The 72,089-nt window shown below is 45.4% G+C and overlaps 3 protein-coding genes across 3 annotated transcripts; 1 reads left to right on the forward strand and 2 right to left on the reverse strand.

Moving 5' to 3' along the window:
• Window positions 1-3,250: 3,250 nt before the first annotated feature.
• Window positions 3,251-6,816, forward strand: LOC123059824 (fructose-bisphosphate aldolase 1, chloroplastic). Its single transcript, XM_044482339.1, has 6 exons — window positions 3,251-3,485; window positions 4,573-4,842; window positions 4,952-5,061; window positions 5,150-5,240; window positions 5,901-6,170; window positions 6,299-6,816. The coding sequence occupies exons 1-6, from the start codon at window positions 3,342-3,344 to the stop codon at window positions 6,575-6,577; spliced, it is 1,164 nt and encodes a 387-aa protein (XP_044338274.1). The 5' UTR covers window positions 3,251-3,341; the 3' UTR covers window positions 6,578-6,816.
• Window positions 6,817-11,425: 4,609 nt separating this feature from the next.
• LOC123057536 (xyloglucan galactosyltransferase KATAMARI1 homolog) lies at window positions 11,426-13,477 on the reverse strand. The gene has a single exon (XM_044480485.1). The coding sequence runs from the start codon at window positions 13,190-13,192 to the stop codon at window positions 11,594-11,596; it is 1,599 nt and encodes a 532-aa protein (XP_044336420.1). The 5' UTR covers window positions 13,193-13,477; the 3' UTR covers window positions 11,426-11,593.
• A 7,886-nt stretch (window positions 13,478-21,363) lies between these two features.
• Window positions 21,364-23,212, reverse strand: LOC123057537 (xyloglucan galactosyltransferase KATAMARI1 homolog). Its single transcript, XM_044480487.1, has one exon. It carries the CDS (start codon window positions 23,170-23,172, stop codon window positions 21,541-21,543), a length of 1,632 nt encoding a protein of 543 aa, XP_044336422.1. The 5' UTR covers window positions 23,173-23,212; the 3' UTR covers window positions 21,364-21,540.
• Between the last annotated feature and the right edge of the window lie 48,877 nt (window positions 23,213-72,089).

The raw sequence follows: 72,089 nt of genomic DNA on the forward strand, positions 1-72,089 counted from the left end.
TGCTGTAAAGAGGGAAGCCAAGGCGCTGCACCGGTGTTGGAACGGGAGGCTGCAGGTCGTCGAGGACGAGGACGCACGGCGACGCGGAAGGCAGCGCGGACCGCCATTCGGCGCAGACGCCGCGGACGGAGACGTAGTCCCTCAGCGATCGTAGGTGGTCCACGATGGCGGTGAAGAGATCGGCGTGGAGATCCGCCCAAGGCCTCACCGGCGGCGCCATCAAGGTCAGGTTTCGAGCTCCTCCGGAGAAGATGGGATCACCTATGGGTTTGTTTTTACATACCCGAAACATACGGGATTTATTTTGGTTTACCGTGCATTGCCCAAGAAGTTGTTCTCTGGGATACCAGGGGCCACGCCAGGTTTTGGGCCATCCTTAACAAAGCCCGGTCTAAAATGCCTAGCCCAGCCCAAAATAGATGATCAGTGATTTTTCTATTTAATCTAATTATTTTTTTAGTTTTAAATATATCATTATACTTTCAAGGTCGGGATTCAGGTTTTTCTTTTTGAGAAATGTAATACGCTTAGAATGGCGAATCCACTTAGATAGAAAGTAGCGAAGGGAGGACCTGGCACAAGATGAAGTTGTTCTCCAAGCTCCTGTTACAATCACTCCGTCAAACAATCGAGCATACACACAGAGGCCCTCCCATTGGTCGGCCATGTAGCCAGCAGCACATTATACCGAACCAACACACACGCAAGTACGCATCAACCGTACACTGTACAGGCCTTGTTACTGTAGCAATTTATTTTTTATTTGAGAAAATGATTATTTTTTTAAAGCACACCCTTTTCAAATACGAACATTTTTTTGAACCTTTTGGACATCATTGGAATTTTTTTTATTTCAAATAATTTTTTGAAATTGGAAACATTTCTTGAAAATTCCTAAATTTAAAAAAATATGAAATTTTCTGGAATACGCGAACATTATTTAATCTGTTAAGAAATTGGAAAACTAGAACATTCTTTGGAAATCCAAATAATATTTGAAATTTTGTACATTTCTTAAATGCAAACATATTTGGAAATTCCAAAAACAATTGACAATTTTAAAAATAGAAAAGGTTCTAACTGGAAATAAAAACAGGGCAAAAAAAGAAACCATAAAAAGAAATAACAAGAAAAGAACACACACAAAACAGGAGTTGAACCAGACAGAAACCTTCTAAAAGTTTCCCAAAACCGAGATTTATAGAACGTAAAACGGGCTTGCCCAAATAAGTCGATCCTACGTCAGCTCTGTGCGGTGAGGTGACAGTTTGCCGCACAAAAGCGGATAAGAGGATTTCTCGTTGTTCTCACGCTCAGAATTGTACCCGGGGCTGAGCTGAAATGGAATGAATCAACTCTAGAAGAATCTAACTGAGGATCTCTCTCGAATTGATTGTTTAGAAGGTATAACACTTTGCAAATCTTAAAGTACATTCTATCATGGTTATGGTTACTCTATGCTATATTGAGATCGATCATTGTTATGGTCAACCAAAGCATGCTTGCCCATGTCTGCTAACAAGTCAATTGGGATCGGTGACGCGGTGCTCAAGCTCATGCTCTTGCACAAGCTTATTCTCTGAGTGGATATCGCTCAAGACTCGAGGCCATTATCAGCCCCCGAGGGCGGCAGCTTCCTGGGGCCTAGCTTCGCCTAACCTCGCTTGATAGCACCATCTCCCGCCATTCACATGGGTCAAGGACTGTGGGTCCAACAGATTGTTCTTCCACCTCCAGTGTCAGGTCGCAAGTAGTAGAAAAACATAATCATTCACTCCTCGTGGGTCAATCACCTCCCACTAGTGGGCCGGCCCAATAACACACTTTCATGCTGTTTTCGGAAGCTTCTATGGACTGGTTTTAGAAGCTTCCATGTGGTTTTTATTTCTGTGTACTTCCCCTATCATTTTTTTCACATTCTTTTACTTTTTTTGTGTGTTTTTTCTCTTGGTTTTCTTCATCTTTCGAATAGATGTCGATTTTTTTCAAATGCATGTCGAACATTTTTTGTATATAGGTTGAACATTTTTTGATACACATTAAACACTTTTTAAAGACATCATAAACCATTATATAGGTTGAACATTTTTTGAACATTGAACATTTTTTAAGACATAGTGAACATTAACACATGTTGCACATTGTTTTTAAATTTCATGAACGTTTTCTGCAAAACATGTGAACGGTTGTTAAATGTTTAGAACCAAATTATTAAATGACACGATCATTTTTATATGTTATATATTTTTTTAATTATGTGAACATTTTTGTTAGTAATTTACATTGCAAATTAAGTGGACTTCAATTATTACTCGATTGTGTCCGTGCTATATATTCTCTACATGGGAAATTTAACATGCATTATGTATATATAACTTTAGCAACATATTTCAAAAGCCCGTGACAACGCACGTGCATTCTATTAGAAACAACAGTATCCGGGGCATGCCTAAGGGAGGTACTAACCACATCAGACATCACCAGTCACCAATCAATATATCAGGGACAAGCCAAAGGAAGTTATTTAAATTATAACACAATAGCATGTAATTTTAAAAGTGTCCAGATATTTAAATAAATATTAACATAACTTCTATAAAATGGTTATGTGTATTAAAATAAATTTTCCATGTATTTGATAAAGTAGATGTATTATATAAGAGTGTTCATGCTTTAATAAAATGGTTATGTTGTTTTAAAAAGCGTTCATGTGTTTTGCACACACAAAAATAGGAGGTATGGAAAAATATATACAAGCCTAGTGCGTGCCTTGAGATTTTAGATCCTCAAATGAATACATGAATATTTTATAAAAAAAATAATGTTTTGAAAATTATATGAACATCTATTGAAATTACAAACATTTAAAAAATACATCAATATTCTTATTAAATGTGAACACTTTTTAAAACTCCACAAACATTTTGAAAATTCTAAAAAAGAACCAACACGTTTTTTTTCTATATTATAATCTAAAAAAATAACACAAACTTTTTTTTTCTTTGTAATGTGTGCTGACAGATGGGTCCCAGCGGTAAGCCCTGTCGTCGGCATCTCTTCTGGCCTCGGCGGATCCGCCCTGCGACGGGCGGAGAGATCCACGGCCAATATGAAAAGGAAACTATTTCACTCTGCCCCCTCACCCATCGCATATCACTCCAGCCACCTCGGCCCATCGAGAAGAGGGTTGGTCAGGGGCTCCAGCGAAAATACATAGCGAATCGAGGGCCAGGATGCATAAAACCGCGGTCGTACTTCCTCCGCCAGCCACCAACCCACTCCGCCCCTCCCTATTTCTCGCCGTCGCGTCCGAACACAGAGCGCATCGACCGATCGAACCAATGGCGATGGTGACCGCGAAGCTCAGCTCCCCGGCCACCGCCCGGCTCGCCCCCGTCCGGTCCGCGCAGCCCGCCCGCCGCGCCTCGCTCGTCCGCGTCCGCGCCTCCGGCGGCTCCTACGCCGACGAGCTCGTCTCCACCGCGGTGAGCGCCCCCCGCCGCCTCCTCCCTCTGATCCCCGTAGCTTCGCCTAGGTCTAGGAGCCGGTGGCCCGCGGGAGGATCTCGCCCTTGGGGCGTTGCGCGCGTCGTGTGCCGCGATCTGTCCTGGTGGCTCCGGGTTTGTTTGGTTGGCGTCTAGCGATCCGTGACGGGGACGGGTGTTGTGGGGTTGGAGAAAATGAGAGCGTCCGTGCGTTTCTCCGTCGAATTAAATCTCGATTGGAAACGACCTCGTCTCGATGTATTTTTCCAATGTATTTTTCCGTTGCAATCGAATTTGGGCTGATAGATGAGCGCCTATGCTGTGTTCAAGCCTCTGTTAGTTTAGATGGCAGGTTGCGTGATATGGGAAAACCAGTGATAGATTGATTGGCCCAGTTACTCTGTTTTGTCTGCTACTTGCATCGTCCCAGATCAAGCCAGGGTAAATCTGGCCCACTTTTTAGGTTGACTTTTAAATTAAGGTTGAACAACGAGCTTGTTGAGTCTCAGGATGATTGTCCCGGTAGATACGGAAGGAGGTCATTGCGATGCTAGTGTTGCTCTGAAAAGTAAATTCTCAAATCCAAATATCATAGAATTGTTTCTAGGAGATGTGGCCAACTGCCCATCCATATGTTCATATTCATTTGGTTTGTAGATTGTTGGGTGGACTTGCTGACGTATGGTTGCTCTGTGATGGTTTCCTGTGTGGGAAAACCTACCAGCAGTACTTTAAGTCTTGGTTTTGTTAGAATTATTCTTGGCCTTTCTGCTCGGCTGAAAAGGATTTGTCTGCTTTCACGCCATCTCCTTTGCATCGTGTGTACATTAGGTTTTATTTTGTTCCAACTGTAATCTTCTGTTCAAGTGTTGATTTGTCAATTAGTGTGAAGCATGCCCTCATGTAAATGAACCACCGCAAGTCTAGAACTAACACTGATGCTCGTCTTAATTGCTTGATGTTGGGTATGCCAAACTAGTCTTATGCTATTTCCTGTTTATTTTTCTTCAGCGTTCCTTCCTCGCAGCTGCAATGCATTCTCTGTTGTGTTTCATGACTGCAAATCTAATAGTGCGCCCCATTGCAGAAAACTGTTGCTTCCCCTGGCCGTGGGATCCTTGCGATCGACGAGTCGAGTGCAACATGTGGAAAGAGATTGGCATCCATTGGTTTGGACAACACGGAAGTTAACCGCCAGGCTTACAGGCAGCTTTTGCTGACCACTGCTGGTCTTGGTGAATATATCTCTGGTGCTATTCTTTTTGAGGAAACTCTCTATCAGTCCACTACAGATGGCAAGACCTTTGTTGACGTCTTGAAGGACCAGAATATCATGCCTGGTATCAAGGTTGACAAGGTATGCATGCCATGTTCTGAAAATCGTCGATTCGTCGTGCCGTTTGTAGTCACCAAGACAGTCCTAGCATTCTGATTTTAGTACTTGATTTATTTTGTTCTCCCAATAGGGTTTGGTTCCATTGCCCGGATCCAACAATGAATCCTGGTGCCAAGGTCTTGATGGTTTGGCCTCAAGGTGCGCTGAGTACTACAAGCAGGGTGCACGCTTCGCAAAGTGGTCAGTTCATACTCTCCTTGTGCATTTCCTGACTAGTTTTATTCTCTTTCCCTTTCTAAACTTGCTATGCTATATTGATCTTCTACAGGCGAACTGTTGTTAGCATCCCCTGTGGTCCTACTGCATTAGCTGTCAAGGAAGCGGCATGGGGACTTGCTCGCTATGCTGCTATTGCTCAGGTAATACATGTTCTCAACTGCTGAACATTTTGGAATGAAGAAGTGATCCTTTATTTAGTTTGATATTTTACTCATGGAGTTGATGAACAGCATAATCATTTTTATGCTCATATTTGATATCTTATTCCTAGAAACCTGTGCGACGACATAACCTATCCTACAGTATAATCATCCATTGAACACTATCCGATAGCAAGTAGGGAGAATTAATTAACAAGTAGAAAAAGTAAATATCTGTATGCTCATGTAGATATGCTGTTATTGAAATCATATATACCAATGAACGCTAGCATGGTGGTTCTGTTCTGACACCACCAATCGGAACATTTTTCCCTTTGAAATTTCCAACTCAGGTTCTTCTTTGTAAGCTGATACGTACTAGAATTTGATGAAATGAATGCAACAATAGTACTCCCTCTGTTCGCAAATATAAGATGTTCTAACTTTTTTCTGAATCGGATGTATATAGACACATTTTAGTGTATGTTGAAATATTTATTCCATATTGTAATATTCAAAACATCTTATATTTGTGAATGGAGGTAGTACATTATATGATTCAAGAAAATTTATGCATCCAAATACACTATAATCTCGACGTACTATTTTGGGCCCCTCTTTATCTTTACTCATCTTGTTTCAAACCTGAATAATCTGCAGGACAATGGTTTAGTGCCAATTGTGGAGCCAGAGATCCTTCTTGACGGTGACCATGGCATTGAGAGAACTCTCGAGGTGGCAGAGAAGGTGTGGTCAGAGGTGTTCTTCTACCTGGCCGAAAACAACGTTCTGTTTGAGGGCATCCTGCTGAAGCCCAGCATGGTTACCCCTGGTGCTGAGCACAAGGAGAAGGCTTCTCCAGAAGCCATTGCGAAGAACACCCTCACAATGCTGAGGAGGAGAGTACCACCTGCTGTCCCTGGAATCATGGTATTGTCTTCAACCTTGAACCATCTTAGCTTCTGCTGATTATCTTTCTTCAGTCCATTTCCCGTGGACATACATAATAAACAGAGTAAGAAATAGTAGCCATAACCCCGACCGTCCCAATTCCGCAGTTCCTCTCCGGCGGACAGTCCGAGCTGGAGGCAACCATGAACCTGAACGCGATGAACCAGTCCGCCAACCCGTGGCACGTGTCCTTCTCCTACGCCCGGGCACTCCAGAACTCGGTGCTGAAGACGTGGGAGGGGCAGCCCGAGAACATCGAGGCGGCGCAGAAGGCCCTGCTGGTCCGCGCCAAGGCCAACTCCTTGGCGCAGCTCGGCAGCTACACTGGCGAGGGTGAGAGCGACGAGGCCAAGAAGGGCATGTTCCAGAAGGGATACACCTACTGATGAGGCGACGGCAGGATGATTTATATATGAGATGCACGTCATTTTGCGGGGTTTTGTTTTCTAATTATTGGTGTGAATAATCAATCACCAGCGTGTTGGTGCCAACGACTGTTAGCTGTATTGGCATTGCAAGAAACTCTAGGGTTGCCTGAAGTTATATTTATGAGAACAAACAATTACTGTATGCATACCTACCCTGAGAAAGTTGATGATAGCTCACTGTGGGCGGATACCGAGAACAGCTTGGGTTGTGGACCTGAACATCGGGTTTCTACCGACTACAAGTTTCTGAAATTTATGGAAAGTTCACATAGCATAGGTGCAAAAAATATGTACAATTTCTTGAAAAATCAATTCAAAATTTAGCCTATAATGAACCTAGAAAAAAATAGTGATGATAATGGGCCAAATGAAGAATCCAACTTCACTACTCCTTTTGTTCCATAATATAAGATATTTCTTAAGCTAAGAGCATCTTCAATATACGGTCCAAATGTAAAAATACTTAACTTTTGAACCGTCTGGGGCAAAAAAACGCTGCTCCAACAAATGGTTTATATGCAAAAAAAATTGTTGGTTTATATGGAAAAAATTGGACCGCGGCCTCCTCGCGATGTAAAATGCAACACCTCACGATGCAAATATACATCACGAGATGCATTTGGTCCAAAACTAGCCGTCGCCCGCGAACGCCCAACCGCCACTTCATTTCCGTTCCTGCCCGTCCGCCCGCCCGCGACCCTCCCGGCCGCCGTCGCTCCCCGCCGTCCGACGCCGCCATGGCCGATGCCGACGACCCCGCCGCCTTCTCTGCCGCCGCCGCAGCCGGTGGGCTGACCCACGTGGTCGCCGCCGCTGCCGCCCCTCCCGCATCCGCGGCCATGCCGCCGCCCCCCGCCCGCCGGCCCGGATTGGCGCCGCCCCGGCCGGTGGCCATCGCGCAGTCGGCGAAGCCGACGAAGGGACGAGGAGGCAGCGTCAAACGGCCGGCCAATCGCAGCCGCAACCCGGGCGACAGTTCTACACGGCCGTTGAAGCTCTCGAAGGCGGCCGCGGCGGCTCGGGCCGACGAGTCGCAGACGGTGCGGCCGGCAGCCTCCTCCAGCAGCCACACATCCATTCCTCCACCTTCCCCGCCGCCACCGCCGGCCGTGGAGGAAGATGTGGCCACGTCGACGGCCACCGCCTCCAACATGTTCGACGAAATGTCGCAAAGGTATAAATTTTGCGGTTGTGATCTCGGTTGTGCTCTCGTTTGTTGTTTCAAATTTTTTGTGTCCTTGATTGCTTGTGCGTGCAATTGTAATGTTGATGATGAAGCTTTCATGCACGCAACAAAATGCGGCAAATGATGATTACATATATGAGTCACAAGAATATGAAACCCAATATGATGATGACAATCTTGATGTGGATGATGAGGGCTTCATTGTCAAGGGAAGAAGTGGCAATTATAGCACCGCGGAGGATGTGTTGACATGCACCGCTTGGAAGAAAATCTCTCAAGATGCAAGCGTTGGAAGCAACCAAACGGTGAGCACGTATTGGAAACGCATCAAGGAGTATTCCGATGAGCGCAACACAAGTGGTATCTTCCGTTCGAGCGACTCTCTACGTCAACGTTGGTCCACCATCAATGCCGAATGCTCAAAGTGGGGCGGTTGCTTGTCAAATGTTGCTCGCATGAATCCAAGTGGTTGCGGTGATAGTGATTTGGTAAATATTTCCTCTTTGTCTGTGCTTTGTCAAATATTTCCTCTTTGTTCACTATGTTGATGATGAAATGTTTGTTTGTAGAAAATGATTGCACAAGGATTGTTTTGCGAGAGGAACATGAAAGGCGAGAAGAAGAAAAGGAAAGGAAAAGCTTTCACTTTTCATCATTGCTACAAAGAGCTCAAGGATGTGGAGAAGTGGAAAACTAGGGAGACTTTTGAATCGTCGAAGAAGAAGAGTGTGTTGGTTGAGGATGAAGAAGATGTCGCCATTGAGGAGACGAGCCCCACTCCTCACTCCGCGACAAAATCATATAGGCCCGATGGAAACAAGAAAGCGAAGGGAACCAAGGCTGGAGACAATGATCTCAAGGAAGGATTTGAAGCCATTGTCATGGCAAGAAAAGAGTATGCCTAAGAGAAAAGAATGTTGAAGCTCAAGGAAATAGAGGAGAGGAGTGACGCCGAGCAGCGAAGGGCGGCGGCCAAGGAGAAGAGGGCGGCAGCCAAGGAGAGGTTGGCCGCGGCTGAGGAGAGGAAGGTGGACTAGAGGAGAAGAAGGCCGCGGCCGACGAGAGGAAGATGGTAGAAGAGAGGACACTCAAGTTTATGTTCATGGACACATCAACTCTTGATGCCAAGGCAAAGGCATATGTTGAACTTTGTCGCGATGAAATGCTCATGAAGAAGCAAATGCTCATGAGGCAAATGATGATGGGAGGAGGCATGGGAGATGCCATGGGTGGTGCCATGGGAGGTTACATGAACATGATTGGAGGTGCCATGAGTGGTGCATTTGGCGGAAACATAGGAGGTGGCTTCGGTGGCAACATGGAAGGTGGGTTTGGCGGCATGGGAGGTGGGTTTGGCGGCATGGGAGGTGCTTTTGGCGGCAACATGATGGGTGGCTTGGGAGGTGGCTATGGCGGCAACATGAGTGGCGTTGGAGGTGGATAGGACAACAACATGGGACACAATGAAGATGGTTCCGGTGGTGCTCACGGCAACGAGAGTTCACCGCTTGTTGAGAACGTCGACAAAGACGGTGATGGAGATGACGATCGTACCACGGTTCACAACACCGGTGGTGTTGATGACCCGAATGAGTGATATTCATGTGCATTTTAATTTCTAGGGCGAAAAACTTTGATTGAGACGATGCTTTTTTGGTAGACGAATTTGATACTATGATGGTGATGCACTTTTGATTGAAACTATGATGATGATGCACTTTATTTTTAAATTTTAGTTGCTATTTGAATGCAAAACCGTGGCTGAACAGTGGCTGGTAGCAGCCGTGCGGCCGTTTCATCTTTATTTTGGACCATCTATTGGAGTTGCAAATTTGGACCATCTGTTGGAGTTGAGTTTTTTTCGGAGCTCCAAAACACACTTTTTGGCGGTCCAAATTTTACATTTCCGGTTTTGAACCACCAAATTTTGGACCATCTATTGGAGATGCTCTAACATAGTTAAAAAAATGAGAAGGCCAATTTGGCTCCCGGGCTCAGTTGCACCCACTCCGACGAAAAAAATCAAAACAAATACTAATTTTTTTAAAAAAAATCTATTTTTGTGTGGTAGATAATTTGATGCGTGAGGTTCGCTTCAAATTTCAACTCGTTTGGACATTTGAGCAGCTCTCTGCAAAAAAGACAAAATCATGGTCTGTAAAAAAGTTTATTCTTCACGAACTATTTTGACCCGATTTGTCTTTTTTGCCGAGAGCTGCTCAGATATCCAAATGAGTAAAAATTTTAAGCAGACCTCATGCATAAAATTATCTACCCCACAAAAAATTGGATTTTTTTAAAAAAAATTCTAGTATTTGTTTTGAATTTTTTTCTGAGCCCGGGCTCATATGCGGATTTTCGAAAAAAAAAGTTTTATATGGCAACCTAACATAGTTTACAAAATTGTCTTGTATTGTGGGGTGGAGGGAGTAGTATGCATTTTCTCCTTGTGTTGCGTTTTTGCGAAGTAGTACATGCATATTGCATACGTTGTCACAAATTGTCAGAAATTTTAGGATGCATTTTATACCGTGTATGTATGGTTTCACAAATTCTGAATATTTAAAAACACTGCAATGTTCTAGTAAGCCCTGACATGGGGATCCTATGATCATCTCTGCAGACCGCCAAATACACTCCCTTATAAGTGTTTGCAGGGGCTTAAAATATACAATAAGTTTATTGGTATTCACACGTGTGCTGCTGTTACATACCACTAAAAAAACCATAAGCAGTATACTTAGCTTGACATGAATATGACAAAAATCATCACCAATACTTAGCCTGACATATGAGTCCCGCGTCATCCTTTTCAACAAATTTAGTTAGGGTCTCGCTATATGCCAGTCGCCTGGAATTTTTTTTTGGGTCGGTTGATTTTTTCAGCCGTCGGATACAAGATCAAGGGCTGGATCTGTTTCTTCTTTCTCCCGCCGGTCTTCTTCTTTCCTTCGAACTGCCCCGCTGCCGTCAGCCTAGCCGCTTGCTTCCGCTGTCCGCGGCTGGCGGTGCTCCCACGTAACCTCGCCGCATCACCCTTCGCCCAACCGTAGCCCATCGTCGTGCTGCCACCCCCTCGGGCATCCTTCTAGCATCAGCGCTAACGGGGTTTTTCTCCGGCGAAGTTGCACCCCCCCTCCCCCCACCACCATCGCCGCCGTTCTTTCGCCCCACCCCCACCCTACGATAGAAGGTGGGGTAGCTTGCCAACGAGCTACTTCCTTCTCGGTGAACTTCTTCGGCCATCACGAAATCGTCTGGTCCAAAAGCTAAAGTCAGTCGACTGACGTTTAGCTAATGTGATTTAGTTATGTGCACTATCGACTATACAATAGTTAGGAGTGTGTGAACGTTGTTCATATTCTTTCTCCCGCACGTTCTTCCTGCTTCCTCGTGACAGTTCCTCTTCCCCACGGCCTACGCTGGCGTAACCGCCTGCCTCCAACCCCCCCCCCCCCCCCCCCCCCTGTCGCCGCCTCACTGCCCCTACCCGATGCACAACCCTTTGATATTATGTTTCTTCCTTGCTTCCACCTGAGACGCCGCAGCTCGCGGTCGCTCCTCACCTCGTCCCCGTCATCGGCCTTGTGCTGTGCGGAATTTTTGAGGCGCCTGAGAAATAGCAAAACCGCACAAATAAACATTTTAACGGAGGAAAATAGACCGTGCATACGGTTTCTTATGAGCACTTTATTAAGCGAGTAAATAATACCCACTCTCCAAAGTCCAACTCAAAAGGTGATTCGAAGCTGACTTATTTCGCGGGACAAACATAAGCAAATCTGCAGTTACGTGTTGATATATGGATCGAACTCGTGCGGGGCCAACATTTTCTCCCTATCTTGTGCCAGGTCGTACTTCCAGCTATATTTTCCGTCGACGCTGTCCACGTACTCCCGTCCCTCGGCGGCGGCGCGCCGGCGCTTCGCCACCCGGTCGATGACGCGCTCGAGGGCGACGTCGAACGCGTCCTTGAACGTCACGCCCTTGGCCGCCGGGTGCCGGTACAGCACGGTGGGGATGAGCCGGATGACCCGCTCCCGCATCTGCGCCACCTTCGCCGGCGGTATCCTGCTCAGCACCTCCTCAATGCTGGCGTTCCGCTCGACCACGTCGCCGTGCGGGATGAACACCGAGTAGCTCCGGTGGTCCCTGGGCAGGTGCCAGATGTACTGGAGGTAGGCGGAGATGGGGTGGAAGAAGACCGGGATGCAGCCGGCGAGGATGGTGTCGAAGGTGGACTTGCGCGTGTACCCGTCGCCGCGCGGCTGCACGCAGAACTCGGCGCTCTCCAGCAGCCGCATGGCGCGGCCCGGCGCGTAGTGCCCCGGCGCCGGCACGCCGAGCAGCGCGCACCGGCTCGACCTGCCGCACTGCTCCATGATCTGGGCGCGCACCGTGCGCTGGCTGCCGCCGCGGGCCCCGCCGGCGAAGCCCCAGAGAAACGGGCGGTCCATCTGGTGCACGCGGTCCTGCCAGCCGACCACCTCGGCGTCGGACGACGGGTGGAAGTGCGACGGGAACGGCACGGCGAAGTCGTTGCCGTGCCATGGGCTGGCTTCGGTGGTGAGGAACGTGGCGTTGAGGATGGCCGGGAAGGTCATGAGCGCGTTTCCCCAGCCGACGGCGTCCGGGCTGACGATGAAGTCCCACGTGCCCCGCCCGGACACCAGGAAGTGGTCGCGCCCGCCCATGGCGCGCCACTCTGGCCGCCGCGCCAGCCAGTCCACCACGTCCCGCGACAGGGCGTCCCGCGCCGCGAGGTCTTTGCTCCCGAGGTGCATCGCCGAGTCGAGCCCGGCGTAGAACGGGACGTACACCACGGCGGCCGCGGCGGGGTCGGCGGTGAGGCACTCGTGCCGCCGCATCCGGGCGTGGAAGATGAGGCCGAGCATGTACTGGTCGGTGTCGTAGGCCCCGCTCTCCGGCAGCGACCCGCCCTCGCCGCCGCCCGTGATGTTCGGGCCGAACCCGTCGTTGGCCACGTCCTTGCACACGTCGGTGGAGCCCGAGATCCGGCGGCACTCGCGGACGAGGTCGGCGTTGAACCGCGGCGGCAGGTCGTACATGTACACGTACCGGCCGGCGCACGGGTCGCGGCGGAAGATGCGGGGCACCGAGAAGAAGGCCGCCGGCCTGAGCTGGAGCACGGCGGGCGCTGCCACCGCCGCGCTGACTGACTGCTGCACGCTGGTGGAGAAGTGGTGGTAGAATACCAGCGCCCAGAAGACGACGTAGAGGAGCGCGAGGTAGAAGAGCCGGGACGGCCGCCGTGCGCCCCTCTCGGGGTTCTGCTTGTCGTCGGCGGAGTGGTGCTTGCCATCGTCGTCGTCGGCGGCGGCCGCGGCGTCCAGATCTCGCTGGAGGCTCCGCGAGAAGGGCTTCATCGGCGGTGCTGCCGTGCTGCCGCTGCTCCAGTCAGTGTCAGTGTGTGCGAGCAGCAAGTGTCGGCAGGTACGGTGCAATATAATTTCATTAGGGCATCCATCGAGGTCACTCGTATTGATCGTCGAGTTGACTTCATTAATGGCACTGCACTACGGTACGAACCCCAAAAAATTCTCCTGTAGATCCTTCGAGCAGCTTTGGATCCCGCGCGCCTATACGCGGCCACGTAGAGTATTAATTAAGGTTAATTACTAATTAACCTGCGGCGAGATGCCGGAGACTTGGCCATCTTGGAACCGTCGAGCAGCTTTGGATCCCAGCGTGTTTACACTTTCTTCCACGTTTCTCAGGCTCACCGACGCGCGTACCTTCAGCTGTGATCAGTGCTACCTTTTCCCTCCGTTTCCTTTATACTGCGTATAAGATTTGTGTGAAGTTAAATTATAAATAATTTTATAGAAAAACATCAACATTCACAATGCAAAATCAATGCCATCGTTAGATGTCATGAAATTATTTTTTACATTGTAGATGTTGATATTTTTTATAAAAATTTGGTCAAACTTTACTAAGTTTGACTTCAGGTAAATCTTGTATGCTGGGTAAAAAATAAACATAGGGGTAGATGTGACCTTTCGCTTAATATTCAAATACCACTGACACAAATACATGAACATTATCGGATCTGCTAGTATTACCTTTGCTAGATTCGTCCGGTCAAAGTGAGAGAGTCTGGAAGAGGGAAACTGGGAAATGACAGTTGTATGCGGAGGGATCTTTTCGGTGATTGATATCATTTGTGCTTAAAGTTTCTTCTTCAAACTTTGTATGCATATATATTTCAATTCACAACAAGAAGATCTTTAGAAGCAAGATCAATCTTTGATGCATGTGAACTAGTTTTAATTTCACTATTTTAATAATCTTTGAAACCAGCTTCATAAACATTACATTGTCTCAAATGATATTAAACACACATCTATGGAAGAAAACTGAGTGGAGGAAGTAGCTGACTGTCATTATGAGTACATGCATGCATGTACTAAATAGGTTGCTAGTACGAGAAAATATCATTAATTTTTTACCTTGATTACTGTTGGAGGCTTTGTATGGATGCAAAATCTATATTCCATGATGACCTTGTATCTTTAGCTAATAATAAAAGACGGAGACTTTCATAGTTCTCCAAACGTCATCTCTTTATATTCGTTGATTTTATATTAATATAAGCAAATGGAGGGAGTATTTCGTTCATCAATTTTAAAAAATATTTAACAAATATTTAAGACAATTCAAATGATGAAATTGAACACATACTATAAAATAAATATTCATGTTGTTTCACTTTATGTTGGAAAATATTTAGCACATATTTCAGTTATTCCACTGAGAACAATATTGAGTGAAATAATTTAAAATACTTGTTACATCTGTATGCAATTTATTGAAATATAAAAAAATGATTTCAAAAAACATTTCCCATACATTTGAACCTTTCCACTCAATAATACAAATCATTTATGAAACTAGTTCAAAGTTTGTGTGTGTGTGTGCGTGTGTGTGTGTGTGTATGTGTGTGTGTGTGAACAAAATCATTTATGAATTTGCAGTAAGAAGACATTCAGAAGGAAGATCAATCTTGGATGCATTTGAACTAGTTTTAATTTTATGATTTTAATAATCTTTGAAATCAGTTTCACAAACATTACATTGTCTCAAATGATATTAAACACATATTTCACTTATTTTCTTAACTCCATAAAAAAATAACACATTAGATTATTTCACCCATTAATAAAAATTTAACACATATTTCAATTACTTTACTCAGTTTCAGAAAATTTTGCACATACATTCAGATATATGTTTAGTTTTTGACATGCATTAGAAAAATATTTCAATTATGTGGAGAAAAAACTGAACACACATTTGTCAATTATTTCACTCAAATTTTGAAAAAACAATTGAACACATATTTCAGTTGTTTCACTCATTTCAGAATAAGTGTTGCATGTACATTTCAATTGTATTTTAGTTATTCCACACATATTTTAATTATTTCAAAAATGTAGACATTTCAATTATTGCATTCATCAATTTTAGAAAAAAATTAACACATAATTTAAGACGATTGAAACGATCTGAACACATATTATAAAATAAATATTCATGTTATTTCACTATATTTTGGTGCATATTTAGCACATTTTTCAATTATTTCACTGAAAACAAGATTGAGTAAAATAATTTAAAATAAATATTACATCTTTATGCAATTTAGTGATATAGAACCGAAATAAATTAATTTTGAAAAAACAGTTCCCATACATTTCAACCATTCCACTCAATCATACAAATCATTTAACGTATATTGCAGTTTTTCACTCAATTTTTTGACATATGTATGAGAAAATATTTAACACATTTTTCATAGTTTTTATCCATGAGAGTTCTTTTGAATTGCACACTATTTGAACTCCATCTTGTTTCAATTTAACCAAGGTGTTTGTGGTGAAAGTGATATTTTCTTCTTCCATGTATATTTGGGCACCATGTCAAGCCGGCTAGGTTAAATTGAACACATATGGTTTGTATGCAGAAGACGAAACCTCATGAACATGCATGGTTCTTCGAGATCACTCAGGGCACGTTATCTTCTCCTCATGTTGGCATTTGCTATTATGTAATGATATGCATGTGAAGGAAATATGCCCTAGAGGCAATAATAAAGTTATTATTTATTTCCTTATATCATGATAAAAGTTTATTATTCATGCTAGAATTGTATTAATCGGAAACATAATACATGTGTGAATACATAGACAAACAGAGTGTCACTAGTATGCCTCTACTTGACTAGCTCGTTAATCAAAGATGGTTATGTTTCCTAACCATGGACAAAGAGTTGTTATTTGATTAACGGGATCACATCATTAGTTGAATGATCTGATTGACATGACCCATTCCATTAGCTTAGCACCCGATCGTTTAGTATGTTGCTATTGCTTTCTTCATGACTTATACATGTTCCTATGACTATGAGATTATGCAACTCCCGTTTGCCAGAGGAACACTTTGTGTGCTACCAAACGTCACAACGTAACTGGGTGATTATAAAGGAGCTCTATAGGTGTCTCCAAAGGTACATGTTGGGTTGGCGTATTTCGAGATTAGGATTTGTCACTCCGATTGTCGGAGAGGTATCTCTGGGCCCTCTCGGTAATGCACATCACTTAAGCCTTGCAAGCGTTGCAACTAATGAGTTAGTTGCGGGATGATGTATTACGGAACGAGTAAAGAGACTTGCCGGTAACGATATTGAACTAGGTATGGGATACCGACGATCGAATCTCGGGCAAGTAACTTACCGATGACAAAGGGAAAAACGTATGTTGTTATGTGGTCTGACCAATAAAAGATCTTCGTAGAATATGTAGGAACCAATATGGGCATCCAGGTCCCGCTATTGGTTATTGTCCGGAGACGTGTCTCGGTCATGTCTACATTGTTCTCGAACCCGTAGGGTCCGCATGCTTAAGGTTACGATGACAGTTATATTATGAGTTTATGCATTTTGATGTACCGAAGGTTGTACGGAGTCCTGGATGTGATCACGGACATGATGAGGAGTCTCGAAATGGTCGAGACATAAAGATTGATATATTGGAAGCCTATGTTTGGATATCGGAAGTGTTCCGGGTGAAATCGGGATTTTACCGGATTACCGGGAGGTTACCGGAACCCCCCGGGAGGTATATGGGCCTTAGTGGGCCTTAATGGAAGAGAGGAGAGGTGGCCAGAGATGGGCCGCGCGCCCCTCCCCCCTCTTTGGTCCGAATAGGACAAGGAGAGGGGGGCCGACCCCCCTTCCTCCTCTCTCTCCTCTTTTCCCCCCTCCGCGAATCCTATTCCAACTAGGAAAGGGGGGGAGTCCTACTCCCGAAAGGAGTAGGACTCCTCCTGGCGCGCCACCTCTTGGCCGGCCAGCCCCCCCCCTTTGAGCCTTTATATACGGAGGCACGGGGCACCCCTAGAGACACAAGTTGATCCACGTGATCATATTCTTAGCCGTGTGCGGTGCTCCCTTCCACCATAGTCCTCGATAATATTGTAGCGGTGCTTAGGCGAAGCCCTGCGACAGTAGTACATCAAGATTGTCACCACGCCGTCGTGCTGACGGAACTCTTCCCCGACACTTTGCTGGATCGGAGTCCGGGGATCGTCATCGAGCTGAACGTGTGCTAGAACTCGGAGGTGCCGTAGTTTCAGTGCTTGATCGGTCGGGCCGTGAAGACGTACGACTACATCAACCAAGTTAACGCTTCCGTTGTCGATCTACAAGGGTACGTAGATCACACTCTCCCCCTCTCGTTGCTATGCATCACCATGATCTTGCGTGTGCGTACGATTTTTTTTGAAATTACTACGAAACCCAACAGCATTGGTGTCCGAATTATCAACCTTGATGGAAGGACCCGCCCTAGCACTCCAATGGAGCAGCCTGTCGATCCCTATTAAGATTGGCTGCATGGAAGTTGTGAACTTGGTAAAAAGCAAGAAATGATATTGCTCATGGTACTCATTTTTATCCTTGAAATGCAGGAACACGTGGCCCCATAGTTGTGTTACTCACAACTGGGGTTGTCAAAATTCTTTAAGGCACTTCCTTGCAAATTTTGGTAGAATCCAGGCTCAGACAACAGTTTGCTTAGGGTATGTGCAAGATGATGTCGTTCATGCCTAGCTTTGATAATGTAACCTTTGATATTATTGACTGTTATAATTGCCAAATTCGCAAAAGACCGATTTCTCTATTTTCTTTAATTTTCGTAATTATAAGATCACTAGAAACGAGGCCATTTTTGAATAATCATAGTGGATCTTTTTCTTTAACAAGTTAATTTAACTACTTGGCAATACTACAATGTGTCGGAAAGCTGGCTACACTTATTTTGAACTACAGTTCCATAATGTCCCCTGTTTTGTTACCTTCAATAACATGTTTAGTCACTTTAGTGCCTGGTCAATATTGTAGACAGATGATAGTACAACAACAAGAAGGTATCTAGCCTCCAGACGGAGATGCTAGTTGCGACTGGGAGATGTTTTGCGACCTTTGCTAGAAGTGTTCCGTGATACTTTGTCTAAGCTACTTTTTATATTTTGTAATAACTGGAACCGGTGGTTGCCTATCTTAGGTTGTATGTCGCCCTGTGTATGTTTTGGAGGTTCTTAAAGTCGGGTTCTCCATAATGTTATAATCATATTATTAAAGGAAAATAAAATGAAGAAGAATTAGCGATGAGATGGAATCCTCTAGTCTGAGCTTCCGATCGACCCAGTTTTTTGTTGAAACATCAAGCTCCCTCGTCGATTTCCATCGAGAAGCAACTAGTTTGTACAATGAAAAAGAGCAAGGAATGCAAAACAAGGCTAGACATACTCAAACTAGAATGCAAAAAGAGTAGAAGTAGCAACATAATGAAGAACACCATGTCTCAAATAAATAAAATAATGAACAACACCAGCCAGCTGCGCGGGACCATTACATCACAAGTTTGAGTTTTCTTGTAAAATTATACTAGGAAACTTAATTTCTTTGCAACATTCATTTTAGTAGAATGTATTAGGAACAATCCTTTTTTATGAAGATCAAACAAGCTAGCTAGGTACGAAAGAGGCATCAACGAGGGAGATCAGCTCACACGTGTCTCCTCATGAATACTCTAGCTTTTGTAGATAATAAAAGGTGCATGCCTAGCCTTAAACTGAGGCCCTTAAATTAATACAAAATCGCCACAAACAACGGAAATAAATAAAAGAGGTTCCATATAAGCTCACAAGTGACTCAATGGTAGCTTAACTCTTGAAGAGTAATACAAACATAAACATTAGATGAGTGTAAATGTATACACACAAATATCATGCAATATGTGCAAAAATTACACTACTATATGATTATTGTTTGCATGTATTGATGTACAAAAAAAGCAATTTTAGAGCAAAGTTGTGTGAAAGTTTTTTTTAGAAATTTTTTCTATATTTCTAGAACTACTGCCACTAGTTCATTGTTCCTTATTTTAATATTTTATTTATCATTTCATTTTCTTTCTTTTTCCAAGGGTATAACCCCCTGTTCAAGAATTCATGCGATTAACCAGATAACTTGCCAATTAATCCTTACTCGTAGGGTCACCGAGTTGTCGATAAACAGATAAATTGGTTGATTAATTCATTAAATGACCGATTAACTTGTTAACCAGCCTATTAATCCCCTAGTCACCAGCCAACTAAGCAGCTACCAGTTAGCGATATCCTCAACAATGGTAAAACCAAAGCCACTAATTGATTTTTTCTTAGGATCTGATTTTTGGATAATTTCACTATTATATGTTTATTTTTGCATATTTTTGAAAAGCATATTTTTTGTATATTGTCAATTTTTTTCATTGTTTATGTTAAATTTTATTGTTTCTCTAGTTCTTAAAGGGTAATACCGATGCCAATAATCCATTCTTCCATAAAATCCTAATTATTTTGATTATTTTTCTTGAAGGGAAATACCGATGCCACTAATTCATTCTTCTTTAGAAAATCTCATTATTTTTATTTTTCTTTTTTCCTCAAAGGGTAATACCGATGTCACTAGCTCATGCTTTCTTCTTTAGAAAATCTCATTATTTTCATTATTTTTCTTTCATTTTTTCTTAAATGGAAATACCAAAGCCACTAATTCATTCCTTTTATAAACCTCCATTTTTAGTTTTATTTTATTTCCTTTCTTCTTTAATGGTAATACCAATGCAAAGGTAGTACTAATGTCACTAGTTCATGCTTTTTTCTTTAGAAAATCTCATTAATTTGATTTTGATTTTTCTTTCATATTTTCTTAAAGGGAAATACCAAAGCCACTAATTCATTCTTTTTATAAATATCATTTTAGTTTTATTTAATTTATTTTCTTCTTTAATGGTAATACCAGTGCAAAAAATCATTTCTTTTTATGAAACTTTCCTTTTTTATGAAACTGCCATTATTATATTCTTATTCTTGTATATTATAAAAATGCTCAATTTATATGTAAATTGTTTTCAGTAATCCATTATTTGTTTTTTCTTATAAAACTTCATTATTTCAATTTTGTTTAAGTTTTTATCCCATTTTCTTTCTTCTTGAAAGCAATAGCTAGTATTACCAGTAATTCATTCCTTCTTAAGAAACGTTTTTGGCAAAATTTAACTATTATATGCTTATTCTTGCATATTATAGAAAAGCAATTTGTCTGCAAATTGTATGCATGTTTTGTAATGATTTGCTTATTTTTCCCTTTTCTTTCTTCTAAAAAGGTAATACCGATGCCAAAAATTCATTCTTCCTTGGAAAAATTAATTATATTTATTTTGTTTTAGTTTTTATTTCATCTTATTTTTTCTTGAAGATTAATACCAACACCACTAATCAGTTGCTTCTTAGGAAATCTTCTTCTTTGCAGAAAACTTCCTTTTTTTTGCAAAAAATTCACTGTTGTATGTTTATTCTTGCATATTATAACAAAGCACAATTCTTGGGTCCAGCCGTCCTTAACTACTTCCCAGCAGTGTTGATAAAACTCAATGGGAAATTGTCAGGTCCAGGGGCCCTATTAGAGTCCATACCAAAAAGGAATTTATAATTTCCTTAATAGTAAAAGGTCTAGTTAGAGCAGCATTGTCATCTTCACTAATTTTCTTATTGTCACCCCACAAGCCAGGAGATCTAGGAAAGAGATTACCAGGAGTAGACCCAAAAAGGGTCTCATAATAAGCAGTTGCATGATTAATCAAATCATCAATACCCTCAATCGCACCATCACTACATTCAAGAAAGTGATTGATCGTTTTTCTTTTGCTAGTACTAGCTATTTCATGAAAGTAAGCAGTATTATTATCCCCTTGGAGCAACCATCTCTCACTAGTCATTCAAACCAATGAAGTTCCTCATCAGCATAGATATTATGCGACTCAACTAGGATTTCAACTTTTGTCCTAAAAGTCTCAGGATCATGAACAATAAGTTCCCCAAGACTCTCCAGGAACTTGCAATTCTTGCTTCCTCTTTATTATGCCCAAACACATTAGCAATTTCCACCCACTCTATGGAAGGAAAAAGAGGAGGTGCCGGAGGTTGAAGATAAACAGTAAAAGGACGACATTCGTTGAATTTGCATCGTATGGCTAGGATTGAATCGACCAAAATATTTTCTTGTTTTCCATCTCAGACTAAAAAGAAAGTAAATCTATCTAAACAAAACTGCCCAAGTAAACCAGTTCAAAAAAAGAACGAGCTACCCAAGTAAATTAATCTGCGGTTACAGATATTGATCGAACTCATGCGGACCTACCTTGGTCTGCCCATCTTCTAGCAAGTCGTACTTCCAGCTATCAGCTCCGTCCACGCCGTCCACGTACTCCCGTCCCTCGGCCGCCGCACGCCGGCGCTTGGCCACCCGGTCGACGACACGGTCAAGGGCGACGTCGAACGCGTCTTTGAAAGTAACCCCCTGGGCCGCCGGGTGCCGGTACAACACGGTGGGTATAAGTTGGATGACCCGCTCCCGCATCTGCGCCACCTTCTCCGGCGGTATCCTGCTCAGCACCTCCTCGATGCTGGCGTTCCGCTCGATCACGTCGCCGTGCGGGATGAACACCGAGTAGCTCCGGTGGTCCCTGGGCAGGTGCCAGATGTACTGGAGGTAGGCGGAGATGGGGTGGAAGAAGACCGGGATGCAGCCGGCGAGGATGGAGTCGAAGGTGGACTTGCGCGTGTACCCGTCGCCGCGCGGTTGCATGCAGAACTGGGCGCTCTCCAGCAGCCGCATGGCGTGGCCGGGCACGTAGTGGTTCAGCTTGCCGAGCAGAGAGCAGCGGCTCGACTTGCCGCACTGCTCGATGATCTCGGCGCGCTCGGGCCCCATGCCGTTGCCACGGGGACGGGGCCAGCCGGCGAAGCACCAGAGCAACGCGCGGTCCAGCCGGCGCATGCGGTCCTGCCAGCCGGTGACCTCGGCGTCGGAGGAGGGGTGGAAGTGCGACGGGAACGGCACGGCGAAGTCGTTGCCGTGCCGCGTGCTGGCCTCGGTGGTGAGAAACGTGGCGTTGCGGATGGCCAGGTCGTAGGTCATGAGCGTGTTGCCCCAGCCGGTTGAGTCCGGGCTGCGGAGGAAGTCCCATGTTCCCCGCCCCGAGACGAGCAAGTGGTCGCGCCCGACCATGGCGCGCCACTCTGGCCGCCGTGCCAGCCAGTCCAACAGGTCCCGAGACAGGGCGTCCCGCACCGCGAGGTCGTTGTTTCCCAGGTGCATCGCCGCGTCGAGGCCGGCGTAAAACGGGATGTACACCACGGCGGCGGCGGCGGGGTCGGCCGTGAGGCACTCGTACCGCCGCATCCGGGCGTGGAAGATGATGCTCAGCATGAACTGGTCGGTGTCGTAGGCGCCTTGCTCCGGCAGCGACCCGCCCTCGCCGCCGCCCGTGATGGGTGGGCCGAACCCGTCGTGGGACACGTCCTTGCACACGTCGGAGGAGGCCGAGACCCGGCGGCACCCGCTGACGAGGTCGGCGTTGAACCGCGGCGGCAGGTCGTACATGTACACGTACCGGCCGGCGCAGGGGTCCCGGCGGAAGAAGCGAGACGCCGAGAAGAACGCCGACGGCTTGAGCTGGAGCACGGTGGGCGCTGCCACCGCCGCGCTGCCTGATTGTTGCACGCTGGTAGAGAAGTGGTGGTAGAATACCAGCGCCCAGAAGACGGTGTAGAGGAGCGCGAGGTAGAACAGCCGGGACGGCCGCCGGAGGCCTCTCTCGGTGTTCTGCTTGCCATCGCCGTCGTCCGCGGAGTGCTGCTTGCCGTCATCGTCGTCGACTGCGGCGTCCAGGTCCCACTGGAGGCTACGCGAGAAGGGCTTCATCGGCGTTGCTGCCGTGCTTGTGCTGTGTGGCATTCGGCTTGGGCTAGCTGCTCCAACGTTAGCTCAGCGTCACTCACTGTGTATCGGCAGACGGCAGGGCGCTAGTACAAAACCCTTGTTTAATTAATACTGTAATCTTTTTCCATTAGAGCATCGATCGAGGTTACTCGTATTCGTCGTCGAGTTGACCTCATTAATGGTACTGCAGACACACGCATGTGCATGCATGCATGTATATGCACGGTGGCAAAGTCTTGTGCTTCGAGCAGCTTTGGATCCCGCGTGCGTGTATTACAAGGCCATGTACTAGTAAGTTAACGGTTTTGCTAATTTCCTGGTACCTTGAAATTCCACCTTTTTGTTCTTCCTATCTTTTCGAGCGCACTTGAATGAAGAACCAACCCCACTGTCTATCTTAGGCTGGTGGTAGTGGGAGTTTCATAGGTAGTATCATGCACGTCAACTAAGTAATTTTGATGATGTGTCATAGAATTAAATGAAGAAAAAGATGTCCGAGTATCATATCATGATACCGTATCATATTAAATGATGTGCTATTTTGTGTCATGCATGACAATAAATGTAATCCTATATGATATCAACATATAATACCATGCATTACGGATGAAGTCTCATACACTAGTATCATACTCACTCCGTCCGGTGAAGAGTGTACATTTGGCTTCAAAATTTGTCCACAAAAGAGTGTATTTCTATCTTTCCAATGCACTTTAAATAGAAAAAATATTTCTCCCTCATTACACGATAATCAAGACCAATAACAATCTACACATGGTCTTCTTAATTTGTACATGCACTTAGTTCATTGAAGGTTGGGTAATTAAAGAGAAGAGAGATGGTGGCTTACACCTTTCCAATGCATTTTTTATTTCACTCCCCATTACAACCAGCCTTAGAGAAAAGTCATAGTCTTATTATTCATCTTAGAGGGAAGCCACAACCCCATCATCTTGAGACTAGCCACAATGGGAGTAACTTCAGCAGTAACATCGAGTCCAACTCAACAAATTTGCTTATGTGGCAATGAGTTAATGAGGAGAGAGGTAGTTTCAGTAACTTAGCTAGTTACTGTAACATCACATGTCCCAATGCAATATGAGTCTATAACCTAATAAATAAAGCTTTGCATGTTACCACACTTATATTACTACCCATTATGAAGGTAGTAATATAGTCTAGGGATATGTGTATGTTACTCTCCATTGTGGCTAGTCTGAAGGGTGAGGTGTGTGTGCGTGCGCACATGGGGTTGTCGGAGTTGTTCATCATGGAGCGGGGTGGCGGCCAGCATGGCAATGGAGGAAAGTCGAGAGGGAAGCAGGGCGGCAACAATCGCCGGCCGTGGGGGTGGAGGTAGGCGGTTAGGTGTGAGTAGCCCGTGGGGAGGCTGAAGAAGATGATATGTTTCAGGCTGTTGGATGAAGATGTGGAGGTCTAGATTTTGCAGGCATGTGAAAAATAAGAGAATATCATACGGAAACCAACACTTGATGAAAACCGATGAAACTATGAGAAAAAGATGTTTTGAAGTTCCAAAAAAATCTGAAAAAATACAGGATGTTAAGAGGATGATGTTTTATTGCCACGCAAAATTTTAATTTGAAACACATAGCAAGACATGGTTCACTATTCAGGGCTGAATTTGTCCTTTTCATATCTCACATCTCGTAATGTGTTTCTACTTGAAATTTTACGTGGCAATAAAAGAACACCCTCTGAACATTCTGTATTTTTTAATATTTTTTCAAAACTTTAAAATATGATTTCCACAAAGTTTTTATTGAATATTAGTTCATGTATGAAACCCCCCCCACACCCTCCCCGAAAAATAAATGCTCCTATAAGTTTAATTAGTATACTAATTTACCTGCGCCGAGCTGCCATCGTCGAGCTTTGGATCAGCTTTGGAACCGTCGAGCAGCTTTGGAATCATCTAGCAGCTTTGGATCCCGGTCTGTTTACACTATCTTCCACATTTCCGTGGGGCACTGGAAATTCTAGCCATATTGTACCTTGTCTCGTGATTAGTGCTAGTAGTTTTTTTTTGTTTGCAAGCTTTTTTTTAGCATCAGTACAGACACAAGCGCTCATATACACGCGCATACACTCACCCCTATGAACGCACGCACGCACACCCTACCCCTATGAGCACCTCCGAGAGACTGAGCCGGCATATCATCTTGAGATTTACGAAGTCACCGTAGGCGGCTCGTCGTCGACGGGAACGTCTCCTCCCACTAAAAGCGCATCGCCGGAAATCCTGAAATAAATCCAAGAATGCTGCGAGCACCAGGATTTGAACCCTGGTGGGTTGGGGATACCACTATCCACCTAACCAACTCAACCACAGGTTGTCAAATACTCTCAGGGCTAAGTTAGTTTGAACGACGTGATTTTCTATACTCTTTATTTACTATATTTATTATGTATATTAACTTTGTCACAAATCAAACTTTATGACCTTTGGCCAAGGACATCCACAATACCAAATCAATAGCATTACAAGGATAGTTGTATCCCTAACCCATCAATGTTTCAAGTCCCGACTTGACATTGATGATCACATTTTTCTGTATTTATTTCCGGTCTTTCGGTGATGTGCGTTTAGTGGATGGAGACGTTCTGAGTAGGATCAGTGGGCGTAGGTCCGAGTCCGAGTAGGATCACATCTCACTCGTAGAGTTGGATCCAGCCTCACAAGTTCCTCCCCTTAAATGCGCGACCCCGTAGGTTCTCGTTCACTTGGTCACGAGTCAGATCACATCTGACTCGGCTAGTTGGTAGCGGCCTCTAGCAAAGCACACCGATCCAAGTGTTCGATGAAGCTAGTTAGGAGAACATGTACATCACACTTTTATTCCCTTTGCCACACGATATATTTTGTCGGGCTCAAGGCGAGTCTGTAATCCTTGTGCTAGCCCAACCACTTTCTGGTTCCAGTGATGCCGACCACAAATCAGATAATTTCATAATCCATGTAGAATGGTCATGCTTATCTTGGTTGGATCACACGAGGGGCCCAGAGTATATCTCTCCGGATCGGAGGGGGAAATCCCATATTGCTCGACCATGTCTCGCAGCATGGGTCTGGACAAGGCTGGAACCTACCTTTATAACTACATAGTCACGGAGTAGCGGCCCAAAGTAGGTCTGTCACCATCCCAAGTACATGAGCCAGCTCATGTCTTAGGACATAGAATGCATGTTGTAATAGAGACTCACAGATGACGTTTCACCGTGTCATATGGTTGGGTCTGTTCTACTCGGACCTTATCTCGACTCGGATTCGACTATGACGAATCCAACCAGATCCTTCCGAATCCATATTATCCGACTAGCATCCAACGCTCCATGACTAGTGAGACCGAGTCATCCACCGTGTTATATGCTAGTCTAGTCGGCCGCGCGTCCACACAACCTTTTTGACTAGGGACCTTTTAGGATAGTCATCATATAATACGTAGTCCCACAAACAAGTCATGTACGTGCTGATATACATCATCGATAATGTCCAAGGACTATCTTTATTCATAAGCACATAGGAAATATCATTATACATGATTGTCTCTAGGGCATATCTCCAACAATCTCCCACTTGCACTAGAGTCAATCAAATAGACATCGAATGTCCATAGCTCTAATGTGCCCCTCATGCTTGGGTTATGGAAGTGGCTTAGTCAACGGATCTGCAACATTTGCATCCGTGCGAATTTTGCATAACTACATCACCACTCTTTACGATCTTTTGTATCAGGTCTATGTGTCTGGTCTTGTGGTGGTTCCTCGGCTCCATATTTTCGATCTATGTGTCAGGTCTTGTGGTGGTTCCTCGGCTCCTTGGCTTGTGCGATGGCACCAGAATTATCACAATAAAGGTCCAACGATTTTGTCGAGGTTGGAAAAATACCAAGATCATCCAAAAAGTTCTGGATCCAAACACCTTCCTTTACAGCTTCACAAGCTGTAATTTATTCGGCTTATGTGGTAGAATCGGCCACCGTATCTTTCTTGGAACTCAGCCAGCTCACTGCTCCTCCGTTCATGACGTACACGAATCCAGACTATGATCGACAATCATCTCTGTCGGTTTGGAAACTAGCATCGGTGTAATCCTTTACGCAGAGCTCATCCTCACCTCCATAAACTAGAAACGTTTCCTTAGTCATTTTCAGTTACTTAAGAATATTCTTCACCGCCGCCCAGTGAATCTCACCTGGGTTGGCCTGGTATCTGCTTGTTAAGCTTATTGCAAAAGAAACATCAGGACTAGTACATATCATGGCATACATGATGGATTTGATTGTCGAGGCATACGGGATCCTACTCATCCTGCTTTGCTCATCAGATGTCGAAGGACTCTGAGTCTCGCTTAGCCTTATACCATGTGAGAGTGGCAAGAACCCTTTCTTGGCCTCACTCATGCTGAACGTTTTAACACTTTATCTATGTACATGCTCTGGCTTAAGCCGAGCAGCCTCCTTGATCTATCTCTATAGATCTTAATACCCAATATTTAAACTGCTTCACCGAGGTACTTCGTCGAAAACTTGCCATTCAATTACTCCTTGACCAAGTTCAGCATCGAAACATCATTTTCGATCAGTAGTATGTCATCCACATACAAGATCAAAAACATTATCGAGCTCCCACTTAATTGCTGGTATAAACAAGCGTCCTCTCCGCTTTTGATGAAATCGAGACTAGTGACGACCTCATCAAAATGAATATTCTAGCTCCATGATGCTTGCCTTAACCCATAAATGTATCTCTTGAGCTTGCATACCTTACTAGTGCTCGTCGAATCGACAAAACCCTGGGGGTGTATCATATACACGTCAGCGGTTAAATTTCCATGAAGGAAAACCGTTTTGACATCCATATGCCATATCTCGTAATCGAAATATGCAACTATGACAAGTATGATCCTCACTGACTTCAGCATCGCTATCGGCGAGTAAGTCCCATCGTAGTCAATTTCTTGGACTTGTCCATAACCTTTAGCGACAATCCGAGTTTGGAACTGAACATTTCCATCCACATCACTTTTCTTCTTAAAGACCCATTTGCATCCAATGGCTGTTACGCCAGGCGGTGGATCAGCCATGTGCCATACTTGATTCTCATCCATGGACTTTAACTCGGAACTCATGGCCTCCAGCCATGCCTTGGAATCTGGGCTCAACATCGCTTCCGCATACGTGGCTGGCTCGTCGCTTTCTAGCAACAATACATCACGCACTCTGCACAATATTACCGGCCTGCGTGGTTCCGGTGCTGCTTCCACTACGTGTTCCCTAACCGACTCCGATATGATCTCATCACCAACTGAGTCACCCCAAGTGGTCCTCGAATTTCTTCGAGTCGGAACATCATCCCACAGGCTTCCCGATTGAGAAACTCTTTCTCAAGGAAAACCCCATTCCGAACAACAAACACTTTGTTCTCTTCCCGGTTATAGAAGTTGTATCCCAAGGTTTCCCTCGGATATCCCATGAATATGCATTTATCCGACTTGGGTGTAAGCTGTCTGACATGAGTCGCTTGGCAAATGCTTCACAACCCCAAATCTTTATAAAAGACAAACTAGGACTCTTCCCGGTCCACATCTCATGTGGTGTCTTGTCTACAGATTTTGATGGTACCCTATTAAGTGTGAAAGCTGCAGTTTCTAGAGCGTATCCCCAGAATGACAAGGGTAAACCCATTTGCTCATCATAGACCGGACCATGTCCAAAAAGGTCAGGTTCCTCCGTTCCAACACGCCGTTTCTCTGTGCCGTACCCGAAGGTGTGAGCTGAGGTACTATACCTCAGCTTTTCAGATGATCATCAAACTCCTGGATCATGTACTCACCTCCACGATCAGATCGTATAAGTTTTATAGTCTTGCCGACTTGTGCCTCATCAAATAGTTATTTATATCTACTCAAGTCGTTGGTAAAAGTCATGAAGTACTGATAGCCACCTCTGGCAGTTGTGCTTATTAGACCATGCACATAACTGTGTATCAGTTCCAATAGCTCAGATGCCCTCTCGCAACTCTTTGCGAAAGGAGGCTTAGTCATCTTGCCGAGGAAGCATGATTGCATGTCTCGAACGACCCAAAGTCCGGCGAAGTTAGGAGCCAATCATCACGGAGCTTCTTCATGCGTTTCAAACTAATGTGTCCAAGCCGGCAATGCCATAAGTATGTCAGATTTATCTCATTAGGCTTATGCCTCTTGATATTCACGTTATAGACCAATTCCGTTTCTAGATTCAATATAAATAGCCCATAAACAATGGGTGCATAGCATGGAACATACCATTCAAATAAAACAAAAAACTATTGTCCTTTAAATTGAATTCATAACCCTGACTCATCAAGCATGAGGCAGAAATAATGTTCCGACTAAGTGCAGGAATGTAATAACAATTATTCAATTCTAAAATGAATCCAAAAGGAAGTTGTAGCTGCATAGTATTGACCTCCAACGCAGCAACTCTTGCTTTGTTGCTGACCCTGATGTCAATCTCCCCTTGTGCCACATGCCTAGTTCTTATCGGCCCCTGCATCAAGTTGCAAATATGAACAACTGATCCGGTATCAAATACCCAAGAGCTACTAGGTATGTCAGCAAGGTAAATGTCTATAACATATGTAACAAGTGTACCTTTTCCTGAAGAAGCATTTCCGGCCTTCTTGCCATGCTCAACAAGCCATTTGCTATAGTTCCTCTTCCAGTGACCAGGTTCCTTGCAATGATAGCAAATGGCTCCGAGTCCGGTCCAGACTTCGGCGTAGTGGAGGAGGTTACCGTCTCCGTGCCGTTTGCCTTAGCCTTCTTCTTGGACCAACTCTTCTTGAACTTGGCCGATTTCTGCACCATCAATACTTGATGCGTGCTTTTTTTTATATCCTACTCTGCCACCTTGAGCATCCCATGCAATTCAGTGAGCTTCTTATCCATGTCGTGCATATGATAGTTTGAGATGAACGTCCCATAGCTAGGTGGGAGAGAACACAAAACTGCATCAGTAGCTAGCTCATCCAAGAGCGGGAAGCCCAACCGATCCAAAGCTGGCACGTATCCGATCATCTTGATCACATGCGGGCTCAGTGGATCACCTTGCTTCAGCTTGCAATCCATTAAAGATCGCCAGACATTGAACCTTTTGGTCCTAGCCTATACCTGAAACATGCTCACTCTCGATCATATCAAAAGCCCCAACATCTTCGAAATGCTGCTGCAAATCGAGCTCCATACAAGCCAGCATGAGGCAGATGATCTCGTTTGATTCATCAACGAGTTTCTAGTAGGCATTCCTAGTTGTGGTATTAGCATTATCGGCAGGTTCCTCTGGAAGTGGATCCTCTAGAACATGTTCCCTTTTATTGTTCTTGAGAACAATTATCAAATGTATATACGAGGTGGAAAAGTTTGTTGCACTTAGTTTATCCTTTCCAGAATTGATTTCAATCCAAAGTTGGGTTGAGTAGGTGGTGCCATTGATCTACAACAGAAAGATATGCAATCACTGAGCAATGTGTTTATGTAGAGTAATTCTAGCTTTAAACAGAAATACTCCCACTAAAGTCGGCATCTCTCCTCAAACTCTCAGTGATCCGGGGTCCGACTAGCGCATGCGACTAGTGAGCTTTAGCATCACTGCTAGCCAACATACCTATCCGGTAAGCAATCCTTGCTAATCGTATCTCTATATGACTCCTGTCGGTTGGGTAGGTATCTTATACCCCAGCTCCCAACCTTCTTTGCCACAAGGCCCAAAACTGTTTTGATAGCCTTGTCAAGATAACCTGATGCAGTGCATGACAGTGTCCGACACGAACCCTTCAGTTCAAGGACACCTAGTAGCACCTTTTACGAGCCCACTACTAGACGTACTTGACGTGCGAAGGTGCAACATCTGGGATGGAAATTTGCTTGATATTAACGAGGGATCTTTCTACCATGTTAAAATGCATAGAAACTAAGAAGCATAACAATCACAAATGAACATATATTATGAAATAGTATTGCTCCTTCATGGATGTTTTTTCAGGTCGGCTCCAACTCCAAATACCATCTAGGAACTCCATCTTGTTCATCACGCCGGGACGCCAAGCCACCAATTTGATCTTTGTCTTCCAACTACAACAACTAGTAATGAATTTTACTAAGAATCACAAGTCGACAGGCAGGTCCTTGTACATTATAATGACACCTCTTTGGCTCCTACCGGCTGAAAAATCATGACACGCTGGCCATGTATAATTTACACACATGCATCACATACACATGAGCCATACTATTCACATCAAACCTGCAAAACAAAGTTATGCATAGAATCACATTTTACCGGTTTGATTGATCGTGTATGAAATACAAGACACTACTCATACGACGGTCCCGCTAGCCGGTTAGTGGGCGGGATACGAAATACAAGGCGCTACCCACATGTTTTCAGAAATCACAGATCACATCTGAACTCCGATCATGCCGAATTTTCCGATCTAACGATCTCATCGATCATTGCGAATCCAATTCGGATTTACGTTTCACTATTAACGCCGATGGCAGATACCGACTGGTAGGGATAGATTGTGTCACGACCTCATCAATTTCGATCATTAGAAAACATAACCTCGTTGATCCCCATATGCAGTTGATCTCATCAACCGTGCACATAGCCTATCTCATAACCGACAAAAGATCTCATCTGCCGCCTTCACATATCAAATATGCATCCGATCTTAATCAAAATCCTATAGAAGGGGCTCTGATACCAATGTTGGGTTCTACGATAGGGTGCGTCGACTGCAAATTAAAATTTCCAATGCGCAGAACAACCACGAATATGCTACGAGAATGGATCGCATATTGTTACCACTAGACGCGCAGTGTCGTGCAGTGGAAGAAGAGTTAGGGCAGCTCGTCCACATGGATTGTCTCCTCGTCGTTCGACCTCCCTCGAACAGCCGGTCGTCTGATCCCACGTACTGGTTTATTCTTGTTTCTTTTTTGGGTTTTCAGTTTTTTGGTTTTCATTCTATATTTTTTGTATATGTCAACAACATTTTTCTAAAAATAGGTTTAACTTCTTTCCGATACAAATTTAATATTTTTAATATATCATCAACATTTTTCAATACACATTTTAAACATTTTAGAATGCTTGATTAACAATTTTTATATACAAGATCAATATTTTTTGAATGCATGGTCAACATTGTTTCTCTAATTATTTTTAAATGCTTGATTAATTGTTTTCAAATAAAAAGATTAACATTTTTAGTGCATTGTCAACATTTTTTAGACACATTTAAGATTTTCAAAGGCTTGATTAACATTATTCAAACACTTGTTGAACTTTTTTTAAATGGTTGATTAGCATTATATATGATCAATTTGTTTCGTCATTTTTTAATACATGGTCAACATTTTTTCTATACACATTTAACATTTTCCATATGCTTGATTAACATTTTTCAAATACTTCTTCAAAATTTTGTCAAATGCTTTATTAACGTTGTTATATACATCAAATTTTTCATCGTTTTCTCAAGACATGGTCAAAATTTTCCCGTACACATTTAACATTTCCCAAATGCCTGATTAACATTTTTCAATTACCTGTTCAATGATGTTTTTTGTCAAAATTCTAGATTAACATTTTTATATGCATGATCAAAAAATATCATTATTTTTTAATACATGATCCACAATTTTTCTATACACATGCAACATTTTTCAAATATTTGTTAAACATTTTTCTAATATTTTTTATAGAGTATTTAATGTGTATATTAATCTATTTTAAACTATAAACAAAAGTAAAAAAAATAAAACAAAAAACAAAACAAAAAACAGAAAAGAGGCTGTGGCCTGTAGCGCGTGTCGGCCAACCCATCTCGCTCGCCCGTTCAGCGAGTCGGAAGCTGTGAAATCACTAGTTAAGGAGTACTCCTTGCAAAGATCACTCTCACATCTTCAGGTTGTGACAAGTGGCGTGCTGCATGTGCGTTACTTATCACAACCTGTGAGTTTTCCCTTTTTTCGTAGGTCCTTTTATTCAAGGGTTTTTATCATTTATGCCATCGGTTGTGTCCCACTACTCAGTTTTGCCACTAGGAATTTCAACTGCTCAAAACTGCCATCGCTTTGTTAGACACATGTTCAAAAAAACCACTGGGCATCATTATTGTGATCTCAAATCTCTTTTGCCATGTTACAATGACATAAATACCTATGAATCAGCATGCCAGCTCTCCTTCTATCTTACTACAATAAAGTGTGGGGCCCACTTGATCCCAACAATGTTCTTGTTTTTCTATAAAATTATGCGCTTGGTTACTCCTGACAAGTGGGGCCACACTTATCATTGTGAGATATAGAGAACTGACATGTGGGTCTAGGCTTATTTTTGTCATATAACATGGTCAATGAGTTTGATGTGAAATTAACTATGTCTAATGACATTTTTGAGGAAACATCTAACGGAACGATGGCATTTTTGAGCAAACATCTCACGGATCGATGGCATTTTTGAGTAGTTGTAATTTCTAATGGCAAAACTGAGTAGTGGGACACAACTAGTGGCAAAAATGATAAAAACCCATTATTCAAAATGTTTTATCTCTTAAACCATGCGTCCAAATCTCGAACCGTTTTCATCGTTGGATTCCTCATGTCATGATCTTCAAAATTAGATCCCACTTGATAGGTTTTGATGAACTTTTTTTCATGAAAAAATGATGAAAAAACTGAACCAGGAGCACGATTTTTTTCTTTTCCGAAAGAGGCACGACTGTGTCTCTCGTGAAAGCACAACCATGCCTCTCACGGAAGCAAAACCGTGCCTCTAGCGGAAGTAAAAAAACAGGAAACATAATTTTTTTCATTTCCGAGAGGCACGGCCGTGCCTCTCGCGACAACACAACCGTGCCTCTCACGGTAGCAAAACCGTGCCTCTCACAAAAGCAAAACCGTGCCTCTCGTAGAAGAAAAAAACACGTTTTTTCGTGTGAAATTTTTTTTCTAATTTTTTTACCCAAAAACTAAGGAAGATCGGTGAAAAACCAAAAAGTAAAAAAACCAAAAAAATCGTTTAAAAAGCCAAAAACACATGCAAAAAAATCCGAAGGAAGCGCCCAGAGTGCGACATATGGCAGCGGCTGAGGCGTGCTCTCACCCCACCCACAAGTGATCGTTATGAGGCTCGCAAAGGAGTGCTCGTCAACTAGTTGCTGTCCAAAAGTTGGACTCGCTAAAGGCGAGATATAGGGGCACCCCAGTGCAGCCGCCTCACGTTCCAGACATACATACATACATCCCATTATGTAAAAGGCCCAATAATAGCAGAACGAGAATAGCCCACTGCCCACCACCAAAGCTCGATCGCCAGTAGTGGATAAAAGGCCCAATGGTAGAAGAATGAACCGCCGCCGGCGTCGTTGCCGCCCCTAATCTCCAATCCTCTCCGTTGCAAAAACTGACCATTCATTCCGCGGTTCAGACCATCTAATTAACTGAAGGAACAAGAGATTTAATATCATATATTTATATTCTCCTATTAACTTTGGGTTTGATTGACGTGTTAACTTATCTTATACTCCCTCCTGTCCTTTTTAGTTTGCATATAAGATTTATCTGAAGTCAAGCCTCGTAAAGTTTGACCAACTTTATAAAAAAAGAATACCAACATTCATAATGTGAAACCAATATCAGTAGATGCGACATGAATTAAATTTTCACATTATATAACTTTAGCATGGTAGATGTTGATATTTTTCCATACAAATATGATCAAACTTTATGAAGTTTGACTTCAGACAATTCTTATATGTAGAGTAAAAAGGACCGGAGGGAGTAATTGCTTGGAGGTCTGGATGGGTAATCACGTGGATTACATAGTCTAGATTAGGCCTTAAGTCATACCCCATCACAATGTCAAGTAGGCTAGCAAAGAGGATCTGTAGTCTCACTCTACTGTAATCTCTACTCTTGATGGAGCAGTTGGTAGCACTACTAGGGAAAAGCCTAGTAGTAGCGTGGGTTTTAGGCCTACCAGTAGCGCGGGTGGCCGCGCTACAAGTACGACCTACAGCTAATGTTTAGCAGTAGCGTGGGCTTAACCGCGCTACTACTATATCCACTTAGTAGTAGCGCTTGCTTGAAAGGGCGCTACTGGTAGTTACTAGTAGCGTCTCTCGTAGCCCGCGCTACTACTACTATTTCGTATTATATTTCTTTTTTATTTCATGTTGTATTCATACACCTTTATACAAGTTTTCATACAGCAGCAATTTAGAGATTATTTTTACATCATAATGAGTTACTACATCACTGGGTGAAAAGAATCATGGACTAGTTTCAAGTGGATGGACATCCACTTGAAACCAATCCGCGGTTCTTTCACCCAATGATATAATAAGTATCATCATCATATCAGTAACAACTTATCATCATAATACATCATTGTCATATAACACCTCCTCATGTTCATCATTTTCATCAATGAGACATCATATAACAAGTTGGTCACTAGTCATAATCACAATTTCTGGTCATCATCATCAACTCTAACACATTGTATCACATAATAACACATTCTACCCAGGACCTACTTCTCTCTCATAGGACCTACTACCTTCTCTTAGGTAAAATAGTATAAAACAAGATAGGCCCTGACTCTCCATTATGGAGAATGGAGATTATCCTGTCTCCAATTCTTGCCTTTCGCACAATGTTGCTTCCAAATACATCCTTATGACTGTCCATTGATGTCTACTACACAACCTTCTTCTTGTAGACGTTGTTGGGCCTCCAAGTGTAGAGGTTTGTGGGACAACATCAAATTTCCCTCAAGTGGATGACCTAAGGTTTATCAATCTGTGGGAGGTGTAGGATGAAGATGGTCTCTCTCAAAAAACCCTGCAACCAAATAGCAAAGAGTCTCTTGTGTCCCCAACACACCCAATACAATGGTAAATTGTATAGGTGCACTAGTTCGGTGAAGAGATGGTGGTGCAATATGGATGGTAGATATAGGTTTTTCTAATCTGAAAATATAAAAACAGTAAGGTAACTAATGATAAAAGTGAGCACAAATGGTATTGCAATGCTAGGAAACAAGGCCTAGGGTTCATACTTTCACTAGTGCAAGTTCTCTCAACAATAATAACATAATTGGATCATATAACAATCCATCAACACGCAACAAAGAGTCACTCCAAAGTCACTAATAGCGGAGAACAAACGAAGAGATTATTGTAGGGTACGAAACCACCTCAAAGTTATCCTTTCTGATCGATCTATTCAAGAGTCCATAGTAAAATAACACGAAGCTATTCTTTCCGTTCGATCTATCCTAGAGTTCGTACAAGAATAACACCTTAAGACATAAATCAACCAAAACTCTAATGTCACCTAGATCATGATACTTCAAGTATCCGTGGGTATGATTATACGATATGCATCACACAATCTTAGATTCATCTATTCAACCAACACAAAGAACTTCAAAGAGTGCCCCAAAGTTTCTACTGAAGAGTCAAGACGAAAACATGTGCCAACCCCTATGCATAAGTTCACAAGGTCACGAAACTCGCAAGTTGATCACCAAAACATACATCAAGTGGATCACGTCAATATCCCATTGTCACCACAGATAAGCACATGCAAGACATACATCAAGTGTTCTCAAATCCTTAAAGACTCAATCCGATAAGATAACTTCAAAGGGAAAACTCAATCCATTACAAGAGAGTAGAGGGGGAGAACATCATAAGATCCAACTATAATAGCAAAGCTCACGATACATCAAGATCGTGCCGAATCAAGAACACGAGAGAAAGAGATCAAACACGTAGCTACTGGTACATACCCTCAGCCCCGAGGGTGAACTACTCCCTCCAAGTCATGGAGAGCGCCGGGATGATGAAGATGGCCACCGGTGATGGATCCCCCCTCCGACAGGGTGCCGGAACAGGGTCCCGATTGGTTTTTGGTGGCTACAAAGGCTTGCGGCGGCGGAACTCCCGATCTAGGTTATGTTCTGGAAGTTTGGGGATATATAAGAGGTGTTGGCGTCGGGAACAAGTTAGGGGGTCCACGAGGCAGCCACGAGGTAGGGGGTTGCACTCTCCACCCTTGTGGTGGCCTCAGGACTCTTCTTGTTCATCTCTGATACTCCGTGGGCTTCTTCTGGTCCGAAAACAATCTCCGTGAATTTTCAGGTCAATTGGACTCCATTTGGTGTTCCTTTTCTGCGATACTCAAAAATAAGGAAAAGCAGAAACTGGCACTGGGCTCTAGGTTAACAGGTTAGTCCCAAAAATCATATAAAATAGCATATAAAACATCCAAGATTGATAATATAATAGCATGGAACAATAAAAAATTATAGATACGTTGGAGATGTATCATCCATACATTTTTTCTATTATTTCATTTTCATGTCTTCAGCTGTTTTAGAAATCCGATATGGACATGTGTGATTCGTAGGATGACCTGACAGTATGTTCAAAACATCAAGACGACCATTCTGAAACATCAGATGAGGCACACAATCCTTCGGGATTCTCTGTTGAAAAACATAGTAATAATTTCATAGTTAGCAATGTAGTTCAGTTTTAGAAGAATTTATGCAAAACATGCACGGATGTCGTAATAGTAAAAAATCTTACCATGACATCTCCATGGATGTTACCGTAGTTCAACACGTGCACTAGTGACGCGTATTGACCATAATGTGGAGGAGTTTGATAATACATATTGTAATTCTCAAGATCAGTACAAAATGCGATCAGATGATTTTTCTCATGATAGGTTAATTCTGAGCCATCAGTGTAGTAGGTTCTGTCTACCATCTTCTGCACATTCTTTGAAGAATGAAAATAAGCTGTCAATAGAAATAAGATGTCAACTGTTTTGAAATAAACAATATAAATTACTTAATAACTATGTTTGAGAAACTCACATAGCGGTAGAATTGGAAGCGTATCAACAAGGACCCAAATGTCCATATTGTCTTGCTTGATGTCAGGATCACCAAGATCCATGGTGACAAGCATACCCTCATAAAAACCATACATCTTTCAAAGTGCTTCCCAATTTGTGCAACCAAAATGGGTTACACTCTCATAATTGTACATATTTACTTCAAAATCCATACTATGATGGGTCCTTAGGTGAATTTTCTTTGTTTCGAAACTTTGATGGTCTTCAAAACCCGTCCTCTCCAAGACATAGCGTCTTGCATGGCATGGGATAAGCTAGTCGAATTGTAAAAGATGAAAATTACACGTTGAAATAGTTGAAGTCATGCTTAACTATGAAAAAAACACTTGTCGTCGTTGCGTACCGTTTCAACATTGAATGTCTCCTGGAGCTTAATGCTAAAGCGCCGATCTTCGTCCAGGTGAGGCCTGTCACACATACCTCGGTCGTCGTTGCACCAGCCGCACTCTCGTCCGATGACGACATTTCCTGTGTTCATAATTCTAAGATTAAACTTGTACAATTAAATATATGTACTACAAAAACTAAATTAGATCATTATTATTCATCACGGGCATAATGTCGTTTAATTGTCTTTCTAGAAATTTCAGGTCACTCGATATTTCCTACATATTCTAGCACAAGTCATGCCAAAATTCACAGAATAATCCGGCATGACCTTTGCTAAAAAAGGACATATCAAGCGCCTGAAATTTGCCGGAACAGAAATTAATTAACACTTCGGCAAAACATAGGCAAGCACATATCCTATTTGAGCAACACAAGATACACATGTTTTTATCTACATCATATGAGCATTCAAACTTGATGGTCATTGCATTTCAATGGTTGAAAAATATGAACAAAAACATTTCAAAATATCTTATAGGACTCATATTGACATGGAGATTTGGCTAGTCTCACCTCGAGGTCGGAGGGAGTCTGTGACGGAGACGACGACGGGGATGATGGAGGGGCTCCTTGGTTTCTGCAAAAACAAAAACCCTATAAGCTATCAACTAATCAAATGCATACACCTTGCATGGTTAGGTCCAACTTGAGCATTCAAAATAGGAGTACTTCTCCAATTTGAGCATTCAATAAGCAAAAGAAAATCATAAAATAAATAAGTATTCAAATTAGCATGCATTCAATAAGCAAAAGTAAATCATCTCTTGCGTCCATACATCGTCGAATATTATCACTAATACATCTCGAATAGTATCATACATATAACATCACTAATACAACTAAAACCCTAGCAAACGACGGGTATCGGCACGGGTGGTGGACACTCAAAGAGAAGGAACCATCACATGATCATAGCTCCAGTGAGATCCCTGAAGAACCTGCCCTCTAACGCAACCATGTAGCGACGGACATGCGCGTCCTCCTCGCTGACATGGCGAAGTACCACCTCGGCGGGGTCCCCAAGCCTCTGCACCGTCACTGCCCACGCGACCGCCACCAAAGAAGGTTTGAGTCAACGACGGGATGGCTCCTCACCAAGCTGCGCCCCCTGGTAGGTAGCACCTTCCAGTACCAGCCCGATGGAGCCTAGTCCCGGACATGGCCCCTCTGATCAAGGTGTCCTCCGCCGAGTCGACGACGAGGATGCGGGAGAGGCATCGTCGACATCGATGCGAAATAATTGCTTTAACTAAAAAATAACAACTAAACATAAATTTTCTTACTAAAAATAAACTAGTTCTATTAATTCAACTAAACACTTACAATAAATATAAATAAACTAGTTCTTACTAAAAATAAACTAGTTCAACTAGTTCTATTAATTCTCTTACTAAAAATACACTAGTTCTATTAATTCAACTAGTTCTTACTAAAAATAAACTAGTTGTATTAATTTTATTACTAATTATATTAAACACTTACTAAAAATAGTAAAAAATACATTATACAATAGTAAAAAAACTATAGTAAAAAACAGGAAAAATAGAGATGGAGGGAGGAGGGGGAGGGAGGAGGAAGGAGGAGGGAGGAGAGAGGAGGAGGGGGAGGAGGCCAGTGGGATCGGAGGAGTGATGACCCACAAGTATAGGGGATCTATCGTAGTCCTTTCAATAAGTAAGAGTGTCGAACCCAACGAGAAGTAGAAGGAAATGACAAGCGGTTTTCAGTAAGGTATTCTCTGCAAGCACTGAAATTATCGGTAACAGATAGTTTTGTGATAAGGTAATTCATAACGGATAACAAGTAACAAAAGTAAACTAGGTGCAGCAAGGTGGCCCAATCCTTTTTGTAGCAAAGGACAGGCCTGGAAAAACTCTTATATAATGGAAAGCGCTCCCGAGGACACATGGGAATTATCGTCAAGCTAGTTTTCATCATGCTCATATGATTCACGTTTGTTACTTTGATAATTTGATATGTGGGTGGACCGGTGCTTGGGTACTGCCCTTGCTTGGACAAGCATCCCACTTATGATTAAACCCCTCACAAGCATCCGCAACTACGAAAGAAGAATTAAAGTAAACCTAACCATAGAATGAAACATATGGATCCAAATCAGCCCCTTACGAAGCAACGCATAAACTAGGGTTTAAGCTTCTGTCACTCTAGCAACCCATTATCTACTTTACTTCCCAATGCCTTCCCCTAGGCCCAAACAATGGTGAAGTGTCATGTAGTCGACGTTCACAAAACACCACTAGAGGAAAGACAACATACATCTCATCAAAATATCGAACGAATACCAAATTCTCATGACTACTTATAACAAGACTTCTCCCATGTCCTCGGGAACAAACGTAACTACTCACAAATCATATTCATGTTTATAATCAGAGGGGTATTAATGTGCATAAAGGATCTGAACATATAATCTTCCACCGAATAAACCAACTAGCATCAACTACAAGGAGTAATCAACACTACGTACTAGCAACCCACGGGTACCAATCTGAGGTTTTGAGACAAAGATCGGATACAAGAGGCAAACTAGGGTTTGAGACGAGATGGTGCTGGTGAAGATGTTGATGGATATTGACCCCCTCCCGATGGGAGGATCGATGATGACAATTTCCCCCTCCCGGAGGGATGTTTTCCCGGCAGAACAGCTCCGCCGGAGCCCTAGTGTCAGTGTCAAAACCAGCGGATCTCGGGTAGGGGGTCCCGAACTGTGCGTCTAGGCCGGATGGTAACAGGAGGCAAGGGACACGAAGTTTTACCCAGGTTTGGGCCCTCTCGATGGAGGTAAAACCCTATGTCCTGCTTGATTAATATTGATGATATGGGTAGTACAAGAGTAGATCTACCACGAGATCGGAGAGGCTAAACCCTAGAAGCTAGCCTATGGTATGATTGTTGTTGTGTATGTTGTCCTACGGACTAAAACCCTCCGGTTTATATAGACACCGGAGATGGTTAGGGTTACACAAAGTCAGTTACAATGGTAGGAGATCTGCATATCCGTATCGCCAAGCTTGCCTTCCACGCCAAGGAAAGTCCCTTCCGGACACAGGACGAAGTCTTCAATCTTGTATCTTCATAGTCCAGGAGTCCGGCTGAAGGTATAGTCCAGCCATCCGGACACCCCCTAATCCAGGACTCCCTCAGTAGCCCCTAAACCAGGCTTCAATGACGACGAGTCCGGCGCGCAGATTGTCTTCGGAATTGCAAGGCGGGTTCCTCCTCCAAGTACTTCATAGAAGATTTTGAACACAAAGTTAGTGTCCGGCTCTGCAAAATAAGTTTCCACATATTGCCATAGAGAGAATAATATTTACACAAATCTAATCTGCTGACGTATTCCGTAGTGTGACACACCATGGCCAAGCCTTTATCCGAGTCATTTCATTATCCCACCTCAGCGCGTCATGCGAGGAGGTTTCCTTAGCACGTCTTGTTAAAGCAGAGATTGTGTCCCCTTATTCCGGGATTCTCATCAATACGGGCGTGGGTAACCCAACCGCGCCATTGATTACGGCGCTTGGAGATAAGCGAGTTTTACCAGGCTGGTGGGGACACGTAGTTGCGTCCACCCATATAAGGGGATAAGGATCCACCTTTTCACCTACGCCTTCTTCCTCCCTTGCTTATCCATTCTCGCGCACTCGAGCTCCAGCGCCCAAGTCCGCACTCCCCACCTCAACCTTCTCCAGCCATGTCCGGAGCGGGAGGCAAGTGGATGGTCTCCTCCGTCACGGAGGGACACATCAAAAAACTGAGGAAGGCCGGATACTTGTCTAACGACATTGCGTACCGGCTTCCCGAAAAGGGGCAGCTCATCCCCACCCCTAGGCCCTATGAGAGGGTGGTGTTCCTCCCCCATTTCCTCCGCGGACTGGGCTTCCCTCTTCACCCATTTGTCCGGGGGCTCATGTTCTACTACGGCCTAGATTTCCATGATCTGGCCCCGAACTTTGTCCTCAACATCTCGACGTTTATCGTCGTGTGCGAGGGTTTCCTCTGCATCCGCCCCCATTTCGGCCTATGGCTCAAGACTTTCAATGTCAAGCCAAAGGTGGTGCGCGGCAACCAGGCGGAGTGCGGAGGCGCCATGGTGGGCAAGATGGCCAACGTCTTATGGCTCGAGGGCTCCTTTGTGGAGACCCTGAAGGGGTGGCAATCGGGGTGGTTTTACATCACCGAGCCGCGCGACCCCGAATGGTTCGCAGCCCCCGAGTTTCGATCCGGACCCCCTACGCGGCTCACCTCCTGGAAGGAGACGGGCCTGTCGTGGGGTAAAAAAGGAGAGCTGACCGGACTCCAAACATGCGTCCAAACCCTGGTGGACAAGAAGCTCAAACTTGTCAACGTAGGCCAGGTTATGCTCATCCGCCTGATCCTCCCGTGTCAACAACGGGCTTTCAACCTGTGGGAGTTCGACCCGGCGCGGCACCAAACTCTGAGCAGGCTCTTCGACACGACGTACGAAGTTGCCTGGAAGGTGCTTTTCAAGGGCGCCGAGGCCCCCGCATCTGCTACCGAGGATCGCGGATTCAGTACGCAGCGTCACGCTCATGCGGTAAGCTGTTTTTTCCTTTTATAGGGTATCCGTTTTTCATAGTTTGACTCCATGCGGGATCTAAGCTCCCTTACCTTTTACAGGATTGGCAAGTGACGTCTGGACAGATCAACTGTCCGGCTCCTTTGCCCGAAGGCCCAGCGGATGCTCGCTTGGCGAAGCTGCTGGTTCCGGCACCCTATGTGGTGCCGGAGAAGAAGGCCGCGAGGAAGGCCACGGGGACTCGAAAGAGTGCCCGGCGCCAGGAGGTGTCGGATCCATCATCCGACGGTTCCAAGGCGCATTCCTCCCGTGAAGACGAGGAGGAAGAAGAAGAGACCTCTCCCCCTCCAGCAGGAGGAGAGAAGAAAAGGAAGGCCGCCCTCTCTGGGGAGGCCGGAGGGTCCAAGAAGGGGAAAAGCCTTCCTCCGGACTACTCCACCGACGCCGGTGACGGCGGAGAAGAGTGGCCTGTTGGAAATATGCCCTAGAGGCAATAATAAAATGATTATTATATTTCCTTGTTCATGATAATTGTCTATCATTCATGCTATAATTGTATTGTCCAGAAATCGTAATACATGTGTGAATACATAGACCATAATGTGTCCCTAGTGAGCCTCTAGTTGACTAGCTTGTTGATCAACAGATAGTCATGGTTTCCTGGCTATGGACATGGGGATGTCATTGATAACGGGATCACATCATTAGGAGAATGATGTGATGGACAAGACCCAAACCTAAGCATAGCACAAAGATCGTGTAGTTCGTTTGCTGTAGCTTTTCTGGATGTCAAGTATCATTTCCTTAGACCATGAGATTGTGCAACTCCCGGATACCATAGGAGTGCCTTGGGTGTGCCAAATGTCACAACATAACTGGGTGACTATAAAGGTACATTACAGGTATCTCCAAAAGTGTCTGTTGGGTTGGCACGAATCAAGACTGGGATTTGTCACTCCGTATGATGGAGAGGTATCTCTGGGCCCACTCGGTAATGCATCATCATAATGAGCTCAATGTGATCAAGTGGTTGATCACGGGATCATGCATTACGGTACGAGTAAAGTGACTTGCCGGTAACGAGACTGAACAAGGTATTGGGATACCGACGGTCGAGTCTCGGGCAAGTAACGTACCGATTGACAAAGGGAATTGAGTACGGGATTGATTAGGTCGTCGACATCGTGGTTCATCCGATGAGATCATCGAGGAGCATGTGGGAGCCAACATGGGTATCCAGATCTCGCTATTGGTTATTGACCAGAGAGTCGTCTCGGTCATGTCTGCTTCTCTCCCGAACCCGTAGGGTCTACACACTTAAGGTTCGGTGACGCTAGGGTTGTATAGATATGAGTATGCAGTAATCCGAAAGTTGTTCGGAGTCCCGGATGAGATCCTGGACGTCACGAGGAGTTCCGGAATAATCCGGAGGTAAAGAATTATATATGGGAAGTTGTCATACGGTCACCGGAAAGGTTCGGGGGCATATCGGTATTGTACTGGGGCCACCGGAGGGGTTCCGGGGGTCCACCGGGAGGGGCCACCTCTCCCGGAGGGCCTTATGGGCTGTATGAGGAAGGGATCCAGCCCAAAGTGGGCTGGGGCGCCACTCCCCCTAGGGCCCATGCGCCTAGGGTTGGGGGAAACCCTAAGGGGGGGCGCCCCCTTGCTTGGGGGGCAAGCCCCCCTCCCCTTGGCCGCCCCACTCTAGATCTCATCTAGAGGGGGTCGGCCCCCTTCCCCCTTCCCTTATAAATAGAGGGGTGAGGGGAGGGCTGCAGAGCACATCCAAGGCGCAGCCCCTCCCCTCCCCAACACATCTCCTCCTCCGTCACGAGCTTGGCGAAGCCCTGTCGGAGTACTGCTGCTCCACCACCACCACGCCGTCGTGCTGCTGCTGGAGCCATCTTCCTCAACCTCTCCTTCCCCCTTGCTGGATTAAGAAAGAGGAGACGTCATGCTGACCATACGTGTGTTGAACGCGGAGGTGCCGTCCGTTCGGCGCTAGGATCTCCGGTGATTTGGATCACGTCGAGTACGACTTCCTCATCCCCGTTCTTTGAACGCTTCCGCGCGTGATCTACAAAGGTATGTAGATGCAATCCGATCACTCGTTGCTAGATGAACTCATAGATGGATCTTGGTGAAACCGTAGGAAAGTTTTTGTTTTCTGCAATGTTCCCCAACTGTGGCACCATGAGCTAGGTCTATGCGTAGTTCTCCTTGCACGAGTAGAACACAATTTGTTGTGGGCGTAGATGTTGTCAACCTTGTTGCCGCTACTAGTCTTATCTTGCTTCAGCGGTATTATGGGATGAAGCGGCCCGGACCGACCTTACACGTACGCTTACGTGAGACTGGTTCCACCGACTGACATGCACTAGTTGCATAAGGTGGCTAGCGGGTGTCTATCTCTCCCACTTTAGTTGGAGCGGATTCAATGAAAAGGATCCTTATGAAGGGTAAATAGAAGTTGACAAATCACGTTGTGGCTATTACGTAGGTAACAAAATGTTCTTGCTAGAACCCTTTTGCAGCCACATAAAACTTGCAACAACAATTAGAGGACGTCTAACTTGTTTTTGCAGCAAGTGATTTGTGATGTGATATGGCCAAAGTTGTGATGAATGATGAATGATATATATGTGATGTATGAGATCATGTTCTTGTAATAGGAATCACGACTTGCATGTCGATGAGTATGACAACCGGCAGGAGCCATAGGAGTTGTCTTTATTTTTTGTATGACCTGCATGTCATTGCAAAATGCCATGTAAATTACTTTACTTTATTGCTAAACGCGTTAGCCATAGTAGTAGAAGTAATAGTTGGTGAGCAACTTCATGGAGACACGATGATGGAGATCATGATGATGGAGATCATGGTGTCATGCCGGTGACAAGATGATCATGGAGCCCCAAGATGGAGATCAAAGAAGCTATGTGATATTGGCCATATCATGTCACTATTATTATTTGATTGCATGTGATGTTTATCATGTTTTTGCATCTTGTTTACTTAGAACGGCGGTAGTAAATAAGATGATCCCTCATAATAATTTCAAGAAAGTGTTCCCCCTAACTGTGCACCGTTGCGACAGTTCGTTGTTTCGAAGCACCACGTGATGATCGGGTGTGATAGATTCCAACGTTCACATACAACGGGTGTAAGACAGATTTACACACGCGAAACACTTAGGTTGACTTGACGAGCCTAGCATGTACAAACATGGCCTCGGAACACAGAAGACCGAAAGGTTGAGCATGAGTCGTATAGAAGATACGATCAACATGAAGATGTTCACCGACGTTGACTAGTCCGTCTCACGTGATGATCGGACACGGCCTAGTTAACTCGGATCATGTTATACTTAGATGATTGGAGGGATGTCTATCTGAGTGGGAGTTCATTGAATAGTTTAATTAGATGAACTTAATTATCATGAACTTAGTCTAAAACCTTTACAACATGTCTTGTAGATCAAATGGCCAACGTTGTCCTCAACTTCAACGCGTTCCTAGAGAAAACCAAGCTGAAAGACGATGGCAGCAACTATACGAACTGGGTCCGGAACCTGAGGATCATCCTCATAGCTGCCAAGAAAGATTATGTCCTACAAGCACCTCTAGGTGAAGCACCTGTTCTCCCTGCAGAACAAGACGTTATGAACGCTTGGCAGACACGTTCCGATGATTACTCCCTCGTTCAGTGCGGCATGCTTTACAGCTTAGAACCGGGGCTCCAAAAGCGTTTTAAGAGACACGGAGCATATGAGATGTTCGAAGAGCTGAAAGTGGTTTTTCAAGCTCATGCCCGGGTCGAGAGATATGAAGTCTCCGACAAGTTCTTCAGCTGTAAGATGGAGGAAAACAGTTCTGTCAGTGAGCACATACTCACTATGTCTGGGTTACATAACCGCTTGACTCAGCTGGGAGTTAATCTCCCGGATGACGCGGTCATTGACAGAATCCTTCAGTCGCTTCCACCGAGCTACAAGAGCTTTGTGATGAACTTCAATATGCAGGGGATGGAAAAGACCATTCCTGAAGTATTTGCTATGCTGAAATCAGCAGAGGTAGAAGTCAAAAAGGACCATCAAGTGTTGATGGTGAATAAAACCACTAAGTTCAAGAAAGGCAAGGGTAAGAAGAACTTCAAGAAGGACGGCAAGGGAGTTGCCGCGCCCGGTAAGCAAGCTGCCGGGAAGAAGCCAAAGAATGGACCCAAGCCCGAGACTGAGTGTTTTTATTGCAAGGGAAGTAATCACTGGAAGCGGAACTGCCCCAAATACTTAGCGGACAAGAAGGCCGGCAAAACGAAAGGTATATGTGATATACATGTAATTGATATGTACCTTACCAATACTCGTAGTAGCTCCTGGGTATTTGATACCGGTGCAGTTGCTCACATTTGTAACTCAAAGCAGGAGCTGCAGAATAAGCGGAGATTGGCGAAGGACGAGGTGACGATGCACGTCGGGAATGGTTCCAAGGTTGATGTGATCACCGTCGGCACGCTACCTCTACATTTACCTACGGGATTAGTTTTGAACCTCAATAATTGTTATTTAGTGCCAAGTTTGAGCATGAACATTGTATCAGGATCTCGTTTAATACGAGATGGCTACTCATTTAAATCCGAGAATAATGGTTGTTCTATTTATATGAGAGATATGTTTTATGGTCATGCTCCTATGGTGAATGGTTTATTCTTAATGAATCTCGAGCGTAATGCTACACATATTCATAGTGTGAATGCCAAAAGATGTAAGGTTGATAATGATAGTCCCACATACTTGTGGCACTGCCGCCTTGGTCACATAGGTGTCAAACGCATGAAGAATCTCCATACAGATGGACTTTTAGAGTCTCTTGATTATGAATCATTTGACACGTGCGAACCATGCCTCATGGGTAAGATGACCAAGACTCCGTTGTCAGGAACAATGGAGCGAGCAACCAACCTATTGGAAATCATACATACTGATGTGTGAGGTCCAATGAGTGTTGAGGATCGTGGTGGCTATCGTTATGTTCTCACCCTCACTGATGACTTGAGTAGATATCGGTATATCTACTTAATGAAACACAAGTCTGAAACCTTTGAAAAGTTCAAGGAATTTCAGAGTGAGGTTGAGAATCAACGTGACAGAAAAATCAAGTTTTTGTGATTAGATCGTGGAGGAGAATACTTGAGTCATAAATTTGGGACACACTTAAGAAAATGTGGAATAGTTTCACAACTCACGCCGCCTGGAACACCTCAGCGAATGGTGTGTCCGAACGTCGTAATCGCACTCTATTAGATATGGTGCGATCTATGATGTCTCTTACCGATTTACCGCTTTCATTTTGGGGCTATGCTTTAGAGACTGCCGCATTCACTTTAAATAGGGCTCCGTCGAAATCCGCTGAGACGACACCGTATGAATTATGGTTTGGGAAGAAGCCTAAGCTGTCATTTCTAAAAGTTTGGGGATGCGATGCTTATGTCAAGAAACTTCAACCTGAAAAGCTCGAACCCAAGTCGGAAAAATGCGTCTTCATAGGATACCCTAAAGAAACTATTGGGTATACCTTCTACCTCAGATCCGAAGGCAAGATCTTTGTTGCCAAGAATGGATCCTTTCTAGAGAAGGAGTTTCTCTCGAAAGAAGTAAGTGGGAGGAAAGTAGAACTTGATGAAGTATTGCCTCTTGAACCGGAAAGTGGCGCAACTCAGGAAAATGTTCCTGTGGTGCCTGCACCAATTAGAGAGGAAGTTAATGATGATGATCAAGATACTTCTGATCAAGCTCCTACTGAACTTCGAAGGTCCACAAGGACACGTTCCGCACCAGAGTGGTACGGCAACCCTGTCTTGGAAATCATGTTGTTAGACAACGGTGAACCTTCAAACTATGAAGAAGCGATGGCGGGCCCGGATTCCGACAAATGGCTGGAAGCCATGAAATCCGAGATAGGATCCATGTATGAAAACAAAGTATGGACTTTGACTGACTTGCCCATTGATCGGCGAGCCATAGAAAATAAATGGATCTTTAAGAAGAAGACAGACGCAGATGGTAATGTGACCATCTATAAAGCACAGCTTGTCGCTAAGGGTTATCGACAAGTTCAAGGGGTTGACTACGATGAGACTTTCTCACCCGTAGCGAAGCTGAAGTCCGTCCGAATCATGTTAGCAATTGCCGCATTCTATGATTATGAAATATGGCAAATGGACGTCAAAACGACATTCCTTAATGGTTTCCTTAAGGAAGAATTGTATATGATGCAACCGGAAAGTTTTGTCGATCCTAAGAATGCTGACAAGGTGTGCAAGCTCCAACGCTCGATTTATGGGCTGGTGCAAGCATCTCGGAGTTGGAACATTCGCTTTGATGAGATGATCAAAGAGTTTGGGTTTATGCAGACTTATGGAGAAGCCTGCATTTACAAGAAAGTGAGTGGGAAATCTGTAGCATTTCTCATATTGTATGTGGATGACATACTGTTGATGGGAAATGATATAGAATTCTTGGAAAGCATAAAGGCCTATTTGAACAAGTGTTTTTCAATGAAGGACCTTGGAGAAGCTGCTTATATATTAGGCATCAAGATCTATAGAGATAGATCGAGACGCCTCATTGGTCTTTCAAAGAGTACGTACCTTGACACGATATTGAAGAAGTTCAAAATGGATCAGTCAAAGAAGGGGTTCTTGCCTGTATTGCAAGGTACGAGATTGAGCTTGGCTCAATGCCCGACCACGGCAGAAGATAGAGAAAAGACGAGTGTCGTCCCCTATGCCTTGGCCATAGGGTCTATCATGTATGCTATGCTGTGTACCAGACCTGATGTAAACCTTGCCGTGAGTTTGGTAGGAAGGTACCAAAGTAATCCCGACATGGAACACTGGACAGCGGTAAAAAATATCCTGAAGTACCTGAAAAGGACTAAGGAAATGTTTCTCGTTTATGGAGGTGACGAAGAGCTTGTCGTAAAGGGTTACATCGATGCTAGCTTCGACACAGATCTGGATGACTCTAAGTCACAAACCGGATACGTGTATATTTTGAATGGTGGGGCAGTAAGCTGGTGCAGTTGCAAGCAAAGCGTTTTGGCGGGATCTACATGTGAAGCGGAGTACATGGCAGCCTCGGAGACAGCACACGAAGCAGTCTGGGTGAAGGAGTTCATTACCGACCTAGGAGTCATACCCAATGCGTCGGGCCCGATGACTCTCTTCTGTGACAACACTGGAGCTATTGCCCTTGCCAAGGAGCCCAGGTTTCACAGGAAGACCAGGCATATCAAGCGTCGCTTCAACTCCATTCGTGAAAGTGTTCAAAATGGAGACATAGAGATTTGTAAAGTACATACGGACCTGAATGTAGCAGATCCGTTGACTAAACCTCTCCCTAGAGCAAAACATGATCAACACCAGAATTCCATGGGTGTTCGATTCATCACAATGTAACTAGATGATTGACTCTAGTGCAAGTGGGAGACTGTTGGAAATATGCCCTAGAGGCAATAATAAAATGATTATTATATTTCCTTGTTCATGATAATTGTCTATTATTCATGCTATAATTGTATTGTTCGGAAATCGTAATACATGTGTGAATACATAGACCATAATGTGTCCCTAGTGAGCCTCTAGTTCACTAGCTCGTTGATCAACAGATAGTCATGGTTTCTTGGCTATGGACATGGGGATGTCATTGATAACGGGATCACATCATTAGGAGAATGATGTGATGGACAAGACCCAAACCTAAGCATAGCACAAAGAACGTGTAGTTCGTTTGCGGTAGCTTTTCTGGATGTCAAGTATCATTTCCTTAGACCATGAGATTGTGCAACTCCCGGATACCGTAGGAGTGCCTTGGGTGTGCCAAATGTCACAACGTAACTGGGTGACTATAAAGGTACATTACATGTATCTCCAAAAGTGTCTGTTGGGTTGGCACGAATCGAGACTGGGATTTGTCACTCCGTATGACGGAGAGGTATCTCTGGGCCCACTCGGTAACGCATCATCATAATGAGCTCAATGTGATCAAGTGGTTGATCACGGGATCATGCATTACCGTACGCGTAAAGTGACTTGCCGGTAACGAGACTGAACAAGGTATTGTGATACCGACGATCGAGTCTTGGGAAAGTAACGTACCGATTGACAAAGGGAATTGAGTACGGGATTGATTAGGTCCTCGACATCGTGGTTCATCCGATGAGATCATCGAGGAGCATGTGGAAGCCAACATGGGTATCCAGATCCCGCTGTTGGTTATTGACCAGAGAGTCATCTCGGTCATGTCTGCTTGTCTCCCGAACCCGTAGGGTCTACACACTTAAGGTTCGGTGACGCTAGGGTTGTATAGATATGAGTATGCAGTAATCCGAAAGTTGTTCGGAGTCCCAGATGAGATCCTGGACGTCACAAGGAGTTCCGGAATAATCCGGAGGTAAAGAATTATATATGGGAAGTTGTCATACGGTCACCGGAAAGGTTCGGGGGCATATCGGTATTGTACCGGGGCCACCGGAGGGGTTCCGGGGGTCCACCGGGAGGGGACGCCTCTCCCGGAGGGCCTTATGGGCTGTATGAGGAAGGGATCCAGCCCAAAGTGGGCTGGGGCGCCACTCCCCCTAGGGCCCATGCGCCTAGGGTTGGGGGAAACCCTAAGGAGGGGCGCCCCCTTGCTTGGGGGGCAAGCCCCCCTCCCCTTGGCCGCCGCCCCCCCCCTCTAGATCTCATCTAGAGGGGGCCGACCCCCTTCCCCCTTCCCCTATAAATAGAGGGGTGAGGTGAGGGCTGCAGAGCACATCCAAGGCGCAGCCCCTCCCCTCCCCAACACATCTCCTCCTCCGTCACGAGCTTGGCAAAGCCCTGCCGGAGTACTGCTGCTCCACCACCACCACGCCGTCGTGCTGCTGCTGGAGCCATCTTCCTCAACCTCTCCTTCCCCCTTGCTGGATCAAGAAGGAGGAGACATCACGCTGACCGTACGTGTGTTGAACGCGGAGGTGCCGTCCGTTCGGCGCTGTCACACCCTAGCTAGTTCATGCATTAGAGTGTTGCATCATGTTTATTCTTTCATCAGAAACCTGAAATGGGGATGACAGCACCCCTAGCCCCTCTGAAACCATCTAGGGTTTACTAATTTTTTTTCAATGAACCTGAAATGCCCTTCTAAAATGCCCATCATTTTTGTCTTGGTTCAGAACCTCTGCCAGAAGTGATGCACATTTTCCTAGGCCATCTCAAGGTTTTTGAATTAAATCATAAATATTTGAATTTGGGCATTTAAAATTATATAAAATAATTAAATGCTCAAGTATCTCCAAACTAAAATGTTTCATGTTGGAAATAATCCAACTATGGACCAGGAGTAGTTTGGTGATTTTAGGAGTTGCCTAGGTATTTTTATTAATTCAACAAAGTTGCAGAAGTATTAAAAAAACAGAAAACAGAAAAAAATAGAAAAACTTACCTGGCGCCAGCACCCGGCCCACCTGCCGGCCCAGCCCAGCGCCGCTCCAGCGAGCTGCTTGCCGGCCAGGCAGGCAGGCAGGTGCCCGACGGCGACCGCAGCGCGCGCCACGCACCTGCTCGCCGCCTCGCCGCCCCCCCTCGCCAGGTGACGTCGTGGATCGCACCCCCTCTCTTCCTCGAACCCCCCAGACACCCCCTCTCCTCTCCAGCTCCTCCCCCTCGCGCCCCCAGCCATGGCCGACGCTACCGCCGCCGTGCCTACGTCGTAGCCGCGCTCCCCGCCGCCCGTGCGTCCTCTCGTCGTGTCCAGGAGCTCCGCCGCTGTCCACTTCATCGAGCAAGCCGAGCCCCGAGCGCTCGCAACGCCCGAGTCCACCGCAACGACCTCGCCCGAACCGCCGTCGCCGGAGATCCCCTTCAACACCGTCGCCGCCTCAGCTCGTCCCCGACCCCGCCGGTGGCCTCTACGGGTGCGCTGTGAGCCTAGCTACCCCTCCTACCCTCCCTCTCTCGTTCCCGAGCCGTGTAGCGACCTCCCGGAGCTCAACCGCACCCACCACCGTGGAGCTCGTCGCCGACGTGCTCCCGGTCATCTTCCGGCCACTCCACGGTGTCCATCATGCTCACCGCGTCACGTAGCACCTAACTAGCTACTCCCCGCACCTCACCGACCCCTCTTGCGTCAAGTTCGACTTCGGCCGAACTCCGGTGGCCGCCAAAGTCGTCGCCGGCGCCAACTCCGGCCACCCCGACCCCAACGGACTCCACCAAGAGCTGCGGTTCGTCCTCAGCTCCTCTCCGGTGGCCTCCGCGGCTCGTTTGGTTGCCGGAACGGCAAAAACCACTTCCGCCGCCGCGTCGGGCTCGCCGGCGGCTAAACGCCGGTGCAGCCGACCCGGGTTTGACCACGGGTGGGCCCTGGTTGACTCCCCTGAGTCAATGACAGGTGGGGCCCAGCCCTGTTAACTAATTAGGATTAGTTTAAATTAATTTTAGTTTAATTAATCACACTGACACGCGGGACCCACTGTCAGGTTTGACCCGGACCGTGTCCCGTTGACCTGCTGATGTCACACTGACGTCAGGCTGACGCAGTAATTGATTTTCTGGATTTAATCTAATATAGGAAATTCCAGAATATAGTTTAAATTTCAAAAATTCATAACTTTTAATCTGTAACTCCAAATCAGACAAATTATATATGAAAAATGATCAGAAAAATCCAATCTATCCATCTGTACTATTTTCATGCATGATTAAACAAGTTAACTTGATGTTTAATGCAGAACAAGGTAAAACACTTTAAAGGGCCATGTATGAGTTTGAAATTTGAATCTTTGGTTCAAATTGGTTCAAACCCTTCTGGTCTTAGTTGCATTAGCCCAACACACTCATATTGCCATGTTTCATGCATGCATCATATTGTTGCACATTGTTTGGTGATGGTTGTGTATCGGTGTTCTTTGCGGCAGGTTCTGCCTCCGAGGAGTACCGTGATTACCCTAACGAAGAACCGTATCAGTGCATCGAACCATCAGGCAAGCAACCAACCATTTGATCATATCGATACAATCCCATGTTCTCGCTCCTGCTCTCTTTTACTGCATTAAGACAACGCGTTCAAACTGCTGTGTGTTACGGTAGTTGAACCCACTTCCTCTGCATGACCTGTCATTGCCACAGTAACTAGATGAAACCCACTAGCATGTGTAGGAGTTGTTTGAGCCATATGTATGTGTTGTTCCTACCTTGCTATGCCTGCTATGCTTAGAGTCGTGTCAGGTCTGGTTCATCTGGGTGATGGGCTAGAGTGAAATGATTATGTCGGTAATGAGAGTGGTGTGGTGAACACGATTTGGTAAAGGTATCGATGAGAGGCCATGTAGGAGTACATGGTGGGTTGTTTCATTGAAGCCGACCTTAAGCACTGAGATCTGTATGTGTGATTTAAGATACAGCTACTACCATGCATTGGGCCCTGAAATATGACCCCGCTCGACTTCTTATCCACCCTAGTTCTCTGTCTAGGAGTTGCAAGTAGTTTCTGGTGTTTGTAGCCTACTGGAGGCCGTGGACAGCGCTGACCGTAGGGGTGGGCTGTGATGCGGTAGGTACGTGGCACGGTGTACCGAATACCCGTTAGGTATCTCGGGAACCCTGTTCACATCGTTTGGGGCTGTGAGCGAAACCTCGGCCGGGTCTCCTCATGGATGGAACCCGAATAGGCGATAAACCTGGACTAGAGACTTAGGTGTTTAGGTAGGTCGTGGTCTACACCCACGTCGGCTTTCGCTTGAAGTCTGCCGAGCACATGTCGTGTGCAGACGCTAAGTGGTGGAAACATGTATGAAGAAGTACACCCCTGCAGGGTTAACATGATCTATTCGAATAGCCGCGTCCGCGGTAAAGGACTACTTGGTTGCCTATACAGTTCATAGACAAGTAAATGGAAACTACTAAAAGCCTCAAGATAAGTGTGAGTGCCGAGGATGGCTCTTCCGTAGGAAGACGGAGGTGGATCCTCGGTAGTGTATTGAAGTGGTGAGTAGTGGACTCGTGTGCGCAAAACCATTTCAAGTTGGAGTCTCGTAGGATAGCCTAGCCAAGAGTCAAAGCTGGCTTGCTGCAACAACTCCACCAACCCTTCTTGATAATGTGCATGTATGTAGGATCTGATGTAAGTCTTGCTGAGTACCTTTGTACTCATGTTGCTATAATTTACATTTTTACAGAAGACGCTGCAACCCCTTCTGATGGGTTCTTCGTAGACGTTGACATCAATGAGTAGGCTAAGGCCCAGGTGGTGATCCTGAGCTTGTGAAGGACCACGTAGTATAGCTAGGCTTCCCAAGCCTCTTTTTATTTTACTAGTTGTCTGTACTCAGACAAGCTACTTCCGCTGCTGGTTTGTATGACTGTATGACTTGAATGCTGGGTCGTGTGACCCGTACCTATGTGTATGTTATGTATGGCTCTCTGAGCCTTAAATAAAGTACTTGTGTCGTAGAGTCATGTTGTGATGCCATGTTGTATTTGCACATATCGAGCATACTGTGTGTATGTTATTGAAATGCTTGGTATGTGTGGGATCTGACTATCTAGTTGTTTATCTTTAGTAGCCTCTCTTACCGGGAAATGTCTCCTAGTGTTACCGCTGAGCCATGGTAGCTTGCTACTGCTCTGGAACACTTAGGCTGGCCGGCATGTGTCCTTCTTCGTTCCGGTGTCTGTCCCTTCGGGGAAATGTCACGCATTGAGTACCGGAGTCCTGTTAGCCCGCTATAGCCCGGTTTACCGGAGTCCTGCTGGCCCAGTGCTACAGCCCGGACCCACTTGCTGATGACCGACACGTTCGAAGCTGGGTCATGGATGCCTGTCCATGTAAGTCTGTGCCACTTTGGGTTTACGACTAGTCATGTCAGCCCGGGCTCCTTATCATATGGATGCTAATGACACTATCATATACGTGAGCCAAAAGGCGCAAACGGTCCCGGGCAAAGGTAAGGCGACACCCGTGGGGATACCGTGCGTGAGGCCGCAAAGTGATATGAGGTGTTACAGGCTAGATCGATGTGACATCGAGTCAGGGTCCTGACAGGCGCTAGGATCTCTGGTGATTTGGATCACGTTGAGTACGACTTCCTCATCCCCGTTCTTTGAACGCTTCCGCGCGTGATCTACAAAGGTATGTAGATGCAATCCGATCACTCGTTGCTAGATGAACTCATAGATGGATCTTGGTGAAACCGTAGGAAATTTTTTGTTTTCTGCAACGTTCCCCAACATGGCCGCCCAGGGCCAAGCCCCTAGCAAAATCGTAAGTATCCGGATACCAGAGTAATTCATAGTATTCGTTTATTGCACAGCTTTCCCTTATGTCGAATATGTTTATGCAGCCCACCCAAAGACCGGCTCGACGCGTCGTCGAGTGGCTCACTGGACTCGTCGGATGTGAACTCGCTTCTAACGGCTTCCTCCCCCCGCCCTACGGACGACACCGAAGTGTTGTCCCAATAGGTTCCAAGCCGGGAGGAGGTGGTCCTGGAGGCGCCGCAAGGCGACCTCCCGGACTCCAGGAGTAAAGGGGATGAAACCCCCTAGGGCTCCAAGTCCGGCTCTAGGCCGGACACCGCTCCGGAACCTTCAAAGGTTCTAGAGTCCGGCGGGGGACCCCCTTCCAAGAGGAGCAAGCCCACCGTGCCGGTGCCCCCCGTCCAACCGGAGGCGCCAGACAATCTGTTGGAGGTGCTCCAAGGCGCCTCCATCGACGAGGAGCACCGCACCATTATGAGTGCGGTGGTCCAGAAGGTTCAGTCCGCCAAGAGCGGACTGACTGAAGCTTGTAGTACCTTTTAACAGGCTTTGAGGTAAGTAAAGAATGTGTAAATAATATTACCGCATAGGCAGTAGCCCCTGATGCTCTGTTTGGCGTTCAGGATGAAAAGCTGAATAGAGGATCAAATAAAATTCACAAGAGTCCAATAAAAAGGAGTCAATATGCGTATGCAGGCTTCTCTGCTTGCGTCCGCCACACTGACTGCAGAAGTGGACACGCTAAAGCAGAACCTCGAGCGGTCCGAGCAAGAGCTCGGGCGTGCCAAGAAGCAGCTCGAGGACAATGAAGGTAAGAAATACCTTGTTTAAATATATATAAAAAGGTGCAATTGCAAAAAATGACAGGATTATCATGGCTATTGTAGGGGCCACGTCTGAGGTGGCGACCCTTAAGCAAGCACTGGTCGAAGCCGAGAAGAGGGCGGCCACGGAGCGCACCGAGCGGGAGAAGTATGAGGCCGAGGTTGGCAAGGTACGGCAAGAGCTCCAGGCTCTCATGGAAAAACATGAGAGTTTGGAGCTTGACTCAAAGACGCGAGCGTCCGAGCTTGCGGTGGCTATTGAAAATGCCAAGTCTGCCAAGGCCGAATCCCAGAAGACCCTCCAGGAGTTGGATGAGGTGAAGAAGATAGCGGCGGGTAAGGCATTCTTTATGCAAAGCAAACACATAAACGTGAGTTACTTGTTACTTACCCGAATCCGGAGCTCTCCAGGAGCGTTCGCAGATCTTCCCCGGAGTGTGTCCGATGCCGCCGCATTCTATCGAGCCGAGGAGGGCAGCTCGACAGAGAAGGTGTTCTGGTCTCAGTATGCTGAGGCCGGACACCCCGTGCCCCTGAGCGACCAGCTGAAGCAACTGGTCGAGCTCCACAAGGCGGCCGAACAGGCCATGAAGGGCCTCATAGTTCGGCTGTGGCCTGGAGGGGCTCTGCCTGGGAGCTATTTCGGGCTGGTGCGGCGGCTGGTGGAGGCCTGTCCAAGGCTCGAAGTCATCAAGCGCTCCGTCTGCATTGAAGGTGCCCGTAGGGCCCTTGCCCGTGCTAAGGTGCACTGGGGCAAGCTGGATGCTGAGAAGCTTGTGAAGGACGGGCCACCGCCGGGGAAAGAGCATCGCAAGCCCGAGAATTATTATAAGGATGTTCTGAAGGGTGCCTGCCTTGTGGCGGATGAATGTTCTAGGGATGTAATTTTTGAGTGAAACTTGCTCGTTTTGTCCTGTGCGCTGAAAACTTGTTCATATGCGCTAAGCAATGCTGTTGGAATTTAAAATATTACCTTTTGTGCGGCTGTTTATCAATTCTGAGAGATGGCAAGTCGTCGGCTTCTGCCCCCGTGCCGCTAGTGCTAGGGTGTTCGGGGATAAACCTGAGCGCTCTTTTTCCCATGTTTGGGTCCTTCGAGGGAGGCGCTCAGCCCAACGAACAAGGCAATCGGACTATAATGCGTGAACACTCTCACTTAGCCATAGAATTCTATAATTTTAAATTTCGGCGAAGCCCCTGGTATTCGGAAGACCAAGTTCGGGGCGCTATCCACGCCTTGGCCGGACAGGGCCGGCTCCTTGCTCTAAGCGGCATAAGTCGTTAGGGACTCGAAAAACCTCTCGAACAGCGACCAGCTCTCGCTTCATCATGACAGTCAGTTTTAGCTTTCTCCACTGAGGTGCTCGACCCAGCTCAACTGGGGCACAATCGCAGTGGTTCTCCTAGTGTTACCTTAGCCGATATAGCGGAACGTAAGGCACCAAAACATAGGAGCCGGGCAAACCCAACTATTGACCCAAGACATGATTCGGAGCCGATGCATATAATGCTATAAGTTCGGGGTGCCGCACTTGTTAAAGTGTTCGGACTTCTCACACCATATTGAGGGGTACTAAAGCCCCTAGTGTATTTAGGCCGTACCAAAGTGTACGGGTGCAATATGTCGTTAAGGAACATATATATATATATATATATATATATATATATATATATATATAGAGTAATGCAGAAATAGACAAAAGCTATGCACTGTTTATTAAAGAGGGCTGCGATCAAAGCAGAACGATACAAATAATGAGATAAGCAAAAGGTTGGACTATGTAACATGTCCGTTCCAGGGGCAAGCTGCGGAATAGTATGCGAAACAGGTATACTGTTTGTGATAGAGACCACTTGGGAGTTCCATAATGCGGCGTGGCTTGTCTGCTTCCCTGGTTCTTGCATCGTTTGTGCGGCAATTGAACTGCCGAACAGGCCTTCCGAAGTGTGGAGTCCTGAAAGTAAGAAAAAAAATTAAAAAATCGGCAGCCCCTGGTGCGGTTTAAGCCGTGTTTCGGGCGTGCCGTGATGGTGGCCCTTCCCCTGTACCCATGGTATTTCTAGAGCGTAGTTATGTACGCGAAGTACTGGTGTCGCATTTTTGCGAGGGCTGGGGTTGGGGCCGCATTGCTACGCCTGCTCGGATCGTGCCAGGCGGTCTTGTTGTAGGTTACTCCGGGTGCGCTTGACGGTGTCCGGTCGTTTAATGGCCGGACTGGAGAACTGCCTGGAGAGGCTGCTTTGTACTTCCGCTGCAAGGGCCGCCGTGTGCTCCTCCGTTCGGAGGGAGCATTCGGTGTTTCCATTGACCGTAATTACTCTTCGAGGGCCTGGCACCTTGAGCTTAAGGTATGTGTAGTGCGGTACCGCATTGAACTTGGCGAATGCGGTTCGCCCGAGCAGTGCGTGATAGCCACTGCGGAATGGGACTATGTCGAAGATTAACTCCTCGCTTCGGAAATTATCCGGAGATCCGAAGACCACTTCAAGTGTGACTGAGCCTGTACAGTTGGCCTCTACACCTGGTATTACGCCTTTAAAGGTCGTTTTGGTGGGCTTAATCCTCGAGGGATCTATGCCCATTTTCCGCACTGTATCCTGGTAAAGCAGGTTCAGGCTACTGCCGCCGTCCATAAGGACTCTAGTGAGATGAAATCCGTCAATAATTGGGTCTAGAACCAATGCGGCGAATCCGCCATGACGGATGCTAGTGGGATGGTCCCTTCGATCAAAGGTGATCGGGCAGGAGGACCATGGGTTGAACTTTGGGGCGACTGGCTCTACCGCGTATACGTCCCTTAACGCGCGCTTCCGCTCCCTTTTGGGGACGTGGGTTGCGTATATCATGTTCACCGTCCGCACTTGTGGGGGAAAACCCTTCTGTCCACTGTTGTTCGGCGGCCGGGGCTCCTCGTCGTCATCGCTATGCAGCCCCTTGTCTTCATTTTCGGCGTTTAACTTGCCTGCCTGCTTGAACACCCAACAATCCCTGTTGGTGTGATTGGCCGGCTTTTCGGGGGTGCCATGTATCTGGCACAAGCGGTCGAGTATTCGGTCCAAACTGGACGGGCCCCTAGGATTCCTTTTGAATGGCTTTTTCCGCTGACCGGATTTAGAGCCTCTGAATCCGGCATTAACTGCCGTATCCTCAGCATTGTCGCCGTTAATGCGGCGCTTCTGCTTGTTGCGACGCGACCTGCCACTACTGTCCCTGGTATCCGAATTACCAGGGTTCTTGGTCATATTGTTGCTACGAGCAAGCCAGCTGTCTTCTCCCGCGCAAAAGCGGGTCATGAGTGTCGTGAGTGCTGCCATAGACTTCGGCTTTTCCTGTCCAAGGTGCCGGGCAAGCCACTCGTCACGGATATTGTGCTTGAAGGCTGCTAGGGCCTCAGCGTCCGGACAGTCGACTATTTGATTTTTCTTTGTTAGGAACCGTGTCCAGAATTGCCTGGCCGATTCCTCTGGCTGCTGAATTACGTGACTTAGGTCATCGGCGTCTGGGGGTCGCACATAAGTGCCCTGGAAATTGTCGAGGAATGCGGCTTCCAGGTCCTCCCAACAACTGATTGATCCTGTTGGCAAGCTGTTAAGCCAATGCCGAGCTGGTCCTTTAAGCTTGAGTGGGAGGTATTTGATGGCGTGGAAATCATCGCCGCGGGCCATGTGGATATGAAGGAGATAATCCTCGATCCATACCGCAGGATCTGTTGTGCCATCATATGATTCGATATTTACGGGTTTGAAACCCTCGGGGATTTGATGATCCATTATTTCGTCTGTGAAGCATAGTGGGTGTGCGGCGCCTCTGTACTGGGCTATATCACGACGTAGCTCCAATGAGCTTTGTCTACTGTGTTCGGCCCTGCCGAATTTGTGGCCGGCGTGACGGTTACCGTCTCGAGCCGTGGGGCGCCCACGCGATCCGTAGATCGATCTTGTTTGCCTTGCCTTGTCCTCCAACATATCTCGTAAGTCCGGCGCATATTCCCGTGCCTTGGTACGGGGTGCGGCTTGAGTGGAGGGCCGAGAGGCCTCTCTGTCGCGGCCACGAGGTGGCCGGTCGGCCGCATCAAGTGCTTCCTCCTCTAATCGGGGTAGCAACCTGCGCTTTGGGTAGCTCTTGGAGGGGCGTTCGAGTTTATGCTCTTCGGCCGCAAGGACTTCAGTCCATCTGTCGACTAGCAAATCTTGATCAGCTCTAAGCTGTTGCTGTTTTTTCTTGAGGCTTCTTGCCGTGGCCATAAGCCTGCGTTGAAAACGCTCTTGCTCGACGGGATCCTCTGGCACGACGAATTCGTCGTCGTCGAGGCTTGCCTCGTCTTCGGAGGGAGGCATATAATTATCGTCCTCGACCTCTCTGTCTGCCGCTCTCTCATGAGGGCTGGTTTCTCCATCCTCCTGTGCTAAATCTTGCTGGAGGGGGTTTTCTTCGGCACTTTCCGGAGTATTATTATCTCCCGTGCTGGAATCACCGTATTTGTTTTGGCGGGATTTTGAGCGGCGCCGCTGACGCCGGCGCTTAGGCTGTTTCTTGGAGGGGTCATCCTCCGCTGTTCCATCGCCATCTCCTTCTTTTGGGGTGTCCACCATGTATATGTCATATGACGAGGTGGCTTTCCAGGGCCTGATAGGCGCTGGTTCTTCATCGTCTCCTTCATCGGCGTCCATACCGTCGATGTCTTCGGAGTCGAAGTCGAGCATGTCGGTTAAGTCGTCGACAGTGGCTACAAAGTGGGTGGTGGGTGGGCTTTGAATTTCTTCATCGTCCGAATCCCAACCTTGCTGACCGTAGTCCGGCCAGGGCTCTCCTGATAAAGAGAGAGACTTCAGTGTCTTCAGAATATCGCCGAAAGGCGAGTGCTGAAAGATGTCCGCGGCAGTAAACTCCATAATCGGCGCCCAATCGGATTCGATCGGCAGGGGCGCGGAGGGTTCGGAGTCCGGAGAGGAGTCCGGCTCCTTGGAGTCACGAGTCTCGCAGAGTGCGGGGCTGGTGTTCGGCTCGATCGCCGTTGGGATCGCAGCCCCCGAGGCGGCGTCCAACCACCCATCCTCGATCGGCGCAGTTGGCTCCGAATTAAGGGTCGAAGCCGATGCGGGTGCGGCCTCCAGGGCACTGTTCGGCGGCAGAGCTAGATCATGCTCGTCGTGACAGTGCGGCGCGCTCGGCAGTGGCTCGAATCCGTCGAAGATCAAGTCCCCGCGGATGTCAGCCGTGTAGTTTAAACTTCCAAATCTGACCTGACGGCCAGGGGCATAGCTTTCGATCTGCTCCAGATGGCCAAGTGAATTGGCCCGCAGTGCGAAGCCGCCGAAGACGAAGATCTGTCCGGGGAGGAAGGTCTCACCCTGGACTGCATCGCCATTGATGATCGTAGGAGCCATCAAGCCTGACAGCGACAACACAGAGGAACTCTCAATGAAAGCACCAATGTCGGTGTCAAAACCGGCGGATCTCTGGTAGGGGGTCCCGAACTGTGCGTCTAGGCCGGATGGTAACAGGAGGCAAGGGACACGAAGTTTTACCCAGGTTCGGGCCCTCTCGATGGAGGTAAAACCCTACGTCATGCTTGATTAATATTGATGATATGGGTAGTACAAGAGTAGATCTACCACGAGATCGGAGAGGCTAAACCCTAGAAGCTAGCCTATGGTATGATTGTTGTTGTGTACGTTGTCCTACGGACTAAAACCCTCCGGTTTATATAGACACCGGAGAGGGTTAGTGTTACACAAAGTCGGTTACAATGGTAGGAGATCTGCATATCCGTATCGCCAAGCTTTCCTTCCACGCCAAGGAAAGTCCCTTCCGGACACGGGACGAAGTCTTCAATCTTGTATCTTCATAGTCCAGGAGTCCGGCTGAAGGTATAGTCCGGCCATCCGGACACCCCCTAATCCAGGACTCCCTCACCTAGATTGGTTCCGCCAAGGTTCCACCTCGAGACGGCGGCACTTCCTCTCGAAAGATTCCTTCTTCTTCTTTTTTTCAAGGCAAAAGACACCTTATACCAGAAGATGGGCATCGGGGGCCTGCCAGGTGGCCCATGAGGCAGGGGGCGCGTCCAGGGGGTAGGGCGCGCCCCCACCCTCGTAGATGGTGGCTGGCTCCCCTCTGGTGCTTTCTTCTCCCAATATTTTTAATATATTCCAAAATTGACTTCTGTGGAGTTTCAGGACTTTTGGAGTTGTGTAGAATAGGTCTCTAATATTTTCTCCTTTTCCAGCCTAGAATTCCAGCTGCCGGCATTCTACCTCTTTATGTAAACCTTGTAAAATAAGAGAGAAAAGGCATAAGTATTGTGATATAATGTGTAATAACAACCCATAATGCAATAAATATTGATATAAAAGCATGATGCAAAATGGACGTATCAAGGAGGGAGGAGGAGGGAGGGAGGAGGGAAGGGAGGAGGGAGGAGAGAGGAGGGGGAGGGGCGGGCGGAGGAGGAGGAGGAGGGAGGGGCGGTAGGAGGAGGGCTGCCGGCTAGGAGGGAGGAAGGACGAGGCGGCGCTGGAGTGTAGGAGATATGCCCTAGAGGCAGTAATAGATGCTATTACTTATCTCCATGTTCATAATTATGTTTATGTTCCATGCTATAACTGCTATGGTTCTCAAGTCAGCAATAACATGAGGCTCGGAGGAAGACTCATATGCACGTGTGGAATAATAAACGGTAAGAAGTATTCCTAGTCTGCCCTCTAAGACTAGCTCAAGTGTTGCATGATGATTCTGTTTTCCTGGTCATGGGCATGTCTATGCCAGCAACTTTGAGGGCACAATGTTAAGAGAACATTTGTGTTGAATCGACCCGGATTGATGTTATGCTATGAGATTCGTTCGTCACAAGCTAATGGTACATAACACAGAGATGGTTAACGTTTGCATAATTCCTTAGACCATCAGAGTATCAAGTTTCTTCATACTTGTTTCATGAACTTTGGGGTTTGTTAAACGTCATCCGTAAATGGGTGGCTATTACGGCGGCTTACGGGTTCATGGAAAAGTGTGTCAAGTAACTTGATAGCTCAAGATTGGGATTTGCTCCTCCGACGATGGAGAGATATTCTTGGACCCTCTCGGTGTTACGGTATCCATCATCATCTGGCCAGACACAGTGTTATTTGATCATAGGGATGCCGCAACACGGAAACGAGAAAAGAGAACAAAACCGGTAATGAGGTAACTAGCATAGTGGACAAGTCGTTGATCCACGGGGATGCAAGTAAATCTCACCTCGGGTATTTGTAACATATCATGAAGCAACAGGAATAGCACACGACAACTGGAGGTTCACTCGAATATTCATTCGTGTGGGTATAGGGGTCATGGGTGTCCACGGCTCCGATGTTGATCGTTGATTAGAAGGGGTTCGAGGTCATGTCTATACTTCACTGAACCTATAGGGTCACACACTTAAGGGTCATCTATCTGCTGAATACTAGACAGGGAGTCTGAGAGAAAGTCACCGAAAAAGTTTCGGAGACAATGGAAGAGTTCCAGAGAGAACAGCGAAAGAGTTTCGATAAAACCGAAAAGTTGTTTCGGAAGATATTGTTAGGTCAAAATGGTTTCGGCACTCGCCTGGAAATTCTTAGAGGGCCCCAGAATTGGTCTGGGAACTTTTGGGAATTTTCGGAGAGAAAAACCGAAAATGTTCCGGAGCTGCCGTAACCGCCATTGTTGCTTTTCGCTGATAAAAAACACCACACCGGAAATGTTTCGGATCATGCCCATAATAATTTTAGAGGGTGTCGGAAATGTTCTGGGACCTTCTGGAATTTTTCAGAAAAATGTTTCGCGGAAAGCATCTTTTCTCAGCACGAGGGGACAAGCCCATGAATCGGGGGTTACATGTTTGGTGGCTTTTTGTCTAGGGAGCACCCATGTTTCTAGGAGACATGTTGGTGGCTTGTTGCCCCCCCCCCATGGGAGGGGGCAAGGTTGTGGCTGGCCAAGGGGGTGCCTCCATGGTGTCCCCTTCGTGCCCCACTTGAGTTACCATTTCACCCTTCATGTGGGACATGTAGCATGGGTGTTTTGGTATTTCCTCCACCACCCCACCCCTTGCCTTGGCCTATAAAAGGAGGAGAAGGGGCTGCCATTCTCCTCATACCTTCTCACATACAAGTGCCATGCAATGATCTGGCTTCTCTCTCCCTCCCCGCGAAATGTTTTCATAGAGTCAAAAGGCTGTCTGGGTTCCGACAGGAACTAGTTCTGGACGGCGAAGCCCTGCCGGATAGATGACACCGTATGTGTGCAACTCTGTAGAGAGATCGTAGTTTGGGTTTTAGTTCGTGAGTGCCTCCCGAAGGATTGTCTGTGCGACCGTCCGAGTTTCGAAGGTCCTCCCGAAGGGCTGTCCGAGTGACCGTTCGAGTTTCGAAGGTCCTCCCGAAGGGCTGTCCGTGACACCGTCCAGGGGGGGGGGGGGCTCTTCGACCGCCTCTTTGAGGGATGTCTGAGGAGAAGATGAGGGTATACATCCTCGCGGTAGGGAGGTTGTAAATCCTAGCTGCGGGGATCTGCACCACCGATCGTCATCGACTCTACTTCCTGCTGCGCTACGAGTCGGTAACAAAAAATATCAAACCATTATGCAGTCTCCATAGTGGTCCTGGGCTGGTGCATAGGTCGAATTTTTTTTGTTTTCTGTTGCGTTACCCTACATGGAGGAGGAGGGAGGAGGAGGGACGGAGGGAGTACCTCGGTGGAGGAGCAGCGTGATAACCCACAAGTATAGGGGATCACAACAGTTTTCGAGGGTAGAGTATTCAACCCAAATTTATTGATTCGACACAAGGGAAGCCAAAGAATATTCTCAAGTATTAGCAGCTGAGTTGTCAATTCAACCACACCTAGAAACTTAATATCTGCAGCAAGGTATTAAGTGGCAAAGTAATATGATAGTAGTGGTAACGATAGGAAAATGTAATATTTTTTGGTTCTATAGTGATTGTAACAGTAGCAGCGGAAAAGTAAATAATCGAAGAACAATATAGGAAAAGCTCATAGGCAATAGATCGGTGATAGAGAATTATGCCGGATGCGATCCATCATGTAACAATCATAACCTAAGGTGACACAGAACTAGCTCCAGTTCATCAATGTAATGTAGGCATGTATTCCGAATATAGTCATATGTGCTTATGGAAAAGAACTTGCATGGCATCTTTTGTCCTACCCTCCCATGGCAGCGGGGTCCTAATGGAAACTAAGGGATATTAAGGCCTCCTTTAATAGGGTACCGGACCAAAGCATTAACTCCTCAAACTACAGTCATCAACGGTAAGTATCCCGATTATTGTCACTTCGGGGTTAATGGATCATAACACATAATAGGTGACTATAGACTTGCAAGATAGGATCAAGAACTCTCATATATTGATGAAAAAAAATAATAGGTTCAGATTTGAAATCATGGCACTCGGGCCCTAGTGACAAGCATTAAGCATAGCAAAGTCATAGCAACATCAATCTCAGAACATAGTGGATACTAGGGATCAAACCCTAACAAAACTAACTCGATTACATGATAAATCTCATCCAACCCATCACCGTCTAGCAAGCCTACGATGGAATTACTCACGCACGGCGGTGAGCATCATGAAATTTGTGATGGAGAAAGGTTGATGATGACGATGGCGACGGATTCCCCTCTCTGGAGCCCCGAACGGACTCCAGATCAGCCCTCCCGAGAGAGTTTAGGGCTTGGCGGCGGCTCCGTATCGTAAAACACAATAATTGCTTCTCTCTGATTTTTTTCTCCCCGAAAGTGAATATATGGAGTCAGGGTTGAGGTCGGTGGAGCATCAGGGGGCCCACGAGGCAAGGGGCGCGCCCAGGGGGTCGCCCCCACCCTCGTGGACAGGGTGTGGGCCCCCTGACGTGGATCTTTCATCCAGTATTTTTTATATATTCCAAAATAATTCTCCGTTGATTTTCTGGTCATTCCGAGAACTTTTATTTCTGCACAAAAATAACACCATGGCAATTCTGCTGAAAACAGCGTCAGTCTGGGTTAGTTCCATTCAAATCATGCAAGTTAGAGTCCAAAACAAGGGCAAAAGTGTTTGGAAAAGTAGATACGACGAAGACGTATCAACTCCCCCAAGATTAAAACTTTGCTTGTCCTCAAGGAATTCAGTTGATAAACTGAAAGTGATAAAGAAAAACTTTTACAAACTCTGTTTGCTCTTGTTGTTGAAAATTTGTAAAGCCAGCATTCAAGTTTTCAGCAAAGATTATGAACTAACCATATTAACAATAACACTTAGGTCTCATGTTTACTCATATCAATGGCATAATCAACTAGCGAGCAATAATAATAAATCTCGGATGACAACACTTTCTCAAAATAATCATAATATGATATAACAGGATGGTATCTCGCTAGCCCTTTTTGAGACCGCAAAACATAAATGCAGAGCACCTTTAAAGATCAAGGACTGACTAGACATTGTAATTCATGGTAAAAGAGATCCAGTCATAGTCATACTCAATGTAAACTAACAGTAATGGATGCAAATGACAGAGGTGCTCTCCAACTGGTGTTTTTTAATAAGAGGATGATGACTCAACATAAAAGTAAATAGATAGGCCCTTCACAGAGGGAAGCAGGGATTTGTAGAGGTGTCAGAGCTCGGTTTTAAAATAGATATGAATAATATTTTGAAGAGTATACTTTCATTGCAACATAACAAACGAGAGATCTCGATATATTCCATGCTACACACATTATAGGTGGTTCCCAAACAGAATGGTAAAGTTTATACTCCCCCTCCACCAACAAGCATCAATCCATGGCTTGCTCGAAACAACGAGTGCCTCCAACTAACAAGAGTCCCGAGGGAGTTTTGTTTGTAGTTATTTTGATTTGATTTGCATAAAGCATGGGACTGGGCATCCCGGTGACCAACCATTTTCTCGTGAGCGAGGAGCGGAGTCCACTCCTCTTGAGAATAACCCGCCTAGCATGGAAGATACATACATCCCTAGTTGATACATGAGATATTCGAGTATACAAAACAGAATGTTTATTTGAAGGTTTAGAGTTTGGCACATACAAATTTACTTGGAACGGCAGGTAGATACTGTATATAGGTAGGTATGGTGGACTCATATGGAATAACTTTGGGGTTTATGGAATTGGATGCACAAGCAGTATTCACGCTTAGTACAAGTGAAGGCTAGAAAAAGACTGGGAAGTGACCGGCTAGAGAGCGACAATAGTCATGAACATGCATTAAAATTAATTAACACCGAATGCAAGCATGAGTAGGATATAATGCACCATGAACATAAATATCGTAGAGGCTATGTTGATTATGTTTCAACTACATGCGTGAACATGTGCCAAGTCAAGCCACTCGAATCGTTCAAACGAGGATACCACCCTATCATACCAGATCACAACCATTTTAATAGCATGTTGGCACGCAAGGTAAACCATTATAAGCTCCTAGCTAATTAAGCATGGCATAAGCAACTATAATCTCTAATTGTCATTGCAAACATGTTTATTCATAATAGGCTGAATCAGGAATGATGAACTAATCATATTTACAAAAACAAGAGAGGTCGAGTTCACACCAACTTTTCTCATCTCAATAAGTTCATCATATAATCATCATTATTGCCTTTCACTTGGACGACCAAATAGTGTGGATAATAATAATAGTGCACGTGCATTGGACTAAGCTGGAATCTGCAAGCATTCAATTCAAGAGAGAAAACAAGGTGATATGGGCTCTTTGTTAGATCAACAATAATGCATATGAGAGCCACTCAACATTTTCATTATGGTCTTCTCCTCTCGACCCCCAAAGGAAAGAAATAAAACTATTTACACAGGAAAGCTCCCAACAAGCAAAACAAGAACGAGGAATCTTTTTGGGTTTTCTTTTTAATTATTACTACTACAGGCATAGAAAGTAAATTAACTAAAAGCTACAACTATTTTTTTGTTTTTTCTTAAGGTTTATCAAACACACAAGAAGAAAGCATAAAAAGGAAAATAAACTAGCATGGATATTACAATGAAAAAGTATGAGCACCAACAACTACCATGAGTGTGTGAACAGGAATGTAATGTCGGTGAGAGATACGTACTCCCCCAAGCTTAGGCTTTTGGCCTAAGTTGGTCTATGGCCATGGCTGGCCTGGTGGATATCCAAAGTAATAGTTGGGGTCGTACTGAGAAGGATCCCCCTGGTGCCACTAGTTGGCAATCTCCTCCGGATTCCACTGATAAACAGACTGCCGGTGAGGATCAAATTGTGGTTCCGGCTCTGGCTCTGTAGCTGGTGTGGGGTTTCGGTAGGCGTGAATGGCTTCCAACGGAACAAGGTACTTGCCTGCAGATAAGTCAAACAAGGAAGGAGCAAGCAAAGTAATAGTCTCAGGGTGATTTTTATCAAATACCAGCTTGTACTTAAGCATATTTTCCTTATTCTTAATGATAAAATCATGTGCTACCATACTCTTGTAGTCTAGAAAAATAGGAGGCAGCAACTTTTCTTCTTTCTCATAATGCCTGATAGGTATGTTAAAGTGTGCAGCGAGGCGCGAGCGAAGATGCCTCCAAGGACGGGGCCCTTGGTACGGTTAAGATTTAACCGCTTTGCAACAATAGCACCCATACTAAATGTGTCATCACAGAACAAGGCATGCACAAAATAACAATATCAGGGGCACTAAGGTTGCCACAGTTTCCGCGACCAATTAAGCATCTACTAGCAAATATTGCAAAGTAACGTAAAACAGGAAAATGTATGCTAGTAATTCTTGCATCGGAAACCTTCCTCGTTTCCCCTATAGCAATTGTATCAATAAACCCTTCCACATCATCACGATGTGGTTCCTCTACACTGCCCTCAAAAGGGATCAAACATACCTGACAAAAATCATGAAGTGACATCTCCTTGTGCTCATCATATAAATAAAATTCCACCGTAGGTGGTGAGCTCCTAGCATGGAAATGAAAGTTTTGCACAAAGATATTGGTGAGTAAGAGATACTGTTCGCGTTGGTCATGGAGGAAGGCGGTGAGGCATGCATTCTCAGCCAATTCATAGAAATCATCATAAATCCCGGCTGCTCTCAAGAAATCATCACAAGGCCATTCACACAGCCGAACCTCCGTGGTGCGAGGGAGATTATACTTGGGCTTCTTGTTCTCTTCACTTTGTTTATCCTTCGAGCTTCGGCTCGATGAGCCCCTAAAAATATCTTCATCTTTTTCTGAATTTTTAGCAACTCAAAATTAAAGTGAACCAAACTCAACAAAATTGATAGCAACTACTCCTACAAGTGCCTATAGGCAATATCATGCATTAAAACTACTTTTGACCATATAAATTTGACATGCAAGCTCAAGAACAGGGTCACCTAAGAAGCAAAAATTTGCAATGAATAAAGCACTAGCACAAAAACTAATTGGACCATTGGAGGAGTTACATACCAAAGAACAATCCCCAAAGCAGTTTTGTGAATGGAGCTTTGAGCAAGGAGATCGAAAATGGCAGCAAGATGAGCTAGAACTCGTGCTTCAGCTGGATGGTGATTTTTTGGGAGGAAGGAGTGTGTGGTAGCTGGAATAAGTGGACGGGAGCCACCATGGGGCCACGAGGCAGGGGGGCACACCCAGGGGGGTGGGCGCGCCCTGGACCCTCCTGGCCAGGTGCTTGCTCTCCCTGCTGTGTTCTCAGTGCCAGATATTCTCAAATATTCTAGGAAAAAAACATATTTAAATTTCATGGCATTTGGAGAACTTTTATTTTCGGGGTATTTTTTATTGCATGGATAATTCAGAAAACAGACCGAAAATACTATTTTTGCTTTATTTAATATAAATAACAGAAAGTAAAAGAGGATATAGAGAGTTGTGTTTTCGAAATTCATCCATCTCACGCTCATCAAAAGGAATCCACTAACAAGGTTGATCAGGTCTTGTTGACAAACTCATTTCGAATAACATGAAATCGGAGAATTTTCGAATAACACTAGGTTACCTCAACGGGGATATGCTCATCCCCAACAATAAGAATATTAAATTTCTTCTTGACAGTAGGAAGAGGAAATTCAAAACCTCCAATAGTGATTGTTGAAATTTTTCCAATAGAATTAATACTGTGGACTTGAGGTTGTTTCCTCGGAAAGTGTACCGTATGCTCATTACCATTAACATGAAAAGTGACATTGCCTTTGGTGCAATCAAATAACAGCCCCTGTAGTATTTTAAAAGGGTCTTCCAAGAATAATAGACATAATATCATCCTTGGGAATATCAAGAATAACAAAGTCCGTTAAAATAGTAACGTTTGCAACCACAACAGGCACATCCTCACAAATACCGACAGGTATAGCAGTTGATTTATCAGCCATTTGCAAAGATATTTCAGTAGGTGTCAACTTATTCAAATCAAGTCTACGATAGAAAGAGAGAGGCATAACACTAACATCGGCTCCAAGATCACATAAAGCAGTTTTAACATAGTTTCTTTTAATGGAGCATGGTATAGTTGGTACTCCTAGATCTCCAAGTTTCTTTGGTATTCCACCCTTAAAAGTATAATTAGCAAGAATGGTGGAAATTTCAGCTTCCGGTATCTTTCTCTCATTAGTAACAATTTCCTTCATATACTTAGCATAAGGATTTGTTTTAAGCATATCAGTCAAACGCATACGCAAGAAGATAGGTCTAATCATTTTAGCAAAGCGCTCAAAATCCTCATCATCCTTTTTCTTGGATGGTTTAGGAGGAAAAGGCATGGGTTTCTGAAACCATGGTTCTCTTTCTTTACCGTGCTTCCTAGCAACAAAGTCTCTCTTATCATAACGTTGATTCTT

The sequence above is a fragment of the Triticum aestivum genome, chromosome 3A (genome assembly GCF_018294505.1).
Source record: "Triticum aestivum cultivar Chinese Spring chromosome 3A, IWGSC CS RefSeq v2.1, whole genome shotgun sequence".
NCBI classification, from domain to species: Eukaryota; Viridiplantae; Streptophyta; class Magnoliopsida; order Poales; family Poaceae; genus Triticum; species Triticum aestivum.

Coding starts and splice junctions, on each gene's coding strand:
- LOC123059824 (XM_044482339.1), top strand. CDS start 3,342: ATGGCGATGGTGACCGCGAAGCTCAGCTCCCCGGCCACCGCCCGGCTC. Junction 4,843..4,951: donor CTGGTATCAAGGTTGACAAG/GTATGCATGCCA, acceptor TTCTCCCAATAG/GGTTTGGTTCCATTGCCCGG. Junction 5,241..5,900: donor GCTATGCTGCTATTGCTCAG/GTAATACATGTT, acceptor AATAATCTGCAG/GACAATGGTTTAGTGCCAAT.
- LOC123057536 (XM_044480485.1), bottom strand. CDS start 13,192: ATGAAGCCCTTCTCGCGGAGCCTCCAGCGAGATCTGGACGCCGCGGCC.
- LOC123057537 (XM_044480487.1), bottom strand. CDS start 23,172: ATGCCACACAGCACAAGCACGGCAGCAACGCCGATGAAGCCCTTCTCG.